This window comes from Miniopterus schreibersii (assembly GCF_964146895.1).
Source record: "Miniopterus schreibersii genome assembly, chromosome: 5".
NCBI classification, from domain to species: domain Eukaryota; kingdom Metazoa; phylum Chordata; class Mammalia; order Chiroptera; family Miniopteridae; genus Miniopterus; species Miniopterus schreibersii.
Window position 1 is genome coordinate 89,966,636 of NC_138106.1, and position 71,390 is coordinate 90,038,025.

The following is a 71,390-nucleotide window of genomic DNA, read 5'->3' on the forward strand; positions in this document are numbered from 1 at the left end:
CAGGTGTGGGCCTTGCCCTGTGCCCCCGTGCCATGCCTCCTGGCCTCTTTTGCGTAGGCTTTGAGTCAGAAGGGCACTTGGAGACTGACAGCTCCACCCTCTAGGGTCAGGCGGAGGCGATGGATGCAGAGCTGCAGAGCACCAGGGCCTGCCCAGGGCTGTCCAGGCCAGGGAGCCAGGGGAGCTGGGAGGAGTGGGGCTGTCAGGGCTTCGGCTGACGACTGTTTATATTCCAAAGAATAGCAAGGTCGGGACAGTTTGTTCCCACATCTGGACCCAAGGGAACCTGGCTGACCGCCTCATCTATGTTGGACTTGACATCTGCTCAGCAGCCGGCCTCAGACCTGCTCAGTCCTTGATTTTTAATTCTGCACAAAGTAGATGGGACAGTGGGCCCATAGGTCCAGTTTCTGTGGCTGATGAAGGGGGCAGGTCCTCCCAGAAGTCAGGTGATGGCCCCCACATCTGGGGGCACTTCCCAGGCTAGAGGAAGGAAGGGAGAATAGTGGGAGGAGAGAGGGAGCGTCCCCCACTCAGGGTCTCCTCAGGCTGCAGACAGGAGACTGCTCATGGCTCTCAGCTCCCCACACATGCAGGTCCATCAAGGTCGGGAGGCATGACAGCTGTGACTGTCATGGCAGTCATGTGAAGATGGGAGCACAGCTGGGCACCTGTCTGGAGTGCCCACTCTGTGCCACACACTGTTCCAGTGCTTTGCATGGGCTACTCATTCACTCCTCACGGCAAGTCTGAGAGGTACTGTTATTCTTAAATTTTTTAAATTTATTTTTATTTTTTTCGATTACAGCTTACATTCAGTATTATTCTGTGTTAGTTCGGGTGTGCAGCACAGAGGTAGATTCTGTTAATATCCCCATTTTACAGATGAAGAAACTGAGAGCAGGGAGGTTAAGTCCCTCACCTAAGGCCAGAGGGAGTGGACAGCAGCCAGCACCACCCCGTTCTCTCCATTGCTCCTTCAGTGGATGGAAAGCCCAAAATTTGGTCCCTCCCATGCCCGCTGGCGCTCACCCATGCCCCCCAGCCTGGCTACCAGCAGCTCCTTGGCAGCTCTAGGTGGAAAAATTGTAGTGTTGGCCCAGGACTGCTGGAGGGGCTGGGAGCTCCCCTGCCTGAGAACCAGAGGGCCTGGAGGGGGGTGGAACAGGGTCACCTTCTCAGGAGTGGGATTGGGCCTCTATGAGTTCAGAGGGCAAGTGGGGCCCACCCGTTCCATAAGTGGGATGGAGAAAGTGGTCTCCACCCTGGCCTGGTCCCCCAGAGCCTGGAAAGCAGGACAGGGCCGATAGGAACCAGCCAATTTTCCTCACAACTGGAACAGGAATGGAGTGTTTATGTAGCACCTACTGAGTGCCAGCAGACCCTGCTCTGGGGATAGTGTGGGGGAGCAGACCCAACCCCTGCCCCCTTACTGTCTGGCAGGGAGAGCAGACAATAAAATGCTCGGTAACAAGGAAAGTACCTGTTTCCCAACATCCTGGGAAGAGGTGAAGGGACTTGCCACAGGCTCTGGGTGAAGCTGGGCCTTTGGACGGTGCTCTGAACCCGCCAGCCACCACCCTGGTGCCAGTCTCTTCGTGGAGCACCTAGTCTGTGATGGGTCATTCCCATGCTCATGTGACCCACCCAAGGTGGGTGAAAGCATTCCCATTTTCCAGAAGCGGCAATTGAGGCTCCAAATGGGGGAGGGTCCAGGATCATCTACTTGGAAAAGGTAGCCCCAAGACCCCACCCCAGATCATTGACAGCCTCCCCTAAACCTCTCTTGGGAACTACTGCTGTTTAGAGTCATGGGAGAGAGCTATCCTGAACAGGGTGGAGTGGGGTCGGGGCCCCAGCTGGCAGGCAGGACTCCTCAGCTGACAGCATCCTTCCTTTTACAATGATACATTATTTATCTAGCTCCAGCCCGCCCCACCTATGTGAACTTTCTTGATAATTTTGGTCTATCCTTTTAAGCACAACAGCTATAATTTAACCATTTAAGATGAAATGAAGCCCACACGATGTTTTCTTTGTGTTCCTGAAGAAAAAACACCATGGTCAACCACTTTCAGGCCACAGGATATTAGAGTAAGAATCTAGGTGCTTATTGGATAAGAAAGGTTACTTGCACCTAAACAATGGCCCCAAAATGATATTTTGTTGTTTTTCCCAGTTATTAACAGTTGTTCTTTCTCTTCTCTTATAGTCGGACTATTATTTCTAAAATCACCTAGGGCTTGCTTTGAAATTGGCAAACAAGCTTGATGCCACTTAACAACAAAGGGACTATATCACAGGAACAAATTCCACCAAGTATTGTGAGTTCAGGGAGCTCTGGGGACTCCGGAACTGAAACCGGGGACTTGGCACAGCACGGTTGCGAGCCCGTTAGCCTGTTCAGCAGCTTTGTGCCAAGTAGAGAAAGGCTCCACTTCCTCCAGACACTTGACTGCCCTCTGCTGGAAAGCTGTCCTGATAAACACAAACCCACGGGGCTGAAGAGTGTGAACAGCACTCTTCACAACTGTGTGGTGCACAACTTACACAGTCCTTCTTGATGTCATCAGAATTCCTTTTCTCCATATTTTAGCTTCTCTCTCTCCATTTTACTCTTTCACATCTTACAAAATATGGCTCTACAACTCACGAGACAAGGTCACGTCCCCGCCCACCCCAAAGTAAAAAAGTCTGGGTAAGAACTCTGGCCGAACTTGAGTCACACTGCATCACGAAACCACCTGTGACCAGGGAAAAGGCACGCGTATCGGTCAGAACAGGCACGATTATGCTGTGCGCCAACCGAAGGCAATTCAGTGCCGATCAGGATCCGCATTTCGGGGTGCAGTGAAGGATTTACGCAGTGCAGACAGCTCAGCCCTGCTCGGTTGTGATACGGCATGCCCACGGACCAGCGCGGCTGCGGAGCAGCTCAGTGGTGTTCTGATGCAGCGACGAGTCGCGCGGCTGTGGAACCGCGGGGCAGGCGGGCGCCCGCGGCCCAGCCGCACGGCGCTTTCCGCTCGTCGCCGCTCAGCTCCGCCCGCGCAGGGCCGCCCCGCGCTGCAGCCCCCGCCGGGAAGACCGGCCCCGGAACGCGACTTCTACACGGAGACAGCCTGCGCCGGCCCTGGTGGGCCCGTTCCCCTGCGAATGCGGGCTCCAGATCCTCACGGTTTGATGCGTCCGAAAGCACTATCCTGATTGGCCAGTGGAGATGCTCTGATTGGCCAGTGGAGATGCTCTGATTGGCCAGTGGAGATGCTCTGATTGGCCAGTGGAGATGCTCTGATTGGCCAGTGGAGATGCTCTGATTGGCCAGTGGAGATGCTCTGATTGGTCAGTGGGGATGCTCTGATTGGTCAGTGGGGATGCTCTGATTGGTCAGTGGAGATGCTCTGATTGGCCAGTGGAGATGCTCTGATTGGCCAGTGGAGATGCTCATGAGGCGCTAACGGTGCAGCTGCGCCGGGAAGCCGCAGGGCTGTTGGTGGGAGGAGGATTCCGGGAGCCCCGGGGCGGGTGGCTCGGGTGGAGTACCCAGCGCCGGCAGTTCAGTGCCAACAGCAGGCAGTTTTGTGCAGGCTGCTCCCTGAACCGCCGCTTGCCTGAGAGGTACACGTGTTTAGCAGCAGCTGCTAGGCTCTGGTTTTTTGGGGGGCTTTAATTTTTCTAAATTTTTGAGCCCAGTTAGCCACCAGGAGCCCTTCTTGGTAGGTATTTTCTTTCTCAGGGTTGACATGTGCAACAAGCCATCTGAAACTTCAGCAGCTTAAAAAACAAAGGTTTATTTCTTGCTCACACTGAATGCCCACTCCAGTTTGACTGGGGCCTCTACTCACCTTGCACTTTCAGGGATCCAGACTAACAAATGCTATGGGCCAAAATGTGCTCCTACTATTCACTTGCTGGCAAAGGGGAGGGCACATGGAGAGTCACCCACTGACTTGGAAAGCTTCCACCTGGGAGATGCACAAGCCACTGAACTCACAGTTCATGAAACACGTCTGTGACCACATCTGACTTCAGGGGGGCAGATAAGTGCAGCCCTGTCCTGGTGACTGGGGGCTGGGCTGGGGTGGGCAGGGGACTGGGACGGTTACAGCCTGGAACTGATGGATAGGAGTGGAACGGTGAGGCAGCTCTGGGCACTGAGGCTGCTCTGGGCACAAGTGGAAGAGAGGAGGGTGCCAGCTGCCCCAAACAACTGTCCAGGTCAGTAGCCAAGAGTCAGTCAGCCTAGGGTGGGAGGGCCATGTGTGAGCCAGACAGCACACAGCAGCCCCAGGAGTCTCTGGACACTGCAGTCCGAAGGAGCCCTGAGGGATCCATAGGGACCAGAACTCCATGGAAGAAACACACATATTCCAGCCCCGGGGAAAATGCATGAGGGGCCGGCCTGGACTCCACAGAGATAAGTTAGGTGCAGAGCCGTGTATCTGTTTCACTTTCTGGTTCTTGGGTGGCTGTGGGTGGGCAGAGGTGCCAGGTGAGTAAGATGATTTAGAGTTTTAGACCCCATTTTACAGAGCCTATCGGTACTTGGATCGGTTGAGGAATTTTCTCAAATCGTGGAGCTAATTGGGAAACCTGCATTTCCTAAGCACCTACCACACGCTAAGCTTGTGTTCACTTCTCAGGCGCTCCTGTCTCTGTCATAGGAGCAAAGCAGCACAGAGCCCAGCCCCCAGGCTCAGCCTCCCCGGCACCCTCAGGAGTCCGGGCCTCTGGGGCAGGGGAGCCGAAGGGAAGGAGCAGTGGGTGGGCCTCTAACAGGATGACGGTTCCAGCGTGTGATCAGGAACTTGGAGGAACAACACGGATGTCTGCAGGACTGCGTTCCAGGCACATTCCTGAGCTCTGAAAGGAGAAATAAAAACGTTCCCTTGTCTGTGAGCTAGAGAGACAGCAATATTGTGGGGTAACCAGGACCAGATGGACTTTGGGAATTTTCAAAGCCCTTTTAGAGTATTAGACAAAACAGCCTCCCAGCCACACACTGTAACTTTGTCTGGCTGCCTGGGTATCGGTTACTGAGGCGACCGGCTGGCTACACACACTGACTGGAGGGTCCCAGAAGGGAGTGGACCTCTGGCTGGGACCTTGGCCTCTTCCCCGGCCCCAGCAGGAGGCCCCCTTGCTTGCGACACCTTCCCCAGAGTTCCAGGGAATCAGAGAGTCAAAAGGGGCTGGGAGGTCCCAGAGGCTGCCCGGTGTGCAGACCCTGCTTAGGGGAAGGTGACTCGGCTCCCTTCCTGTGCCCCATCCTCACGTGCGAACACGGCGGTGCTGCCCCCGAGGCTTTGCTGCTGGTCGCCAGATGAGCGTCCGCCTCGCTCCCGCTCCCAGTAGCCGAGCACTTGCCTGTGCCAGCGCGTCTCACGTGGGAAAGGCTGAGGCCCAGGGCAGTGATTTGTCTCACCCAAGGCCTCACAGCAAATCCAAGCTCTAACCATTTCACAACACTGCCTTCCCAATGGTCCCAGCTCCCAGCGGGAGCAAGGCCCCTGTCTGTCTAGGTCTGTTTCCCTGTCTGTGCACCAAGAGACTGGACAGTGAGCCATGAGTATCCTTCCCGCACTCACCCTCTGGACCCTAGTTCTGTCCTCAGATGACTCAGGGACCACATGGCAGCCCCACCTCCGTGGCGCACAGTCATCTAGACAAGGAAGCAGCGAGCCTCGGGGGGATGCCGCCTGCCCAGGGTCACTCCTGAGGCCAGTGACAAAGGCATGTTTGAACCCAGGATGGCCAAGGCCAAAGCCTGGTCCAGAGACCCCGCCGCAGGCATCATGGCCCCCACTGGCCATCGGCCGTGCCTTCACCCCAACGGCAGCAAGGAAGCAGAGCCCCACTGTGCCCTCAGCCTGAGCCTGCTGGACGAGCTCTGTGGCCTCCGAGCCTTGTTTCTCAGGCTGTGAAAGGAGGCTCCGGAGGCTGAAGAGGGTGAAGGAAAGGTGGACGCATGCAGGGCGGAGCGATGCGCTGCCACCAGGGCAGTGTGCCACGGCCCCACCGCAACAGGAAGGCTGCAGCGAGGCCGGGCTTGTGGGGTCAGTGTGTTCCCTTAACAGCCCTCCCTAGGTCTTACTTTCCCCACCTACAAATAGACAGTGGTGACCAGCTGGCCCCCGAGGACAGCCTTCCCTCTCCACCTCTGTGAGCCCCGTCAATGGCAGTGCTAGGCTGGCCTTCTGCGCCATCGGTGTGACAAGCAGGTGGGACTGGTGGTCCCGGGGGCCCTCGGCTCTGACTGTTCATATGCCGGTCCATAAAGCACGTCTCAGCTGCCTGCTCTTTTCTTTTCAAAATTCACTTTATATTTGCAAAATTCAAGCTGCGAGTTGGACAGCCCTGTAGAAGCCCAGTGCATCTTCCAGGGGCAGTCTCAACGACAGGACGTGGAGGGTGTCTCTCTCTGCAGGCCACTCACCCATTTGCCACAGCCACACTTCCCTCCACCTGGCGCTGCCACCACCGCCGAGGGATGGAGGATGGCTGCCTTTTGCCTCTGGTCCTGTCTCCTCTAGACACTGGGTGCTGACACCTGCCACACCCAGGATTGCTGGGAAAGGTGTGCACCAGGGAGGGGCTGAGAGGTCCAGGTGGGACATGAAACCAAAAACTCTGCAAGTGCTCATTTCAGACCTTTGCCAGAGGGTCTGGTTGTGGGGAAGAGGTGCTGGTTTTGGAGTCGGGCGGATCTGGATCTATCCCTGACCTTGCTATTGCCTGTGTGACCTTGGGCAAGTCACTCACCCTCTCTGAGTCTGTCTCCTCTCCTGTAAAGGTGATGATGACGATGGTGACTTGTGTTGAGTGCCTGACACCCTTTAAGCACGTTGAACTCACTTCATGATTTTCTTACGGGAACCCGTGAGGTAGCTGCCACATCCCCGTTTTACAGATAAGCAAACTGAGGCACAGAGAGGTAGCCACCCAGCTCATGAGGGGTGGGGGTAAGACACAAAGCCAGGCTGGCATGGGGGAGCCCATGTCACCCACTGCACCCACAGCCTCACAAAAATCACAGGACAGTGCTGCTCCCAGGGTGGCCCTGGGCCTGGGACAATGTTCCCCAGTCGGTATTGTCTGAGCTAAGGGAAACCAACTCAGGCCCTAGAGTTCCTGGCCCTAAACCCCAAGCATTTGGCCAAGGAGCCAGGAAATGTCATAAAAGTGTCCCTTAGATCTCCCCAGGAGTCCTCTCGCTGGCTTGCTGGGCTGGGAGGGGTCATACAAGCTGTTTGCGCCCAAGGCAGCAGGTGGGGAACCTTCATTCTCACCTCTTCTGCCCACCAGGGCTCTTAGCCTATCCTCAGGCATGGTCTTCATGGGGCAGGGTGGGGGGGCTGCTGTTTCCAATACTTACCAAGAACCCCTCAACTGGTCCCAAGTGGAGCGCAAGTTGAGATTCCAGGAGAAGCCCTGTCCCCAGGCCCACCAGCCAGGCCCGCACCAGGGTGTGTGGAAAGGAGGGGGAGGGGCTGCTTTCACACAGCACCTACTCCGGGCCAGACTCTGAGCTGCCACCAGTGTACCCCACACATCCCTGGACCCCCAAGCTCAGATCTCCGACTCACCAGGATGGCTGAGGAACCAGCTCTAAGACTCATGTGCCCGAGGCTCCCCGCTCAGGCTGGAGCGGTGCGGGGTTCGGCGCCAGGGTCTGCTGAAGCCCCAGTGCAGAGCTCAGCCTCCCACATCCAATGCTCCCCCTCAGGCAGGGCCTCTGGCAGACGCCCCACCCCAGCAGGCACCACGTCTGACCCGTGCTCCCCGGCCTGTCCCGCTCTCCCCCTGGGCTGCGGCACTGGGCACCAACCAGGGCTGCCATGCTGGCGCTCAGCGCCTCCCAGCGCTGGTGTTCCCCGCAGGCGAGGAAACGGCTCCTGGGTTCTGGGGTGAGGCCTTGCTACGGTTCTGCTCCTCCACTGCCAAGCTGTGGGCTTTGGCGTGTAACTAACCCCTTATGACTCAGTGTCCGCATCTGTGGAACAGACAGAAATGCTGTAGCTCTTACCTTGAACTGCTGTGAGGCTCGGCGGGAAAGGCCGCTGAACCTGGAGCCGCCGGCGGCAGCCTGCGACCCCGCCCGCCACCCCGGCCGCCTTCACCCGATGTCCTTCACGTGCTGCCTGTGCTGAACATCGAGGGTCCACCCTGTTCCCCACCCCAGGGGTGCCACCAGCCCCGGGGATGGCCCGGTCCCTCTGCCAGGCCGAGGGCAGGGTCCTGCTCCCCACCTGGGAGACCCACCTGCCCCACCCAGACCATCTCCACAAGTGCTCCAACCGAAGCCCAGAGCTAGAAGACCCTCACCCACACACGTGTGCCCTGCTGCCCCCAGCCTCACCCACACACGTGCAGCCCTGCTGCCCCCAGCCTCACCCACACACGTGCAGCCCTGCTGCCCCCAGCCTCACCCACACACGTGCAGCCCTGCTGCCCCCAGCCTCACCCACACACGTGCAGCCCTGCTGCCCCCAGCCTCACCCACACACGTGTGCCCTGCTGCCCCCAGCCTCACCCACACACGTGCAGCCCTGCTGCCCCCAGCCTCACCCACACACGTGCAGCCCTGCTGCCCCCAGCCTCACCCACACACGTGTGCCCTGCTGCCCCCAGCCTCACCCACACACGTGTGCCCTGCTGGAGCACCTGCTGCCCCTGCACATGCTTTCCTGCTGGGGCACCCTGCTCCCCCACACCCCCCCGCGCGCACACCCCCCCCCCAGCCCGCCGCAGCACCTGCCCCCCCCGCTGCCCTGCTGGAGCACCCCCTGCTCCCCACCCTCACACCCCCCCAGCCCGCCGCAGCACCTGCCCCCCCCCCCGCTGCCCTGCTGGAGCACCCCCTGCTCCCCACCCTCACACCCCCCCAGCCCGCCGCAGCACCTGCCCCCCCCCCCCGCTGCCCTGCTGGAGCACCCCCTGCTCCCCACCCTCACACCCCCCCAGCCCGCCGCAGCACCTGCCCCCCCCGCTGCCCTGCTGGAGCACCCCCTGCTCCCCACCCTCACACCCCCCCAGCCCGCCGCAGCACCTGCCCCCCCCGCTGCCCTGCTGGAGCACCCCCTGCTCCCCACCCTCACACCCCCCCAGCCTGCCGCAGCACCTGCCCCCCCCGCTGCCCTGCTGGAGCACCCCCTGCTCCCCACCCTCACACCCCCCCAGCCCGCCGCAGCACCTGCCCCCCCCCCGCTGCCCTGCTGGAGCACCCCCTGCTCCCCACCCTCACACCCCCCCAGCCCGCCGCAGCACCTGCCCCCCCCGCTGCCCTGCTGGAGCACCCCCTGCTCCCCACCCTCACACCCCCCAGCCCGCCGCAGCACCTGCCCCCCCCCCCGCTGCCCTGCTGGAGCACCCCCTGCTCCCCACCCTCACACCCCCCCAGCCCGCCGCAGCACCTGCCCCCCCCGCTGCCCTGCTGGAGCACCCCCTGCTCCCCACCCTCACACCCCCCCAGCCCGCCGCAGCACCTGCCCCCCCCCCCGCTGCCCTGCTGGAGCACCCCCTGCTCCCCACCCTCACACCCCCCCAGCCCGCCGCAGCACCTGCCCCCCCCGCTGCCCTGCTGGAGCACCCCCTGCTCCCCACCCTCACACCCCCTGCTCCCCACCCTCACACCCCCCCAGCCTGCTGCCTCCCACGCTGCAGAGCCACCATCACAGCCCGGCCGCACCTGCCTTCCCACCCCACTTCCCCAGACCCTGGACCCTCCTGTCTGGAGAGCCATGACCCCTGCCCGCAGCTCCAGCTCCACCCCGCCTAAATTTGAGGCAGCTGATACATACTCTGGACTCCAGCAGAACTAGGTTCAGATCTGGCTCTACGACTCACTAGATGTGTGGTTTGCGTCACAGGGCTCTGAGTCTCAGCTGTCTCATCTATGAAATGGAAACAATGACCTACTTCATAGGATTTAGAATCAAGTACTATCATTTCTTGGGCAGCTGTCCCATCTCAGGCCTCGTGCTACGGGCATTTAAAATGTTTATTTCCTTGAATTCATAGGAGGGAGGGATTCTTCATCTCAAGAACACACAGTGACGAGGGCCAGTCAAGAAGAGCCTTTATGGTTCTCTACACACAGCTCTACAGTGAGGAGCGGCATCGCAGCCTTCCCCAGGTGTCACAGGACCACTGGAGAAGGGAAGTTAGGGACCTCAAGTCAGACACCGAGACACCAACGACGAAGGCGGGGAGGAGGGTCCAAGGGTGTGGTTAATGCTCAGGTCTTGTCCAGGAGGTCAGCATTTCTGAGTTTGTGATCCTGGAACTTTTACCACCCCCTCACCCCCTCCAGAGAGGGAGTGGGAGGGAGAAAGTGGGAGGTTGCAAGAGCAGCCCCATAGGGAAATGCACAGTCCCATGAGTGGAGCTGCTCTGGGATTCAGAGGCGTCTCCGGCCCCACCTCTGTCCACTGAGAACACACCCAGGCATGGAGGAGTGGACTCTCCCCCAGCCCAGCTTCCCGGGGACCTAGGTGTCCCCTTCCTACTAGAGCTGAGGACAAGGTGAGGGCCCACTCAGGACCCTGGACAGTGTGATCAGGGCCCAGGGAGATTTGGGTGAAGCCAGTGGAGGCTGTAGCCCCACCCAGGGCCCTGCCCCAGCCCCATCCCTTACAAACTATAGGCCTGGACGGAGACCCTTTGCCCTCCCTCCAGAAACCCGGGCCTGGCTCACCAGTGACTGGTCCCTCCCTGGGGCCTCAGTGCCTGCAGTGCCTGGCTTGGCCACCAGCCCTGAGACTTCTTGCCCCAGCCTCCTCCTCTGCCCTCCCCACTGAGGTCAGCAGCCCCGTGACGCCACCAGTGCCAAGGCGCTGAGCCAAGTGTTCTTCCCCACTGCCCCTCCCTGAACAGGAGGGACCCATGGAAGCAGAGATGGGGCTCCTCAGGTCTCCTCTTCACACATCACTGAGGGGCTCTGAGAGAGCAGGTCCAGCCCTTGCATTACTGAGGGAATGAATGCTAGATGGGAAAACCTACCTGCACCCCCTTCCCTGCCACTGCTCACATTGAAAACCAAGGCTCCTGCCTGCTGGCCAGGAACTCAGCCCTCACCCCTAGGCCTGGCTTCAGTAGCCGGCTCTCAGTCCCACCCACATTGTTGCCCCCAGCTCTTCAGGCCCTGCCTGAGACAAGAACGGAAGCACATCGAATGACTTAAGAGGTGGGAGGCCCAACCATTGCAGAGATGGAAGTTTGCTTGGTCTGACATTTTTGGAAACGGGAGACCCTGACCCCTGGGGGCCCTACCTGCAGCCCCCAGAGCCTCACCTGCCTTCCCCTCTCCTTGGGTGAGCTGCCTGCTTCCACAGGGCCCAGTCAGACCTGTGACCCCATGTGCTGTCTTCCTGGGAATGCCTTCTGTTCCTACCAAATAGGGGCCTGGAGACCCTCCAACACCCAGTGGGGAGACTGGAGGAGCTGCGTGCCAGGCCCCTAAGGTGGGCCTGGGCAGGGACAAACCCCAGGCCCCTCAGGGCCCCTGGCAGCTGTCCCCCACCTCATGTGGTTAGAAAAGGAGAAGCACTGCGGAGTGGGCAGGATGGGATGCAGGCAGGAAGCCGTCGGAAGGGCAGTGCGGTTAGGGCAGCTCCTGGGCTAGCAGAGGCGTGTCTGAGCTCTGCCCTGAGATGCTGGGTGACTCTGGCCCGATGAGCCCCAGGCCATACAAATTAAGGATGGAGTCAGCGATGATTCGGGCTGTGCGCTTCTGGTAGCCGCCTGAGGTCACCATGAGGATGGGCACCTGGCAGGCCCGGGCCACCCGGAACACCAGCTCATCCCGCTTCACGATGCCCTGTGGAGGTTGGGAAGGCTAGCTCAGGTAGGCCTCGATCCTTGTGGCATCGGGGTTCTGCTGCAGGTCTAGCCTTGCATGGCCTGCTGCTGTTTCCACCCCCCCTCCCTGATATCAGAAGTACCAATGTGGCCACCTCTGTGTCCCCCTGCAGCTCAGTCTGCAGAGCAGACCCTCCCCTGCCCCAGGTCAGGATGTACCTGTGGGCTGATGGACAGTCCCCCGAGGCGGTCCCCCTCAAGGATGTCTGTGCCGGCATTGTACACCACCACATCGGCAGGATGCTCCTGAAGGGCTTTCTTGAGGTTCCTCTCCACCTTATCCAGGTATTCGTCATCCTCCGTGCCCCACTCCAGCTCCACCTTCCGCCTGATGGCCTCTGAGAGGAACACACGGATACCCCCATGTGCAGAGACGGGAAATTGAGGCTCAAGAGGGCAAAGATTGCTTGGGTCCCTGTCAGTGCCCAAGGCAGGACTAGAAAATAGTCTGACTCCAGGACTGCTCAGCCTCTCATTTCACTCAAAACAGAGCAAAAAAGAGCACCAAGAGCTACAAAAAGGGACCCAAAGGAGAGAAGGGGACCTGCAGATAAAACACAGGGACACCCAGACGCGGGACACCATGCTGTGCCCTTATGTTCAAATCCAGCACACTCAAGATTCAGTTCGGAAACTGGCCCCTTGGGCACACCAGCAGCCGAGTGCCCACAGCAGACTCACTGCCCTCCCAGCATAAAGGTCCCTACCCACAGTGGGCAGGTGCCCACGCTTTCATAGCTCACCCGAACACCACTGCCTTTAGACTGGTAGCTGAACCTGCCTGCATGTTTTACCGACTATTACATTTGAACTGCTTTCTGCTATCCTATTCATCTTATTTTCCCTCATTTCCTTTGGTCATTCCCTGTGCTCTACCAGGCAGATGAATACCCAGGAGTCCATTTCTAGCCTTCTGAGGTCCCCCAATGTAAGGACCCACCCAGATGTGTATCAGACAGAGAATGCAATCTTGGGCGGGTCATGTGATTTCCTTGGGTCTGCTTCCTCATCTGTCCAATGGGAACAACTCCCACTTTGCAAGGCCCAGCACACAGGAAATACTCAGGAGAGAGAGCCCCATCCAAGCAAGAGCGAGTCAGGACCCAGGGGTGGCGGGCAGCTTACGCTTGGCAAAGCGGTCCCCAGGGTAGATGTGGCGGTTGTAGACGTCCATGATGTACACACGCTGGTCGTCCATGAAGTCCCGCTCATGCCCATTGCCCTGCAGGGAGAATATGGGAGCCACTTGCAGGCAGGTGCCCTTGGAAAAGCCAGGACCCACCACCCCCTGGGCCTGGGCAGTGTGGTTTCTCCCTGCAGCAGAGGGTCTCATGGCTTAGGTGACAAAGCTGGGATTCAACCTCAAAATCTGGCCCCATGACCTTCCAGCATGACCTTGAGCGAGCTCCAGCCCTGTTTCTTCTCTAGGAAACAAGGCAGGAATCCTGGCCCCTACCCTCTCAAGGCTGTGGCAGAATTGGCTCGGATCAGGGATGTGAAACATGAACTGTAAAGGGCTGTACTCGTGTGGTTAAGGAGCTCAGTGCCCCGTGACCGAAGCAGGGCGGGACCATCACAAGTCACAGCAGCAGAGGCGGGGGAGGGGCCTTCAAGAGCCCACCGGATGCCCCGCTGTATCTCGGACCAGAGGAGCCAGATCTGAGTTGCCAGTAGTCCTGATGCTTTACCCTGCAGTGGCTGAGCAGCCCTGAACCCGGTGAGCATGTTCCCGAGGAGCAGGTCCACAGTGCCCCTGGGCACCGCGCACTGGCTGGGGGGCCACCGAGGGGCTTAGACACAAGAACTGCACTGCCAGACAGGGGCTCTTCGCCCCGTTAGGGAGGCAGTCAGGAGAAGGGAGGGAGGACACTCAGGTTTCACAGGCGCACTGAAGAGGACCAGCCACCCTGGCGGGGCCAAGGGGCAGAGGGAGGAAGGCAGACCCTGGGCCTCCAGCCTGCAGTCTCCACAGAGAGGATGGCAGCAGGAGAGGCTGAGCAGGATGAAGGGGGCAGAGGTCTGCCTTGGGGCTCAGGAATGCTCCCAGGAGCGTGTCCCACAGAACAGGCTGCATGACAGATGCTGATGGGAGTACACACAGGGGGGCTGAGAGGGGGCCCATGGGACCCCAGCCCCACAGGGCACTTACCTGATGGGCATCGAGATCAACAATGGTGGCCCTGGAGATGCCCTCCACTCGCTCAAACAGAAACTGCCCATGGGAGGAGAGGGGAGATGTGAGGTCCCACACAGGCCAGACATAGCCCCTTGGGGACTCAGCTGGTGAGGGGCCACGGCAGGAGGCCATACATGCTTGTGGACTGTCAGGACCGGCAAAGACATCATATGCCCAGGAGAGCTGTGCAGCTCTAGAGAAGCACGTGTGTATGGTCAGGGAAGCCTGCCTGGAGGCAGGGGCCTGGGCTGGGCCCTGAAGGGCCAGAAGTCAGGAGGTGAGCAGGGGAGTGAGGCTGGCCCAGGGAACCTAGGGAAATGTGTGGTGGCTGGAACTTCATTCTACAATCTTCGCCTTCGTACAAGGTCGTATCCTCATGCCTGCTCCTCTAGGAAGCCCTCCTCCCCTCCCTCCACCCTCCAAGGCCTCTCTGAATGGCAGGGTCTGTGGCCCTGCCCCCACCCCACCATTAGTCTGTGTTCCTGACGCCCAGCCCAAGGCCAGGCGCAGAGTGGTCGGGGAGCTCAGGGGTCTGACCAACACAGAGGCCAAGGCCAGCTCTGTGCCTCTGACTGTGTGACCTCACCTCTCTGGGCCTCAGTTTCCCCATCTGTAATGTGAGGATTCACTGAGGTGAGCCACGGAGAACAAGGACTGGCACAAGCTTGAGCCTGCAGTAAATGCCATCAGTATATTGTGACCCTTATTTCCATCTCCCTTGCCCTTCCTACACTGTTAATATACATGCTGCCCCCCAGGCCCCTGCCATTGTTGAAGGCAACACAGAGGAGAGGGGCAGATCTGGGTTTGAGCCAAGCCCGGCTGAGCGATGCGGGGACCTTCCTCCCCCGAGCCTCGCTTCCCTTCTCTATCCTGTGGGGTGAGAACACAAAGCTGGGAGTGGCAAGGGGATCCAGGGAGGGCTCTTGGAGCTGAGCCCCACATGCTCTCCTGCACACCTTGATGGCGAGCGTGATGTCCGCATAGGCGCAGAAGCCCCCGCCCCGGTCGCTGGAGCAGTGATGGAAGCCGCCACCTGTGGAAGGCAGCCATGGAGAGGTCAGGCTCAAGAGCTAGACCCCCTCCTGCCCCCACCCTCCCACGTGCCCTCCCTGTCAGCTCCCAGGAAGAGCAGCCATCACAGCCACCCGTGCTATACAAAGAGACCTCTTCGGGTATCCCAGCAGGTCAGCTCCCAGTGCCCACGCATCCCCTTAGGGGTCGGGAGCTCATCCTTCCCAACACAGTAAGTCTCCATAGAGCTGGGCCTGCCCACATGTGAGTCCTCCTGCCAGAAAAGGGTGGTGGGGCTATGGGGGCAGATTTACCTCAGGAACACCCAGATTCTGCTGGATGGTAGAAGGCAGGGCGCCCTCTGCTGGTCATGCCTGCCCATGGCAATGGCAAGGGCCCTGGAGACTGGGTCCTCACCCGAGACACAGCCTCAGAGCCTCGGTGCCCATAGTGCACATTCCCCTGCAACCCCTACAAGAACCTGAGCTGCAGGGCTTCTGAAGTTGAGCCCAATAACTGCCTCACCTGGCAGTGTGAGGCCAGGCCCCACAGACACAGGGACTTGCCTCTTCCACCACCCAAGAGGCTGTCATTGGATCATAATGATGCGAAAACAGACAACAGTGAACTGCTAACCAAGCACTGAGCTCGCTGAAGCCTCTCTACAGCCCTAGCAGGCAGCATTATTATCACCATCTCCATTTTACAGATTAAAGACCTGAGGCTCAGAGAGGGTCAGCAACTTGTCCTGGGTCACACAGCTAGCTAATGGCAGAACCAAGATTCAAACCAAGGCTAGATCAGGACCCAGGCTCTTAACCTCTATCAGGCCATGATATCTTCCATGGGGGAAGGGCCTTCCTGAGTCCTCTTGGGAACCCTGTAGAAACACATGGCATGTGTCACTCATTCATTTGTTTAGCAGAGTCTCACAACATCGTGGTTGCCAGATGATGGGCACCTGGCCACACCAGGATGGAAAAGAGCCAGCCCTTGGTCTTGCAGTGCTCACAGTCCAGGAGGGGGTGGGGGGAGGCAGTTATGGGGCTCTGAGCAAGCCACGAGGCCTCTCTCGATGTCCATGTTCTCATCAATGTCATCGAACTGAACAGTAACACCCAGCTCAGATAAGAGGCTGGACAGAACAGGGCTTCACAACCCGGGACGTGCTGAGCCTTTCTGAGGGACAAGGCAGGGTTGAGGAAGACATGGGTGAGCCCTCCCATGAGCCAGTCTTGTCAGGGAGTCCAAGGGACTGGGGAATGCTGGCCTTCAAGGCCCCTGAGGATGAAGTGATATTGATCCTGGGCCTGGCTACCCATGTGACATGACCTGCAGGCTGTCCTGGGCCTCAAGAGGTTGATGGAGTCTTTGGGGGGAGCCTCTAAAACTCTGCAGGTTCCAGCCCCATGCAGAGCTGTCCAGGGGATGGCACAGGCTTCCTGGGAGAGCGTGAGCTTCCCACTACTGGAAGTATGCAAAGGCAGGGCTGGGGAGCAATCTGGAGAACTCTTTTAGACAAGGATTCCATGCCAGATGGAGACACTGGATGGTCGCTCCCAGGCACCAGAACCTCTGAACTCTCAGCTGCCTCCTCCAGGTTCCTCCTGGCCCTCCCAGCCCCCAGGCCCTGACAGGCCAGCTCCCCCAGGCAGGACACTCACCCACATTGATGGCCCAGCCTCGTTCCACTGCCAGTTTCCCCGCCTGGGAGACAAGCACAGGGTGAAGAGCACAGGCAGCCCTCTCCTTCACTCACTCATTCACTCATTCATCCCATAAACACTATTTCTAGCCAGCTTTGAAGTGGGGATGAGCTATAGGAGGCACCCATCCCCTAGCCAACTCAGTCCCAGAAGCAAGTACCAGGTTGGGTGGCATATAGGATGTGCAGTGCAATGTTGTGAGGAAACTGGAATAAATAAAAGTTAAGTACTTATGATCACACATAAGCTGACAATGACTTTACTGTGGCTTTCTAAGGGAAAGAGACAAGTTTTTGCTCATAGAAACACAGTAGACTGAATACTGAAGCCACAGGAAACCAATGTTTTGGGGGTGGGTAGTAATTATGTAATAAACTAAAAAAAGATACAAATTTGCAAGCTAAAAAGAAAACGATAGGGATCAATAGGCATTTACCAGGTCTGAATCAGGTATCGTACACAGATATCTGAAGTGTTTCTCTACCTCCAATCAACTCGGCAGACTCTGGCTAATTTTAAAGAAAACTACACACAGGACATGAAACCTACGTGGGGGAGTGTTCCTCATCCCACCCCTGATGGGGATGAGGGGCGTGCCACCCATCATTAAAGTCATGGGGGTCTGGTTCTTAAACTTGAGTACACTGGAGTGATCGTTTTAGGACATACCTCTGGGGGATGGGGTAGATCTTACATACCAGCAAATACGGTAACTCAGTGGACATTCCTGGGAAAGGAACAAGCCTAATGTCCTGGATGGGCAAGGCTTTGAGGGAGTCACTGCTGCTGGGCCTTGAGGAACACTTAGGATTTTGTCCAACTACTAAGTGGGAGGAGGGCATTCCAGATGGAGAGCGCAGGGTGGGCGGAGGCCCAGAGGTGGGAAGGAACCAGGTGTGGGGGTCCCCAGCCCAGCCCTGTGTCCCACCTGCCTCCCCACCTACCATTATGGTTCCTCCTGTTTGGGTCCGAAGGGGCTTCAGCACCTTCCTCTGCACAAGGAAGTTGGGGAGAAAGATGACAGGGGGGATTTCTGTGATGGTAGCGACAGCAAAGGACCACTGTGGAAAGAGACATAGGCCATTGGCCTCCCACTGCCATGCCCAGAGCTCAGAGGCAGTAGCTGGGAAATTAGGTTTCCTCTAGTGCCAGTTTCAAAGTGCCCTGGGTGAACTCTGGGCCAGGTGCAGTTACTTTGGTAAGAAACAAGTCCCCACCACCGCCAGGCTGGCCCCCACCAGGCTCTGCTCAGTAACGCCTTACACAGCACCTTTTCTTAAAGCTCCGCCAGCCACATTCCTCAGCGCTCCAAAGCCCTCGGCTGCCCTCCTGTGTCCAAAACAAGAGCTGAGGAGGACAACAGCTTACAGACGCACAGACCCAGAGCTGGCCCAGCCCTCCCACTGTACAGAAGGGGACACTGCGGGCCCCAGCAGGGAGGAGCTTTCTTTCCAAGGTCACACAGTGTGTCACGGACAGAGCCAGGTCTGGGAACCCAGGGGCCCTGCTCCCCAGCACAGTATGTATGGCTCTTTCATCCACTGGGAACTGGACCTTTCAAAAGTAGAGTCCTGCCTCCTCTCTGGCTGCTGAGGCAGGAGGACTGGGCCACCTAAAAGGCAATTGCACTAAGATCAGGACACAGCTTTTTCTGGGCCCTCCAGCGCCCTGGGCAAACATCCATGCCTCCAGACCCTGTGCTTGGCTGAGAATGCACCTAGGCCCATGCTCCCTGCTCCCACTGACCAGGCAGAGACTCGGAGGGGACCAGGGTGCTTTGTAAATGTTTATTAAGGGCCTGCCTGGTGCCAGGCCCCGAGGTGGAGGCTGGTTCTGTCCTCGTGTCAGGATGCTTGCAGCCTAGTGGAAGTACTTATATGCAGTGTGACAAGCTTTGGGATGAAGAAAAGGGTCTGGTGGGGGCGGGGGGCAGACAGGCCTTCTGGAGGTGGTGACATGAAAGCAGAGACTAAAGGTGAACAAGAGTCACTAAGCTGCAGGGTCCAGGTAAAAAAATTACTGCTGGCAGAGGAGAAGCGAGTCCATGTTCAGCGCAAGTTGAGTACAACTGGACACGGAGGGCTGGTCTGCGGCAGAGGCTCTCAGGCCTGTCAGAGCAGTGGGGCCTCAGACTGTGCTCCCCACGCTGCTGTGGTTGTAGCAGGAGGACCAGTTAGGGGAATGAGAATAGCAGCCCCAGGGAGGAGTGAGAGACCATGAGGGTCTGGGGCAGGTGAGATGGGGACGGTCAACAGAAGGCATGGGGGGACAGATGGACAGAGGTTCAGGATGCAGGTCAGAACTCCAGGGCTCTGACATGAAGGGCAGAGTCCAGGTTGGAGCCCACTGGGGCAAAAAGGGCTGTCCTGAGACCAGAGGGGTGATGGGGAGTGTGTGTGGGGGGGGCGGGGGGCAGAGGTACTCAGGAGGCCAGACACAGAGGTTTCAGGAAGGAGCGAGCAAAGTGAGGCAATAAGACTGCCAAGGCCTCCAGTGAGAGAGAACTGGGAAGCGTGGCCTCAGTGATCACCAACCAGGAGAGATCTAGAGATTCAGGTCTGGAGAGGCCTGCAGAAAAAGCATGTGCCTGGAAAGAGCCAGGAAGGGGTGGGGAGGGGGTGGCACCCACGAGAGGCCGGGGCAGGAGGGCAGGACAAGACCCAAGTCAGCCCCCAAAGGGGCCACTGTGGCTCAGGCCACTGGCCAAGGGGAGACATTCTGTCCGGTTGCCCACACTGCTACTGAGCACCTGTACAGTCACCCGCCCAGGTGTACACGGCTGGTAACAGCTGAAGGCTGGGGAAGCTCGCTCTGCTCCCTCACTCCAGCGAAGGCACCTGAGAGCAGTGCCCACAGGACCTGCATTACTTGTCCGCAAGGAGAGCTGGAATTGTATTTTAACCAATAGGACCGAGGCTCTCCCTGTCCAATTGGATCTACACACCTATATCCATCAGTATTTTCTCCCACCAATCAGCTCAGCTCAACTTTAATCAATCAGGACAGTGCCTTTTGGACCAAACTGAGGATCTGGAGTCCTCATATAGGTATGGGGGAGAATGGACTGACCAGAAGCAGGGATGTATCTGTATGAAATTGGCTCCCCTCTGGCTCCTGAGCGCACTTTCCCTTCCACCAGACTGAAGACGTGTCAGGGCTGGGCTGAAGCAGACTACCCCAGGGCAGAGCAGAGCTGAGGGCTGCCTCGCCCCAGGGCCCACTCACAGCCATGCTGTATCACAACTGGGCTGTTTGCACTGAATAAAATTTCTTTCTTCACCACACCCAAACTGGGGATTCCTGCAGGCGTAACAGTATGCACATATGCACGTGTGGTGGGGGACAGACCCAGAAAGAACAGGGTGGCCAGCTCCACCTGTTCATCACACCAATCCCACTGCCCAACACAGGCCTGGCAAATGGAAGGCCTGGAAGCACTGCTTTCTGTGAATAAATGAGTACACAGATGACCTGCTGAAGAAACACGTTATGTGACTGTCCCTCCCTCAGCAAGCCAGCAGAGGGCAGAGGCTGAAAGGGGATGAAGCCATACCCCAGCCTCCTGAGGGGTGCGCTCTGGACACAAAACCATGAGATAGCATTTCTCTAGGAGTATTCCACAGCAACAGGCTAGCACAACGGCACCCCATCAGTGAGTTTGGGAAGTCCTCCTATGTGCCCACCTCCTGGAGCTCACAGCCCATGCTGCGTGTTAAAGGCACTGAGAAGTCCTGCTACAGAATCCCCTCTAACTTTGCCTCACCCTGTTTCTCAAACTTCCTGACCACAAAGCTCCGCCTGCCCACTCGGCCTTTCATATAACCCACACTGTACTGATCTTCACATGCTGCAGTCGTGTGGGACAGCCCGGGGACCTCTGAGCTAGAGACTGCATTTTACATGGGCCAAACGTCCAGGCACAGCACACATGGGATCCAGCCAAGGGGACCAGCTCCCACAGGAGAAGGCGCCCATCTGTCAGTGTTTCTCGACTTCTGGCCATGGAAGACAGGGCTGGGCACGCAGCCTTCTCAGCCAGCTATGTCCCGTGAGAGGCGGTGGTGTAGCCTACTGATGTTCTAGATCTGGACTGCCCAATCCAGTAGCTGCCAGCCACACATGGCTACTTGCGTATAATTTTAAGTTAATTAAAAACATTTTTAATTTTTTTAAATTAAAATTTGTTCTTCAGTTACACTAGCCGCATTTTAAGTGCTTAGTAGCCACATGTGGCTATGACAACTGGATTGGACAGAGCCTTTATAGAACATTCTCATCGCTGCAGAAAGTTCTGTGGGATATAGATACTCTAGAAAAAAGCATCAGTGGCCAGGGTGAAAAATAAGTGGAGGGAGTGGGGCAGACTGGGGGGTGGGGGGTAGATGCTCCAATGCCAGGAACATATACTCTATCTGGGAGGTGCAGCAGGCTGTGGTGGGACCGCCCAGGTCTGCTAGCAGGGCAGGCCCTCTGACAGCCTGGCCCCAGGCAAGGGCATGGAGGGACAGGCTGATGGGAGCAGGACAGGGACAGAGTTCCTAAGTCTTCCTCAGAGCCAAGCTGGTCTAACTGGGCTCTGCCACCACAACATGACCTGGGCATGGCCCTCTATGTACTGGGCCTCTGTCCAACGCAGAAGCCCCTCTCAGATAGGGCCTGGAGGGAGGACTCGGAGCCACTGCAGAGGCCTGTTTGCACCTCCCAACCTAGAGCCCCCAACCTGGCCCTCGCCACCCCTGCCTTTGCTTCATCTTTCTACACAGCACTGGACTCTACCTGACAATAACAATACCTCTGTTGTTATCTGTCTCTCCCAGAAGGATGTCAACTCTAGGAGGGCAGGCACACACTTGTTCCCTGCTGTACAGGCAATGCTGAGAATGATGCCTGGCACACAGTAGGTGCTTGTTGCACATGCTGTCAATGCTCCCCCAGATCCCTACCTACACCCTCTCTCAAGGAGGCCACCTCACCTGTCCCATCCCAGGAGAGCCTGTAAGAGCCTGGACTGCTGCTCCTAAGAGCGCGCACTGCACAAGCAACCCCCCTGGGATCAGGCTGAGGCCACACTTCTGGTGAACCCATGTGTGTGCCCAGCTTCTTCCCCTGCCTCCTCTGCCTCCCGCCCTCTCACAGGCCTCACCTGAGACCTCACCCGGGGGTGAATTTCTGCTGTAGGTCTGCTCCTAGGGCTATGCTTCACCAAGTGTGTTTCCCGGACCAGCAGCATCAAGGGCACCTGAGGGCTTGTTAGACATGCACATTCTCAGGCCCCACCCCAGACCTCCCCAGTCAGAAACTTGGGGAGTGGGGCCCAGCAATCTGTGTTGTGACAAGCCCTCCGGAGGATCTGAGGCTTAAGCAAACTTGAGAACCACTACTCTAGGGAACTTGACCTCGGGTGGTGCTGAACAAATGAATGAATGAGCTACAGTGAATCTATGAGGTTTACCCCAGCCTGATGCCCACAGCCCACCAAAGGGCATGGCCTGTAAGCTTGCCCATCCCAGCGCCTGGTGAGATGTCAGGGCCTCCGTGCCCTAACAGCCTCTTGGGAATCCCACAGCTCTGCAAGACACTGCTCTCCAGCTGCCCGATTTCCTCAGGCAGACCCCCACCCTCAGGGGTCCAAACCAACAACTGCTCTCAGGGAAAACATCGGCTGGAAACTCACTGGAACCCCTACTATTTGGTTTGGGTCAGGACTTTCCAGCAGTGGAAGTGGGAGCAAATGGGGGAAAAATCCCACACAATCATTTCAGATGGTGAAAAAAAAAGGCTTTAAGGAAATCCAACACCCTTTCATAAAATCAATCAACAAATTAGGAATAGAAGGGAACTCCCTCAACATGACAAAGGGCATTTGTCTCACACACACACACACACACACACACACTCCTACTGCTGGCATCATACTCAACAGTAAAAGACTGAAAACCTCCCACCTAAGATCAGGAACAAGACAAAGATGACTGCTTTTGGCACTTTTACCACTTCTATTCAACTGGATTTAGCCAGAGCAACTAGAAAATAAACACAAAATGCCTGTAAATTGGAAAGGAAGGAGTAGAGCTCCTCTCCACTTACAGATGGCATGATGTTCTATATAGGAGACCCTAAAGAATAAATACACTGCCCGGCCGGGCGTGGCTCAGCGGTTGAGCATCGACCTAGGATCCAGGCGATCGGGGTTCGATTCCCGGTCAGGGCACAGGCCCGGGTTGCGGGCTAGGCAGCGGATCAAGACTCTCTCATCACTGATGTTTCTCTCCCTCTCTCCCCCTCCTTTCCTCTCTCTGAAATCAATAAAAGATATATAAAAAAGAAAGAAAATGGATCTTTCTACAAAAAAAAAATTAAAATAAAGGATATATGACTTAAAAAAAAGAAAAAAGAATAAATACACACACACACACATCCAATTAAACCTAAGAAATAAATTCAGCCAAGTGCAGGACATAAGATCAGCACACAAAATCAGTTGTATTTCTATACATCAACAACAAAATCCAAAAAGGAAATTAAGAAAGCAATTCCATTTACATTAACATCAAAAATTAAAATACTTGGAAATAAATTTAACCAAGAAGATACAAGACTTATACATGGAAAATTACAAAACATTGTTGATGAAAAAACTTATAGAACATCTAAATAAATGGAAAAAATCCCATGTTCACAGGTTGACCTAATACTGGAAAGATGGCAATACTCTCCAAATTCATCTGAAGACTCAACACCATCCCTATCAAAATTTCAATGGCCCTTTTTGCAGAAACAGAGAAGCTGATCCTGTAATTTGTATGGAATCTCAAGGGACCCTGAAGAGCCAAAATGATCTTGAAAAAGAACAAAGTCAGAGGGCTCACAATTCCCAATTTCAAAACTTACTACAAAGCTTCGGTAATCAAACAGTGTGGTACTGGCATAGGATGGACATACAGATCAATTTAATAGAACTGAGAGTCCAAAAATAAATCCATACGTCTACAGCCAATTGATATCAACAAGAGTGCTAAAACCAGTCAACAGAGAAGGAACAATCTCTTTAACAAGTGGTGCTGGGAGAGCTGGACATGCACATGCAGAAGAGAGAAGCTGGATGCTTACCTCACACCTACATACAAAAATTAACTCAAAATGGACCAAAGGCCTAAGAGAAGCTAAAACTATAAACTCTTAGAAGAAAACACAGTTTGGGTAAAATCTTCATGACCTTGGGATTGGCAATGCAATCTTAGATACCGAGAGCACAACCCAAAAAAGAAAAAAATAGATAAATTGAACTTTAGCAAAAGTTAAAAATTTTGTGCATCAAAGGACATTATCAAAAGAGTGAAAAAACAACCTACGGAATGGGCAAAAACATTATTTGCAAATCACATAATATCCAGAACATATAAAGAACTACAACTCAACAACAAAGACACATATCCGAATTTTCAAAATGGACTTGAATAGGCATTTCTTCAAAGGAGATATATAAACAGCTAAAAAGCACACAAAGAGGTGCTTAATGTTATTAACCACTATGGAAATGCAAATTATAAGCAAAATAAGATACTACTTCACACCCACTAAACTAGCCACAAAAACAAAAACAATCCAGAAAATAAGTGTTGGGGAGGCTACAGATAAGTTGGACCCCTTGGCAGTCGTTAGAAATGTAAAATGGACCCTGGCTGAGGAGCACAGTCGGTGAGCACTGTCCTGACACACCAAGGTTATAGGTTTGATCTCCAGTCAGGATACAACAAATTCACGTTTTTTTCTCTCTTTCTCTCTCCCCCCACTTTCTCTCTAAAATCAATAAATTAAAAAAACAAAAAAATGTAAAATGTGCAGCTGCTGTGGGAATCATTTTGGTGATTCCTCAAAAAGTTAAAGAGAATTACCATGTAACTCAGCAACTCCACTCCTAGGTATACAACCAAAATAATTGGAAACAGGTCCTCAAACGGGTACTTGCGCTTAAATGTTCATAGCAACACTGCACAAACGACAAAGCTGGAAGCGGCTCAAATGCCCATCAGCTGATAAACAGATAAACACCGTGTGGTGCACTCGCAACGGACACTGTCCAGCCGTGACGAGCAGCGAGGTGCTGACATGCTACAAGGTAAGTGATTCTTGAAACACTGCTCAGCGAAAGAAGCCAAGCCCAGAGGTATTCATGCAAAACATCCAGAAAGGTGGTGGGGCCCCAGCACGGGGAGGGAGGAATGGGAGCCACTGCTTGGTGCACACAGGCCATCTTTTGGGGGCGATGAACATGTTCTGGAACTAGATAGTGGTGATGGCTGCACCACATTGTAAATGTACTAAATGCCACTAAATTTTAACTTTAAAATGGCTAATGATTAATTTTGTCATGTGAATTCTACAATAAAAAAAAAGGAGAGAGGGGTCCCCTCAGGGGAGAAAAGTAAGAGAGACTCAGAGACCCTGGGGGTCCCATTTCCTCAGAGCCTCTCCTGGAATCTGCCTCCAGTGCTTGATGCTGGAAACGGTGCTTCCCTTTCTCCGAAGGCTGCGAGTGCCACTGGGGCAGTGACTAGGCTCAATTCTCACACAGGCTTCCTGGGACTCAGGTCAACATTTCTGAGGTGGCCCAGCCAGCGTGGCTCAGGTGTTGAGCGCCGACCTAGGATCCCGGAGATCACGGTTCGATTCCTGGTCAGGGCACATGCCCGGGTTGCGGGCTTGATCCCCAGTGGGGGGCGTGCAGGAGGCAGCCGATCAATGACTCTCATTATTGATGTTTCTCTCTCTCTCTCCCTCTCCCTTCCTCTCTTTGAAATCAATAAAGACATTTTTTTTTAAAAAAAATTTCTGAGGTGTCCTTGCCTTCTTTCTCTCGCATGTCCCATACTCAGCCTGAACAGAAAATCATGTGGTTTCAGCCTCTGCTTGCAGCCTAGCCATAGAGCCCAGGGTCTCTCCCAAGGACTACTGCGATCACCTCCTCCCGCACCTCCTCCCTGCTTCCCTCTGACAGCCTGTTCTTATCATAGCTGCCAAGCACTCGGTTAAAACGTAGATCAGATCACGTAGCTCCCGGCTCCCACCTCCCTCACAGCACAGCCACAGCAGGGTGTGGTCCGCCCCATCTGCTTCTGACCCCGCCTCCTATCCCTCTCCCGTTCCCTCCCATCCGGCCACACCGCCTTCCTCACAGTGGCTGCAACACCTGGAGGTAGCATGCCTCGTGGCCTTTGCTCTTGCCCACCCTTGTTTGGAATGCCCTCCTGGACGCCCACATAGCCCACTCCCTCACTGCCCTCAGCTCACAATCACTTCATAAGATCTTCCATGACCCACCCCGCCTTCTAACATACTATATAATTGACTTGATTTTAATGTCATTAGCTGACTCCCCACCTAAATGCCAGCTTCAACAGAAGATCTGGGCTTTTTTGTTCCATCCTGTCTCCCTGCATCCAGAACAGAGCATGGTGCTCACTAAACACTTGCTGTGTAAACATGTCCGGAGCACCGCCTAGCTCAGGCCAGGAGAGGTGTCAAATCTGCACGCAGCACCCATGGCAAACTGTTACTGTGGTCAGCAGGAGGCAGAGCCCTGGCTGCCCAACCCAACCACTAGCCTCAGCGGGGCCACCTCCGAACCTTGCACACAGGAGGTGCTCAAGAGACATTTGCTTCTCTGAAAGGATATCATCTGTCAAACATCAGGCTATAGCATCGTCCTCAGTGCCGTTTAGTAAGCATTGAAGGCCACACCCGTGCAAGGCCAGGCATGAACCCCGAAACATGGGTGTGGGGGGCAGAGTGGAGGTGGGGCAGGGGAGAGGGTGGATGTGCCACAGCACACACAGAACAGCCAAGGAAGAGCAGCTCTGGGAAACCTGCAGGAACTCTCCAGGTGCCCGCAGCAGAGAAATGAGAAAAGAAATATTGCATGTCTCCGCAGGGCAAATGGGGTGTTCCGACACTGCAACGCCTAGACGCCACACAGTGCCTGAAAGGGATGTGGGTCTCCCCTGAGTGTGAAGGGCACAGCACACACTGCTCTTCTGTAGCACCTGGAACAGAGCCCAGACTTTCCACATCCCACAGCCTACAGACCCTGGGCAGCCTGACACCACTGCCTCCCTGAGCATGCCATGTACCACCTGGGGAGGTGGTCAGTCTTTCCACCTAGCCACTCAATCACCCTTCTCCCCTCAGGGGGCCAAAGCTCTTCCCACTCCAGGTCTGGGGCCCTGGAGCATTCTTTTTTCTTTGTTTGTTAATTCTCCTGAGGATATTTTTCCATTGCTTTTCAGAGAGAGTGGAAGGGAGGGGGAGAGACAGAGAAACAGCGATGTGACAGACACACATCGACTGGTTGCCTCCAGCACGTGCCCCACCAGGGCCTGGGTCCAGCCAGCAACGGAGGTATGTACCCTTGACTAGAATCTAACCCGGGACCCTTCAGCCAAGGGCCGACACTCTGACCACTGAGCCAAACTCGCCAGGGCTAGCGCACTCCTTCTTCAAAGCTCCACCTATGTCACCTACTCCTCATTACTTAGTCTCAGCTCAGACCTCACCTCCTCCGGGAGGCCCTCCCTGACCACTCAGTCTAAATGAGCTTATTTCCACCCAGGTGCCCTTACTATTTTTCTCTGTTCATCACCCTTGGTGCTCTCTGAAACGCTTTGGTGTGGTCACTTCTTCATTTTCAGTTTTCCACAGTGAAAATGAGAAGCCAGGCACTGGGGAACCCCGCTTATTCTTGTTGTTGCACCTAGTACGTGGTCAGTATTTGATACGGTTGCTAAATGACTGAACACTTCTTCACCTCAGGAGGCGCGATGCAATTCATCGTTTCTCCTTCTGCTTTGGTTGCCAGGGAGCTCCAAGTCAAATACGTAACTCATTCATACCGTCTTGGTTAATCCTTTCAGTTGGATATCTGAATTCTCCCTTGGCCCTTGACCTCAGTTTTCTACTTCAGACTCTACCTGCTAATACTTTAATTATTAATCATCACATAGTAAGCAACCCTCAGGCTTTTAGGGGTCCAAGGCCAAGCATGTAGTAGGCCCCACATAGTTACCCTAAAGGGCCCCTCAATTGATGGAGCCCTGAAGTGTCAGTCTTACCCTGGCACGCTCACTCCACCCTTGCCCCACTCTGTTCTGGTTTCTTCCTGCCTCAACTCAATGCCTCCTGTCCCTATACCCTGCCCTCACTCTCTGGACTCTGGCAGGCCTGTCCCCCTGGCCCATGGACTGTGACCATGCATATCCCAGCCCCAGGAAACCAGGGCAGCCAAGTGCTGGGCTTCCTGCCAAGGCCTCGCACCTCTCTCACAGGAGCCAGGTTTCAGCCGCTTCCCGGTACTCTTTCACAGGTTACCATTGTCATGACTCCATCTAGAACTCTCACAGCTAGGCCAGAGTCTAGGAGAAGGGAGGGCAGCAGCTGTGGCCAGAACTGGGAAGACCAAGCTGGATGCCTTACCTGGGGTCTCCCCAGGCCTGCCTGACTTCCCACGTGACCTCGAGCAGGTGTGCCCTCTTTCTGGGCCTAGGCGTTTCACCTGATGGAGGGGAGGAGCCTGGTGACCTCTGGCATCTGCCATGGTTCTTAGTCTAAAATGAGTCTAGCTGCGCCTAGCTGGGTGTGGCTCAGCGGTTGAGCATCGACCTCTAGGATCCAGGAGATCGAGGTTCAATTCTCGGTCAGGGCACATGCCCAGGTTGCAGGCTCAATCCCTGGGGGGGGGGGACGGGGGGGGGACGTGCAGGAGGCAGCCGATCAATGACCGTCTCATCATTGATGTTTCTCTCTCTCTCTCCCCCTCCTTTCCCTTCCTCTCTCTGAAACCAATAAAGATATATCTAAAAATAAAATGAGTCCAGCTGGGAAGCCCAGGGTCTTTTTTTTTAATTTATTGGGGTGACATTGGTTAATAAATTATATAGGTTTTATTGTGTATAGGGATCCCACACTCTTGGGGGCAGAGAACCTGTTGCATCCCTGACCCCACCAGGGCAGGCTAACAGCACCAAGTTCTGGTGCAACCCCACCCAGCCTCCCCTCTGCTCCCACAAAGGGAACCAGGAGCTGACTGAACGCCTCAGTCCCTGAGGAGTGCTGTGGAGCCCTCTGGAAAGAGCTCACAGCATGCAGCCTGTGGGCCCAGTTTGGTCTGCAGGTGGGATTTAAAATCTTAAATGAGCTGCCACAGTAAGAAACTAGGAACTGTCACTCAATAGTCTGAATTTCTGGTTTTGCTTTAAAGCGGGCTCTCTGGCCCTGCCAGGCAGACAGTGGGCTGTCGCAGCCAGCCGCTAGGGCAGGGCAGCAGCTTTCCAAGTCACTCAGACACCACCATACCCACATGACCTCCTACGCCCCCTGCTGCGCCCTGGCACTTTTAGCACAACAGTTTTCAACAAGTGTTTAGCAGTACAAGTTCTTAGAACAAAACCTTAAACTTCAGTCCAATATAAAAATAGGCCAAATAGAACAGCTTTGATTGGATGGTGACAGGGGCGGGCTTATCCTGCCCATCCTCTCAGCAGAGGCCTTTGAGGCCTGTTCATAGAGCAGATTGAAAGTCACTACTACAGAAGCCCCAATCCCTGCAAAGTTTCACTTTCTACCAATGGATACTGCTGCTTTCATACTCCCAGAGGCGGGGGTCATTACCCCGGAGCAGCCTAGTCCATCCCTGGTGTCTGCCTGCTTAGGACACTTTGTCCCTTCTCTGGGGGACCACAGACTCCCCTGCTTCCCCTGCAGGATGGACAGGAACTGAGTCCCTCTAGGCTGTGCTCTCCCAGGCTGAGCTGCCCCTCCCCTGGCTGCTCCTCCCGGTTGGCAGCCCCCAGGCCCCTGGCCTTGTACCTTCAGCTCGTTGAGATAGCGTCTCGTGTGCACCACCAGCAGGTCCTCATCTGAGGCTTCCCGTGCCTCTACCAGCATGCCGTCGGACAGAAGCTTCTCTTCTGAAACCAGAAAGTGGGCAGCATGCTTCCCTGCCGGGAGGGCCCCGCCAGCCCCAGACCCTCCCCAGGCTGCAGACCTGGCCTCTGGCAGCCCTGCCCCAGTGGGCACTGCTGTTTTAGGGGCATTCTGACAATGGGCCACCTCCCAGGCAGTGTGAACAATGGCTAGGCCCTTAGGCCAGGGGACTTCCGACATTGTGCACACAAAGATTCTTTCCAAGCCACTGATAGCCATGAGGTGAGCTCAGGTCTGTCTGGACAACTTTCAGAGGCAGATGACACATGGGCCAATGATGTTTACTCTCAGGTGAGAAAAGCTCCCTCCACTTCTGACGACATCATGGGAGGCTCAGTGTGGTGCAGCCTCTCTTTAACACCTGCCTGACCCATGATCCATCTCCCTTTTTAATCCCCAAAAGCAGTCTCACAGCCTGCAGCAACAGTAAGCAGCCTGAACCGAATTATACTCTTGCTTTCAATGCATTTATATTTCCCATGACTTTCTATTTATGGCAAGTGAAACCAGCTTTTCCCATTTAGATGACATATGTTCCCTTTTAAAACAAATTTATTTAAGTTTTTAAAAATAAAGGCTAAGTCAATAAAAAACATGAAGTAAAAGTGGAACAGGTGGTATGAAGAGAGGGCAAGGTCCCAAGAGCGGTTTGCAAATGACCAGTGTTTAGAAAACCCTGCAGTATTTCATCAGCCCTCACATACATCGGATGAGATTTGCTCCATTTTGCAAAAGAAGAAACTGAGGCCAAGGGCATGAGGTGCTCTAAGCACAGTGAGAACAGGCCCATGATGCTCTAGGTTCTAAGGAAGTCAAAGGGACACACAAGGTCAGAATCTAGGGGACCTGTTTTAAAGAGTTACCCTTAGAAACCAACCCTGGTAGAAACCAAGTAGTTACATACATTTCCCACATATAGTTTCATATATAGCAGGTACTCTCCCTAACCCCACCCCAGGACATTCTATGGCTCCCTACTGTCTTCCGGCAAAGGGACAGCTCTTTTCTTGGAGGCATCCAAGGCCCTTCATTCACCATGTGACCTCTGCCTCCTTTCCACCTACACCCTCATAGGATAAAGGGGGTAACTCAAGAGGACTGTTGGCTCCAGATGAGGGAGACAAGGAACCCTTCTGTGAGGCTATTAGGTGAAACCCTTCTGTTGGGCTACTAGGTGATACAGAAGCCCAAGAAGGGGAAATGGGGGGAGTAACTCAGACTGGAAACAGAGCGTGAAGGACCACGTTCAGGAAGGTAAGAGAACTACAAGGTGAGGGCAGGCTGGCGCTGCTCACTTTGCCAGAGTTCTTACATCACTGCACATGACTTGTATTCTTTTCTACTTATAATTTTCTGTGAATACTCACTCTAGTCACTCCTGCAAACTGAAAATCAGTATCACTTGCCATAAACAGAAGTTAGCCAGAAATAAAAAAACAAATACAGTAGAAACAATGTTATCAATCTCTAATTTGACTCTATTTTCTGCAAGGTGAAGAGCCTCAAGCTTGCTCTGGGTTTGTTAAAAGGGAGATGGGCTTAGTGTTAAAGATGGGCTAGCCCCCAAATGAGATTTTCTCCACGGTGTGATCAGAAGGATCAAGTCATCCTACACCAGGTAACGTTTCGGGTATCACTTCCTACTTCCCTTAGGGCACCCTTGATACAGAGGGAACAAGGGAGATATCCTTGCACTAGCCTGCAGTGTTGCCTGAATTTCCCACAGCACAGTTCAAACAGTGCAAGCCTGACCTTGCCCAGTGGGATGAGCCATGAAGGGTAGGAGCCTGGAGCTCCCAGTTTCAGACACCTCTCTGCTATTTAGTAGCTCTGTGGCTGTGGGCATGCTTCCTAACTTTTCTGGGACCCAGTCTCCTCCACTTATAATCAGTGGGGATGGAGCAAAAGTTCTCTTCTTCTTGGACTCTCTGGCTTTGTGGGGGATGGACACTGGATTCCTCCAAACTCCAGCCTCCTGTGTCCATCATTAATTAGCTCCCTTTCTACTGGGCTTCCAAGGGAAGCCACGCGACTTAGGACCGCAGCGCTGGGGAGCCAGGGCAGGTGTGAGACAGAATCACGCTTACAAGGCTGCGCTGGAAGGACTTTCCACAGTGTGCGTGGAAGGCACTCGGAGGGTGAGGCTGGCGGTGGCAGAGTCTGAAGCTTGCGCAAGGGAAGGGCGGCGGGGGAGGTAAGGGAGGCGCTGTGGGACCCGGGGGCTGCCCTACCTTTCAGGAAGCCGATCACCTTGCCCCATTTTCCCGCGTCAAAGGGATGCAGCTTCTCCAGGCCCAGGAAGGTTATGTTGTAGCGCGGCGAGTACACGATGGGCCAGCGCGCCTCGGGCACAGGCTGGTACAGCTGGGTGGCGTGTGGCCTTCCGTGTGCCCGGGGGCAGAGCAGACGGGGGCGGTCTCAGCGCGGGAGGCGTCTCCACTCGCGCCCCGGGCCGGGCCGCGCGCTCCGTCGGCCGCGGAGAAAGGGCCGCGGGCCCCCCGGGAGGCGGCGCCGCCTCTCACCGGCCCGGGGCCCGCGGGGCGGAGGGGCCCGGGCGTCCGGCAGGACCTGCGCGCCTCGCTTCACAGCGCAGCAGGGACGCCGAGCGGCGGGGCCCGCCTCCCTCCGGAAAACCTGCGCCGGGTCCGAGGGCGGAGAACGGCGCCCGGACAGCTGAGCGGAGCGCGCCGGGCGCGAGGGCCGGGCCCGGGAGGCGGCCGCGCTGGTCTCCGCGGGCCGCCGCCGCCGCCGCAGGGCTCCGCAGGCCGGCGGGCCGCGGGCAGAGCTCGGACCCGCGCCGGTCGCGTGTCCCCGCCCGGTGGCGGCCCAGGCCGGGCTCCCGTCCGACGGGTTGCGGAGAAACGGCGGGGCGCGCCCCCGGCCCAGCGCCCCCGCCGCCCCCGGGCCCGCACCTGACCCGCCCGCCCGCGCGCCGCGCTCCGGCCCGCAAGCCCCCGGAACCCGGGGGACGCCCGCCCGCGCCCCCGCCCGCGCCCCCGCCCGCGCCCGCGCCCGCGCCCGCGCCCCACTCACATGCCGCGGCCGAGCCCTCCCGGCGCCGAGCGCCGCTCCCCAGCCGGGCGGGGCTGGGCGCCCCGGACACGCCCCGGTCACGCCCCGGTCACGCCCCCGCTGCGCGCGGAGCTCCCCGCCCGCCCGCTCGCGTCACAGAAGCGGGAGCCCCGCCCGACGCCGGGCGCACGAAGCCCCGCCCCCTGCCGGCCGGGCTCGCGGGCTCGGGGACCCGCCCCTGGGGGGCCGGGCCGGGGCGGGCTGCGGGGCGGCGGAGCTCGGCGAGCCCGGCCCCCCGCCCCCGGGGCAGGCGCTGGGGGCCCCGCGCCCGCGGGTCAGGGGCGAGGCCGGGCTCCGCCCGCGGGACCCGCTCCCGCGCGGCCGCCTCCCCGCCCGAGTGAGCGCGCCCGGGGGCTCGGCTCCCCGCAGGCGCCCGCGCAGCCCGCCCCGGGCCCGGTTCTTCCTTCGCTGAGTATCTAAGATCCGGCTGCGGAGAGAGGAGGGCGGAGGGGAGACCTCGATGGCCGCGACCAGGCCCGGGGTGGCCCTGCCCGCCGGGCGCGAGCCCCGCGGAACGGAGCCCGCCGCGCCCCGTCGCGGGTGACATTGGCCCAGCCGCCGGCGGGGCTCCCGGTCAGCCCCCCCCCCCGCCCCGGGGCCGCAGCGAGCCCCGCGGAACGGGCGGGGCCTCTGGGGGCGGGGCCTCTGGGGGGCGGGGCCCCTGGGGGGGCGGCTGTCCTGCCCGCCAGCAGAAGCGCCGCCCGGGCCGCCGGGAGCCAGGCAGCTGGGACCCCTGGTGGGCAGCTGGGACCCCTGGTGGGCAGCTGGGACCCCTGGTGGCCCCACGAGAGCATCAGCGCGACAGGCGGGCGCGGCGAAGGGAAGGAAGGGCAGACACCGAACAGTGCCGTCCACGAGCCTGCCACTCGATTGCATGATGGCGTCCTATCCTCTCAGCCTAATCCTGTGAGGGGCTGGCATCACCCCTCGATTCTACCCCGAGGTAGCTGAGGTTCAGGGTCACACCCGCCCTCCGCCACCTGCCAGCCCAGTGGCCTTGGTCAGCTTGCTGTAGGTCTCCGGTCCTTCCTTTCTGCATCTGTAAATGAGAGGATGCCTGCCCCCCGACCTCGTGGGGAAGCTAACGGAATCAAAACAGGAATGCTGATGATTATTTAAAGAGCACGTTACATGTCGTAGGTTCAACTCTAAAAGTTTTATGATCATTTAATTCTTGCAGCAACCCTAGGAAGCAAACTATGATTATGCCCATTTTACAGATGAAGAAACCGAGGCACAGAAGCAAGTTGCCCAGAGGTGAGGGATGTGGACAGATGGGCTAAACTATAGCCACAGAGGGAAAAAGTAATATTTAACAACAACGATAAGGGAGAAAGTGCATACAGTGGGCCTATGTCATTGTGAGAGGTCACCTTTATCTCTGGGAACTTTATCTTTGGGAAGGCACACAGGTGATCCTCTTGTTGGGAGAGCAAGAGGCTGGGCAGGCTGGATCAGGGAGCTGAGGCCAAAGAGAGGGTATTTCCCTAGGGATGAGGATTTTAAATGGTGTCTGGTGTGGCTGAGGAGGAAGGTGTTCTGGAGAACCCCAGGGACTTGGAAATACCTTCAAACCACCAAGCCAACTTGAACCACCTACCCACACCGTCACCTGTGGGAGAAATAAACTGTGTTATTCATAAGCTGTGTTTGGGGGCCTCTTTGTTACAGAACCCCAGCATGTCTGCTCACTGACTACACTGGGACATGGCAGTGAACTCAGCAGGCAAGATCCAAAAGCCTTTGTCAAGCTCACAGTTTAGTGCGAGAGACAAACATTAAACTAGGAAACAGTTATAATTACAAAATGTAAGTGCTGGGACAGGCACAAGGTGACACGGTGAGAGAGAATGATGGGACCCCCTGATTTAGACAGTAGTAGTGAAGGTCCCTTTGAAGAGATGATTTAAAAAAATTTTTAAACTATATTTTATTTTGTTTATTTTTTAATTCATGTATGTGTTATTTTAAAATGTCATTGTGATAAAACAATACACTGACTTACCAAACATTGTATAGTTATTATTTCCCCCTTTTATGCAATCTTGGAATATATTTCAACTTAAAATGAGTAAGAAACCCCCAAACCATAGCACTTCTTTTGAAAAATACAGGTATACAAAGGACATCATTAGCTGTAGAAATGCACCAAAGATGAATAATGATTGGCACAGATGAAATTTTTCAGTATTAGTTAATATTAGTTAAATTGACACAGTATTAAAACCATGCTCTTTAAGGTCAAGTAAACACCTTTTCCATCCCAGTACCTGCAATTTATATACTTAACATGGCAGCAACAAAGCAACACTAACTAGTATTTATTAAACCCAAAATAAGTGACAGGCACTGCTAAATATGAAAATGTATTTTATTACTTGTTTTATCGATGAAGAGATGATTTTTTTAAAAAAATATGTCTTTATTGACTTCAGAGAGAGGAAGGGAGGGGGAGAGAGAGGGAAACATCAATAATAGTGCGGCCAGCATGGCTCAGAGGCTGGGCATCAACCTAGGATCCAGGAGACCTTGGTTCGATTCCTGGTCAGCGCACACGCTCAGGTTTCAGGCTCAACCCCAGCAGGCTCAACTCTCTCATCATTGATGTTTCTCTCTCTCCCTCTCCCTCTCTCTGAAATCAATAAAAACATTTAAAAAAAAGAAGCATCAATGATGAGAGAGTCATTGATTGGCTGCCCGCAACCTGGGCATGTGCCCTGACCGGGAATCAAACCACAATCTCCTGGATCATATGTTGATACTCAACTGCTGAGCCACGCCGGCCGGACAAAGAGATGATTTTTTTTTTTTCCCAAAGAGATGATTTTTAATCAGAGGACAGTGCAAATGCAAAGGTTTTGAGGCCAGGAGGAGCTTTTGATCAAGGAGCATAAAAGGGGGCTGTATCTTCCCACCACATGGGAACTGTGGGCACCAGGCCCCAGCAGCAGAGAGGACCCACACAATAGGGTGTATTGAGGAGATTAACGAAGGGACTATTTACTTGACGTTTGTGTGGGGTTAAGGGAGTCTGCAGGGGATGGGGCATTTCCTGGGCTGGCAGTAGTGGGAGCCTGGGCCCACTTAACCTGAAGGGAGGAGGGAAGAGTGGCTTCCTGGAACCAGGGAGAGCTGCAGCTATGGGTCAGGGGTTCCCCAAGAAGAGCAGTGGCTATGAGAAGCACAGCCACTGCCAAAACTGGGGGCAGGTGGGAAAAACACCCCAACTTTCCTCCTGCCCTCTGATGCCCATTCGTGCCTCCCATTGGCTGAAGCCAACCAGGAGCCAAGGAAGCCCAGGTGATGGTGTCCACAGGGATCGGCTTCTTTAGGGGACACAGAGCAAGGTGGAAAACTGGAAAGTAGATTTGGGGAGTGGAGAGTGAGTAGAGACTAAACTAGTGTTTTAGGTGGCCTTGGATATTTCAACAGCCCTTCTGAGCCAACTCTGTAACAGGAGTGAGTTGAGCTTGCAAACTGACCCTGTCCCCGTACTGTGGGCAAATACCCTATGGACTTATTGATGCAGAGTGCTCACAGGGCCTGTCACCACGGGAACCTACCTGCCATCCATACCATACCCCAAATCCAACAGCTGGTGGTGACCAGATGGTGCCCAAAGGACGAGAAATCACTGCATCTCAGAGACCCCAGCCTCAGCCTTGCAAGAGGTTGCCAGCGCCTCTTGGGACCATCAGGGACATACAGACACCCTGGGTGGGATGACATCATCACTCCCATCTCTGGCCTCCTAGCATTTTGCTCCACCAGGGAGGACTGGCCCTGAGGGAATCCACAGCTAATGAATTCCTCATCAGCCACAGCACTGCGTGGCTCCTGCCACCAGAAGGCATGTGAGGCCAACAGCAAACAGCAGCAAGCGCTTGAGTTCTCCCTCAGCTGCACCCATGGAGAGAGACAAACACCCCACAGCCCAGGCACACCCACCTCACCACATCCAGCTACACACACAAACACACAGACAGGTACAAACGCAGCACAGATGCTCCCAGTCACACTCCCACGGTGTTCTCCACCACATCCCAGCCCAGTCTGCCCTGCCCTGATTCTTCCAGTGTTTGTTTACCTGACTGTCCCAGGGTGCAGGTCGGATGCCCCCAACACGCTCCCGTGGATCCCAGAACCTCCCTGGAATAGAGCGTCTGCCTCATTACTGTGCCTCTTTCCCAGAAGCTGAAGGTCCTGAAACAAATACTGAAGGAAGAAAGGAAGGAAGGAGGAAAGGAGGGAGGGAGACAGACACAGGCACGATAAACACGTAACAGTAGGATACAAATATGCCAGGAGCAGGTTGGGCCTGACATGTACTGTTCTTCAAAATCAGAAGACAGAAACTGGAACTACAACCTGAAGGCGGGGCCGTGGGTAGGGCTGTGCACGTGAGGGCTCTGGAGCCTATCAGTAAAGCTGCTTCTGTCACGTGCATGAAACACACGTGTGAGCTCACAGATGCACATGGAAGCACATGCACAGGTGCCCCCAGCCAACTCCCAGACACACACAAATGGCTCCAGGACTCAACTGCGAGCAGGGGCTGGGCCGCCCGGCACCAGCCTCCAAAGACCCCTGCAGCCCTCAGACAGAAGGCGTTAGGCCAGCTGCTTCCACACCCACAGAGCATCCTCCGGGACAACCGCCTGTATGTGCACATTGCTCCTGTGCCCTCCCCCAGACCCTCAAACCCCACACCCCTCTGCTGATATGAGCTGGCTTTAAACCAGGTTAGCAGGACAAGCAGCGTGAGAGCTGCCCCTGGAGAAACATTCAGGGGAGCACGCGCGAGGCCAGCCTCTGCCGTCAGAGCCAGGACACCCCAGCCCAGCCCAGGCGAGCCCAGCACTTTCTGAGGATGAGGGGGGAGGGCACCCAGGCCCAGGGGGAGGGCACAGGCTCTGCGTGGGTCCTCTTAGGGGATATCACACACACACACACAGTCACACACTCTTACACACATATTCATTCACACACACACACAGTCACACACTCTTACACACATATTCATTCACACACACACACAGTCACACTTACACACGTATTCATTCACACACACACTCTTACACACATATTCATTCACACACACAGTCACACGCTCTTACACACATATTCATTCACACACACACACAGTCACACACTCTTACACACATATTCATTCACACACACACACTCTTACACACATATTCATTCACACACACACACACACACACACAGTCACACACTCTTACACACATTCATTCACACACACACAGCCACACACTTACACATTCATTCACACACACAGTCACACACTCTTACACACATATTCATTCACACAAACACACACTCATATACACATACCTACACACACACACACCCACACACACACACTCGTACACACTCACAGAACCATCACAAATTTCTGGAATTCAAGATTTTAAAAGGTTTTCTCTTTAAATATAGAAAAGCCTAGAGAAAAAGAAAGTGGCTTGTAATGCCACCGCACACGTAATCCCAGTGGCACTTTAGAAAGTTAATACATGCACACAGTTAGAAAACACAAGCAGTTCTGAAAGATGATAAACTAAAAACTGAAACCCTCTTCCTTGGCAGCTCCTCTCTGAAGAGGACCACTCTTCTCGCATCCTCCGGAACACTTCGATGTACCAGCATTTGTATTGATCAAAAGAGAATCACACTCTGCCCACTGTTTGCACTTTGCACAATTTTCACCTAAAGCACATCTCTACAGACCTTTCCACCTCAGCGCCGCCCAATCTCCAGCCTTCCTTCCACGGCCGTGCTTTGTCCCACTACCTGGTTGTGTTCTCTGTGGACAGGTGTCCCTGTCCAGCTTCTTTGTTTTTGTTATGCGCCGACAAGCAGCTTGCTGTACCGGGATGAGCCGTAAGTGTTGCCGTAGACCAGCGATTCTCAACCAGTGTGCCTCAAGAATTGTTAAAACATGTTCTACCTGACTCTTTAGTCAGGGGCACTGACCGCTTTTCCCTTAGGTTGTCAAATAAAAAAATGAGTCAACACAACAGCTGTCCAGTGTGAATGAATCAAAATGACACCTACTTTTTTTGTCAGATCGACAAAAAATGTATTTTTTTGGTTTGGTGCAGAATGGCTTCTGCCTTCATACTGGTCCCTTTGGATGATGAGGCCTTGGTGGGCACGCCAGGACTTCTCGGGCCCTTGAGGACCTCTGTCTTCCTGGCCAGTGGTACAGGTACCATCTTGGACCCAATGTCCTTAGCCTTAGGAGCAGCAGCAGCCTTGGCTTTTGACCCTTCCCTGGGCTCCTGGGCAGTGGCCTCTTTAAGGACCTTGTTCCCTGTCTTCTTTTTGGCTGGGGAAGTCACTCCGTTCTCGCCCTCGGTAACCGTGGGTTTTGAACTCTGAGTCCCAGCTTTGGTTTTCCTGTGGGCCTTCTTTCTGCTAGGCTGTTCTTTCTGATTTTAACCTTTGACTTCCCATGGGGCCCACTGGCACCAGGAGGGGCCGTTGTGGCCTTGTCTGGCTGTCAGGGGGCCTTCCTGGCCTTGACCACTCTTGCCTCCCCATCCTTGGTCTGGCCATCTTTCTTGGGGATCTCCTCTTTGGCCTCACCAGGTCTCTGTGCCGACATGGTGCTGACATGGTGGACATCTTCCTGGGCTGGACTTTTTTGTGTGTGCTTGGGATTGGTGTCTACCATAGGGTACTTCAGCAGGATGTAAACCTTGGTGGCCATCAGGGAAGTGCCCCAGCACCGCTCTCCCGCCTGCAGTGCCTCCAGCACCAGATGCAGCATGGGTGGGTTGTGGCATGGTGCTGGGATGGCACTATGGCTTGGGCCTGGCTTTTGAGTCTCAGACCACCCAGATGTGGAGATTGTGGAGGTCATGGAGGTTAGGGAGGCTGAGGTCAAGGTGTCATTGGAGGCCAAGCTCCCGGGAGCCCCCCACCTTCTGGCAACCATTAATCCACTTTTTGCATTATATATTTGCCTATTCTGTACATTCAATATAAGCGAAACCATATGTGGTTTTTTTGTGTCTGGCTTATTTCACTTAGCATGTTTTCAAGGTTCATCTGTGTAGCAGTAGGTGTCAGTACTTCATTCCTTTCAATGGCAGAATAATATTCCATCACAGGTATAGCTGACATTTTGCTCATCTATTCGTCAGATGATGAACATCTGGTTCCCATGACTAATGCTGCTATAAACATTTGTGTACAAATTTTTGTGTGCATCTATGATTTCATTTTTCTTGGGTATATACTTAGGACTCAGTGTTGCTTTAATAGGCATTTCTTTTCATTTTGAATGAGGTTGAGCATCTTCGTGAGTTGCCTGTTCAAAATCCATTGCCTATTTTACTGTTGGGGTGTTCGCATGTTTCCTGTTTGTTATTTGTAATATGAAACACTATCCGGCTCAAGTACCTGCTGAAGCGGGCCCTGGACACTGGCATGCAACGCGGCCTCCTCTTCTGGGTTGAAGAGCATGTGGAGAGTAGTGTGGACGAAGAGGGGCCGCAGGCTCACCTGATAAGCTCAAAGGAGGCCTGCATGGTGGCCTTACAAACTCTGAGACCTAAAATAACCAGATAGGATGGTCTGAAATTAAAACTTTTTAACTAAAAACAGGTCATGGTGGGCAGTCAGGTCTTAGGCTATAATCTTCCCTGACAAAAGTCCATCTTTACCTTAACTGAGCCTATTGTCTTTTGCATCAACCTTGGAATGTCAAGGTAACTTCCCTTTTTCTAGACCCCTCTGGACAAAACCACCATACCAGAGGAGACCAAAAATCCTCTAGTTATCATTGTTATGTTAATTGTTGACCGTTAACTATCCTGCACCCACCTAAGTCAAAGTGATGAAAAACATGGAACTACAAACAAAATTGCTCTACCTGACAAAGCTATCATTTAGAACTGAAGGTCAGATAAAGAGCTTCAGAGATAAGAAAAAGCTAAAGGAGTTCATCACCACCAGACCAGCACTACAGGAAAAGTTGAAGGGTCTTCTTTAAGAAGAAGCTAATGAACAAAAGAATCTGATGAACTAAATAGATCCAGAGACATTGACACATGCAACAGATGATCATATTTCAGAGGAAAAAGGGAAGGGGGGTGGAGGGTGGGAAGAGATTAACCAAAGTTACATGCATATATGCATAACCCATGGACACAGTCAATAACGGGGTGAAGGCCTGGGGAGGGGGTGGGAGTGAGGTGGAAGGGGTCAATTGGGGGAAAAAATGGGACACCTGTAATACTCTCAACAATAAAGATAAATTTAAAAAAATAAAAAATAATAAAAATAAAATCTTTAGAAAAAAAAGTAAAAGATGTGTCCATCATTTTACTTTTCCTCCATTTGCAGAGGTCCCCCCGTTTTGTGTTCTCCTGCCTCCCTAATCTATCACCAGTGGATTTCAGGTAACCCACTTCTCTTGATTGTAATGCATGAAGCAGGGGGCACAACTGCCATTTTCTGGAGCACTTTCTCAATTCGTTGAGGTTTTGCCTCCCAGAAAGTGTTAGTTTAGCTCAAATAAACTCATAAAAATTCTCAACAGATGTGAATGTTTCTTGTGGTGACTGTGGCCCACCCGGCAGTCATCGGCAGCTCCGTGCTCCTGGCCCTCTGCGTCTCTTTTGTCTGGTTGTTCCTGAATCATATCCTTTCACAATAAACTGGTAACCTAGTGAATAAACTAGTTTCCTGAGCCCTGGGAGCCGATCTAGTAAATTAAACCCATGGAAGGGGCCGTGAGAACCTCTGATTTATAGCCCGTCTGTCAGAAGCACAGGTGGCCACCTGGACTCGTGACTGGCATCTGAAGTAAGGCAGTATTGTGGGACTGAGACCTAATCTGTGAGACCTGACACTGTATCTGGGGACAGTGTCGGAACTGGGTTGACTTGTAGGACACGTACCTGGTGTCACAGAATTGCTTGGTGGTGTGAGGAAAACCCATACACATTATAATTGGTGAGCAGAATTATGAGTGCTGTCAGAATCATATTATTGATTTCAGCTCTCTGTTAATCAATACAGTGTAGTTCACCATCTGGCACATGCGTGGTAAACACATTTTCCAGTTTGTCATTTGTCCTTTGACTTTATTTATTGTATTTTGTTACATTCAGAAATCAATTTTTTAATGTTTTCAAAGTTATTAACCTTTTCTCTTTAGGCGTATAACCATCTTTAGTCAGGTTTTTCCCACCATGATTATAAATTTATCCATAATTTCTTCCAGAATTTTTATGGTTTTTCCTTTCCCTCCGTCCTTTTATAACACCTGAGAATTTGACCCACGTGGGGTTTACGCCAGGAGTAAAGGTCCGGTGCTCTTTATTTAGTCAAATAATGATCTCAACGTCTTCACCTGAAGACCCTTCTTGTCGCCACCACTGTGATGTGCCACTTTACCATAAATTACATGTTCCTGTGCAGTCAAGCCTGCCTCAGGATCGCCGGCACAGTGCTTCTCAGTTCTGGTTTTACCTCAGGACCATCTCAGGCATTTAAGAAAACACCGACATCCAGGGCCCCCCACTGTTGGATCAGGGTCTCTGGGGGTAGGGCCCAAGTGTTGCTTTATTTGTTTTTTAGAAGAACATTAGATGCTTCTAATATGAAGCCAAGAACTACCATGCTGTAGCACTCTGTTGGCTTATCTAGCTATTTCTTTTCTACCAAATAGAAAAGATAGGACTGGCTTTGTCATTAACCTTTTTCAGAATTATTTTAGCTTTCTTCACATCTGTATTTTTCCAGAAGAATGTGATTATCATTTTCTCAGTTTGAAAGAAAAAAAAAAGCCCATTTAAAAAATTTAGGCCACGCTAACCTTATTTTCAGCCAGTAAATGCCTATTGAACATCTATTATGTGCCAGTCCTGTTCTAGGCAGTGTGGATACAGGGGTGAACAAGAGCTTACCTCCTATCGGAAGAGACAGACAATAAATGCGTGACTCTGAGGAGGTGAAATCTGAGCTGAGCCTGCCTGGCGGTTCTGGCCCTACCAAGCAGCTTTGCTATCCCTGGCTTACAGCACCCCACCTTTGTCCAGGGCAGCAATGTGTCTTGCCTAGGTGACACCCTTGTTTTCCCAGCCTCCACTCCACACAGTTATGGCCAAGGAGGCCTAAGCCGAAGTCTCTGTACACTGAGGAAAAGGAATTTGAAAAGAGATTTGCTGACCTAAATAAACCACCAACCACCCACCTCTAGCTGCATGAAGAAAATATACCCTTGTTTTAAGCCACGAGGAAGTAAAGGTCATTCTTACTGACACCACACACCGTCGAGGCTTTGTGAAAGAACCGCCCGTGTTCTTGACACTGCAGATGCAATAAACAAGCAGGAACGACTGCAAACCTGGCAGAGCAGAGGCAGTGCTCTAAGATTCAACAAGATGTGGCCATCAGTGTCTTGGTTATTCCATTAATGTTGGTTAAAAATAACATAAAATCTGCCATATTAACCATTTTGAAGTTTACAGCTCAGTAGTGACAGGAATATTCACTGTCATAAAAGAGGCCTCCAGGCCTTTCCGTCTGCAACCTAATGGCAATTCCACATTCCCCCGCCCAGCCCCGGCAGCCACCGTTCTGTTTCCTGTCTTTATGAGTCTGACTCCTCCAGGGGCCTCGCGTAAGTGCAGTCTCACAGTATTTGTCCTACTGTGGCTGACTTATTTCACCTGGCATAATGCTCTCGCGGTTCGTCCGTGTTTAGTGTGTGACAGGACTGCCTTCTTTTCTAAGGATGAATAATCCATTGTATGGATGGACCTGTTTTCTTCACTCATTTATCCATTGATGGAAACTACTTCTGCCTCTTGGCTGTGGTGAATAGTGCTGCTAGGAACATGGGTGTGCAAATACCTCTTTGAAATGCTCTCTAAAGTCTTTTGGATATATGCCCAGAAGGGAGATTGCGGGATCCCATGGTAATTCTATTTTCAATTTTTTGAGGAATCGTCATAGTGGCTGCACCATTTTACATTTCCAATGACAGTGCACCATGATTCCAATTTCTCCATATTCTCACCAACACTTATTATTTGCTGTTTTGGGTGTTTGTTTTTTGTTTTTTGATAGTGGCCAACCTAAGGGGTATGAGGTGGTATCTCATTGTGGTTTTGATTTGCATTTCTCTAATGATTAATAATGTTGAGCGTCTTTTAATATACTTTTTGGCCATTTGTATACCTTCTTTGGAGACATATCAATCAAGTCCTTTGCCCATTTTTAATTAAGTTATTTGTGCTGCTGTTGTGTTGTGGGAATTCTTTATATATTCTAGATATTAGCCCTTTATAAGATATATAATTTGAAAATATTTTCTCTCATTTCATATGTTGCCTTATTACTCTGCTGATTGTGTCCTTTGACGTACCAAGATTTTTAAGTTTTATATGATCTCATTTATCTATTTTTGCATTTGTTGCCTGTGCACTTGGTGCCATATAAAAAAAAATTATCGTCAAATCCAATGTCATGAAGCTTTCTCCTTATGTTTTCTTCTAAGAATTTTATAGGGCTTTTTTCTTAAAAATGTTTTGATTGATTTAGAGAGAGAGGAAGAGGGAGACAGGGAGAGAGAGAGAGAGAGAGAGAGAGAGAGAGAAACATCTATGTGAGAGAGAAGCATCGATTGGCTGCCTTTTGCATGCCCCCCATGAGGGATCTAGACTGAAACCTGGGCATGTGCCTTGACCAGGAATTGAACTGGTGACCTTTCAGTGCACAGAACGGTGCTCAACCAACTGAGCCAGGGCAACTTTTATAGTTTTAGGTCTTATATTTAGGTCATTCATCCATTTTAGTGTCTGAGTTTTTGTTATTAAAACATACTCTGCATGCCCAAGAAGTATGTGGGCTTCAGGGAAATTGTTGAGATCCTCACACTTGAACAGGGTAGGGCCTACACACGATTCTCTTCAGATTATTGGTTCACAGGGCTGGTGAAGCTGTGGTGGGAGTTGGCCCTTTCCCAGTACCAGTGGTAATGTTCACTAGTCCTCTTGTTAGGGACATTCATTCAACAATTGTCAAGTTTTATCATCTCCCTCAATAGCATCATCAATGTTGCCAGCATCCCATTCACACAGTTGCGCATCATTTGGGCAGCAGCGGTTACCTTGATCTTCCCAGCGGCTGGTGGGAAGGCAGCCCAGGAGTGACGCTCTCTTCACAGGTAAGGCAAATGAAGCTTAGGAGTACTCCCCAACAGCAAGCAGGGCTCTTTCTACTGCACTGAAGTTTCTTCCCTATAAATATATATTTAAATTGCCGATATACACTGATCTATCCTGGGAGATTTGAGCTGAAAAACATAATTTAAAAGAAAATTAAAATAACTGTATATAAAGGTGCTACCTTCAGTTTTGTTTGTAGAAGCCGTAACACAAGAAGGTGCCACACATGAAACAATAGGGAAGCAGTTAAGCCAACGAATGAAGTGCTTCGCAGTTAAGGGAAACACGGTCCATGATGCCTCCGGGACATCAGAGAATTATATATCTATCTTAAATGAGCAAAACTAAGTGGAACTGAAGTGTACAGATAAACACTGAAAACGCTCCGTAACGCCCATTGGCGCCATGGCCTGCTCACGTCCATCTCCATCCTTCTCCTGCCCTCGGGCTGCACATTCAGCCAACGGCCAGCCCACGGTGCTCGGACACGGAGGGGCGGGAAGAAAGGAGGAGCCGGGTGCGTCTCTTTCTCTCTGCTCCCTGTGACATCTCTGGCAGCAGGAGGGGGTTTTCCTCCCTCGCTTCAGCTCCCTCTCGTCCCCCAGGAACCCTGTGGTCCTGCTCCTACCACGAAATTTCCTTCCATGGTTCTAGCTTCTGCCAGACACCCCAGTTCCTGAGGAGCAGCAAGCACTTAAGCTTCTCTGTCACAGGAGTGACAGTGGCTCCCTGCTGGGCCAATACACAGGCTCCCTTACTGTCACTTGTTTTACTCCCCAGCTCCTCCACATCACCTGAGTAACCAAGTCTCTGCATTGAATTCCATCCAAGTAGTTTGTGTTTTCTTGGCTGTACCCAGGCTGATAAATAAAAATAAGAAGTTTTTTTCAGATCAAAAGAATGTTATGTGCTCATTGTGCAAAATATGGAAAATCCAGAAACATATATAAATGAAATAAAATTCACCCATAATATTCTACCACCTAAATTCAACCACTGTTACAATTCCCACTATTTTTTAATATGTGAGCCTGTATACTATATAATTTTATAACCTGCTTTTTTAGCTAACAGTGTACGTAGCACACGAGTTCCCCATGTTAATTAATTTTTTAAACCTTGTTTTAAATAGCTATATATATCATGAACTGTATGTAGTACACTGCTGTACACTTAGATGTTTTATAATTTTTTGCTAGTATAACTAACACTATAATTAAACTCTTTGTTTTTCCCCCTCCTGAATGCACATTACTTCCTTAACTAAATTGAACCAAGGGTGTGAACAATTTAAAGGTCCTTGGTATACATTATTAAATTAAATTCTACAAATACTGAACCTATTTATACTCCCCAGAACCTCATGAGAGGACCTTGGTCATCACTACATGGTGGGACCTCCTGTGCCTTGGATTATAAAGTTCTTTACCTGATAGGAGAGCTGCTCCTATGCACGACATAAAATATCACAATCCAGGTGGGTTTAGAAAGAAGGGCTCATTTCCTGGGCGGCACAGAATTCTAGGAAAAGCCACGTATCAGTTACCTATTGCTGCATAACAAATCACCCCAAAAGTTAAAGGGTTAAAACAACAAACATTTACTATTTCTTGTGAGTCCACAGGTTAGTTGGATGGTTCTGCTATTCTGGGTGGAGCTTTGCTGATCTTGGCTGGGGTCAGCTAGGATGCTGTGGCTGGAATGGCTTGGCATTTTGAGTCAGTCCACCACTAACCTTCTAAGTGTATTTCTTACATCATCCAACCAGCTAGCCCAGGTGTGTTCTCATGGCAGTGACAGGATTCCAAGAGACAAATACACAATGATCAAGCTTCTGCTTGTATTAACTCTCCCTCTATTCCATTTGCCAAAGAAAGCCAAACAGTAAATCCTGTAGCCAGTGCTGTACTACCAAAGGGTGTAAATATCGGGAAGCAAGAAAACGTGGGCCATTGTTGTAATCAGCCTACATGCTGCACCCTCACCAGATGAGAACATGATTTCATGGCAAACAGCAGGACCACAACGATATCTCAGGAGAGGCTGCTGACCTGCCCCCAACACATGACTTGGCACCACATTTAATCCTCTTGGAGTGTAGGTGCAGCCTGGGGATGGGAAGAGGGGAAGCTTTGAATTGCCACCCTAGGGAACGGGATCTGGAAAAAGAAATTAAGTTGGGGTATGAAGAGTCAAGGAAGGTACAATTTTTGCACACCTGAGCGTGTGCACTAGAATCCCAGTCCACTACAGATGAGGTAACATTGGCTTTAGATGAGGTGGAGAAAGGGCAACAAAACACCAGAACACTGTGAAAAAAATGTTCAGTGTTAAGAGAGAGAATCCTCCCACTCAGTTGGAAAAGCCCGTTTTTGGTCCAACAGGGCCTTTAAATATCAGCCAGCATAACCACCTCATTTCAGAGCCCAGAAAACAGAAGCCCAGGGAGGTTAAATGCCTTGTTTGAGGTCTCACAGTGAGCTGGTGCAGGAGACACAAACCTTTGCCTGTGGTTCTCTCTGCTGCATTGGGCTGCTGCTGCTGGGGTTTGTTGCAGACACTCAAATTGCTTCTTGATTGGAGTTCTCTGCTTAATTAGCTGCTTCCTGAGGAGCCTGTGCTCCCTGCTTGAAAATCTATATTAACCGCATCTTCTCAAAACTGGTGTAACCTCGCTCTTCTCATCTCCTCTGCACTGAGATTTACTTCATGGCTTTGCCCAACAGGGCAGCTTGGGAGGGGATGAGGGCACGCAGGCAGCCTTTGCAGAGAGAGCACTGCTGTTCCCACCACCCCCTGCTCCAGGGGCTTCAGAGCGCTTCACAACCACTACGTGGGATTCAGTCCTGGGTTTGCCACTAACTCTCCATATGATCTTGGGTAATTCTCTATGTGATCTTGGGGAAGACACCAAAAGTCTCCCCCAAATTAGGGTTACCAGATTTAGCAAATAAAAATACAAGATGTTGCCCTGGCTAGTTTGGCTCAGTGGTTACAGCGTCAGCCCCCAGACTGAAGGGTCCCAGGTTTGATTCCGGCCAAGGGCACGTACCTCAGTTGCAGGCTCAGCCCACGTCGGGACCATTGCGGGAGGTGGTGAGTCGATGTGCAATGTGTGTCTCTCACATTGATGTTTCTCTCTTTCTCTGTCTCTCTCTCCCTCCCTCCCTCTCCCTCTTCCTCTCCCTCTCCCTCCCTTCCACTCTCTCTGAAAAGCAGTGGAAAAGTATCCTAGGTAAGTATTTAAAAAAATACAAGATGTTCATTTACACTTGAATTTCAGTAAATAACAAGTTTTTTCTCTAAGTGTGTGCGTGCAACATGGAACATGTGTATACTAACTTTTTTTGTTTATCTGAATTTCAAATGTAACTGATCATCTTGTATTTTATCTGACAACTCTATCTAAAATGGAATATTCTGTCCCATTCTGCTCTATAGAGGCAGCCTAATGCAGCACTCAGGCTGGGGGTAAGGTGGGCCTGGGTATGAATCCCAGAATGCCACCCACTCTTGTGAAACTTAGGCAAGCCACATAGTCTCTGGGAGTCTCAGTTTCTTAATTTATAAAATGGACATGTTATTTCCTGATTGGTTTTCTCTCAGGAGTGATGTGTGCACAAATTAAAATCCCTTTATAGACTGCAAAGTGTGCTACAATCTCAGACATTTACTGTATGTGACACACTCTACCAATTATTATGAGAAATAGAAATAACTGTAAGTGGGAAGATATTTGTTAAGAAAACAAGAGCCTTGCCTTAGCTGGTTTGGCTCAATGGTTAGAGTGTCAGCCTGCACACTGAAGGCTCCTGGGTTCGACTGCAGCCAAGGGCACGGACCTCGGTTGCAGGCTTGGCCCCTGTTGGGGCACATGTGGGAGGCAACCAATCGATGTGCAATGTGTCTCTCTCACATCGATGTTTCTTTCTCTCCCTCCCACCCACTCTCTCTGAAAAGCAATGAAATAAATATTTTCAGATGAGAATTAAAAAAAAAGAAAGAAAACAAAGACTTGGTAAAGAGGAGACCCCATAAAGACTGGTAGAAAGTGTGCAGTGCGAGAGGGCTGGCTGGGTACCCATAGGCAGCAGCTGAAGTTCTGGAAAGATATCTCAGTTGCTCCAGCAGTGGGAGAGCAGAGTAGATAGAGCTGTGAGAGGAGAGTCTGGGGTTGGTGGCTCTGGGGAGACGGGTAAGAGGACAGCAGCCAGGATCGCTGTGCTGAGTCATTCCCTCATGCTGCAGAAGCCATTTTCCTCAGGCAGAACTTCTCTATCAACGCAGCTTTAGCCTTGGGGGAAGAAATTGCCCCCCCCCATGGGAAACCCTCTCACCCCACATTGTGGAGTTTATGCCCAGTTAAGCTCTACAGTTGAGGGTCATTATGTGACAGCAACTAACAATCAGCCAGCAGGCAGAGGCAGATCTCTAGGTGCTTTGAGTCTTTGCTTAACCTGCTTCTGGGGCCCTGGGCTGGGAAAAGCAGACCTTGGTGTGCAGCTTGGTCCTTGCCACACACATCCAGCTCCAGCAGGGGGAGCCACAAGCTGTGGATTGCTGATAGCTCCGAACAGGGTACTCAGGGCCAGTCACAAACAACATCTGAGATTGGCCACCATGTCTGACATGGGCCTCCAAAGAGGCCCAAAATTAATAAACCCAGTGGCCAGCTTCAGACAACAACAGAGTAGGATCCAATAAGCTTTAAAAGCAGTATATCTACAGGGAGATATTGGCAGACTCCAACCATGCAGAGGAAAATTCTGCTTCATGTGATAAGCACCTGCACAGCAGCCTCCATGCTCTATTGGGGGTTGAGCCTCACTGTCAACCAGCCTGAGAGTCAAGTCCACGCATGAACAAGCCAATAGCAATCAAGATTCAATTACAAGAGAGCCCACACAGCACACGCCAGGGAAATTATTAGAGCACCCAGGTCTTGTGATCAGGGAGACTGCACCACTGGATCCCACAGGTCACCCACTACATAAGGCCACCCTACCAAGACTGGGAGACATAGTAGATCTACCTAACACATAGAAACAAACCCAAACAGGCAGCCAAAATGGGGAAACAAAAAACAGGCTCCAAATAAAAGAATAAGAGAATTCTATAAAAGAAGAGCTAATGAAATGGAGATGAGCAATTTCTCAGATATACAGTTCAGAGTAATGATTATAAGGGTGCTCAACAGCATGAAAAAAAATATAAAAACTATGAAAAATGACCAATTGAAATGAAGAATGACATAGCAGAAATAAAGAATATACAGGAAGGCATAAACAACAGGTTAGACGAAGCCAAGGATCAGATCATTGAATTAGAAGACAGGATAGAAAAAAAATCACTGAGAGAACCAAAAATAAAAATTAAAAAAAATTTTAAAACAGGAGAGTTTAAGGGAGCTGTGGAACAACATGAAATGTAACAATATTTGCATTGTAGAAATGCCAGAAGGAGAAGAAAAGTGAGCAAAGGATAGAGAACCCTTTTGAAGAAATAATTGCAGAAAACTTCCCTAACCTGGTCAAGGAAAACGTCACACATTCGGGATGTATGAAGAGTCCCCAACAAGAAGAACTCAAAGAGGCCCATGCCCAGACACATCATAATTAAAATGCCAAAAATTAAAGATAAAAAGAGAATATTAAAGGCAACAAGAGAAAAGCAATCTGTTACCTACAAAGGAGCTCCCATAAGGCTGTCAGCTGATTTCTCAACAGAAACTCAGCAGACCAGAAGGGAATTGCATTCAAGGTAATGCAAAACAAGGACCTGAAACAAAGACTACCCTATCCAGCAAGGCTATCATTCAAAATAGATGGTGAAATGAGCTTTCCAGACAAAAAAAAACCCCAAAACCTAAAGGAGTTCATTACCACCAGACCAACAAATTACAAGAAATGTTAAAGGGACTGCTATAATAGTAAGAAGAAATATACATAGAGAGAAACATAGGCATAAAGAATAAAAATGGCAATAATAAATAGTTATCAATAATAACCTTAAATGTAAATGGATTAAATGTTCCAATCAAAAGACATGGGGTAGCTGAATGGATAAGAAAATAAGACCCATATTTATGCTATCTACAAGAGACGATCCAAGAACAAAAGACTCACACAGGATGAAAGTGAAGGGATGGGAAAAATTTTTCCATGCAGATGGAAACAAAAAAGAAAGCAAGGGTAGCAATACTTATATCTAAAAAAATAGACTTCAAAGCAAAGGCCATAACAAGAGACAAAGAAGGTCATTACATAATACTAAAGATATTGATCCAACAAGAGGATATAACTGTGGTAAGCATATATGTGCCCAACATAGGAGCACATAAATATGTAAAAAAAACCTCTTGGCAGACTTTAAGGGAGAGATAGACAGCAATACAATCATACTAGGGGACTTCAACACCCCACTGACTTCACTGGATAGATTGTCCAGACAAAAAATCAACAAGGAAAGAGTGAGCCTAAATGACACACTAGATCAGATGGATTTAATTGGCATTTACAGAACATTTCATTCCAAAGCTGCGGAATATACATTCTTCTCAAGTGCACATGGAACATTCTCAAAGATAGACCACATGTTAGGACATAAACTAAATCTCTACAAGTTCAAGAAGACTGAAATCATATCAAGCATCTCCTCGGATCATAGTGACATGAAACTAGAAATCAACTACAATAAAAACACTCAAAAACATTCAAACACATGGAGGCTAAATAGCATGTTATTAAACAATGAATGGGTTACCAATGAGATCAAGGAAGAAATAAAAAAACTTCCTGGAAACAAATGAAAATGACACACAACAACCCAAAATCTATGGGACACAGTGAAAGCAGTCCTGAGAGGGAAGTTCATAGCACTGCAGGCCTCCCTCAAGAAAGAAGAAAAATCTCTAATAAACTATCTAACTCTACGACTAAAGAAATTAGAATGAGAACAACAAGAAAAGCCCAGAGTAAGTAGAAGGAAGGAAATAATAAAGATCAGAGCAGAAATAAATGACATAGAGACTAAAAAAAACAACAGTAAAAAAGATCAATGAAACCAAGAGCTGGTTCTTTGAAAAGATAAACAAATTTGATGAACCTTTAGCCAGACTCATCAAGAAACAAAGAGAGAGGATTCAAATAAATAAAATGAGAAACAAAAGAGGTGAAGTAACAACTGACACCACAGAAATACAAAGGGTTGTAGAAAATATTACAAACAACTATATGCCAACAAATTGGACAACCTGGGCAAAATGGACAAATTCCAACAAACATACAATCTTCCAAAACTAAATCAAGAACAGTCAGAAAACCTGAACAGGCCAGTAACAATGAAATAGAAGCAGTAATTTAAAAAACTCCCAGCACACAAAAGTCTTGTACAGGATGGCTTCACAGAGGAGTTTTGCCAAACATTCAAAGAACTAACACCTGTCCTCCTCAAACTATTCCAAAAAATTCAAGAGAAAGGAACACTTCTAAGCTCTTTTTATGAGGCCAGCATTATCCTAATTCCAAAACCAGATAAAGACACTACAAAGAAAGAAAATTACAGGCCAATGTCCCTGATGAACATAGATGCAAGAATCTTCAACAAAATATTAGCAAATCAGATCCAGCAATACATTAAAAAGATCATACACCATGACCAAGTGGGATTTATCCTAGGGATCCAAGGCTGATACAATATTCACAAATCAATAAATGTGATACAACACATAAAAAATGAAAGATAAAAGCCATATGATCATATGAATAAATGCAGGGAAAGGATTTGACAAAATCAAGCACCCATTTTTTATAAAAACTCTCAGCAAAGTGGGAATAGAGGGAAAGCAACCTATAGATTCAACACAATCCCTATTAAAATGCCACTGACATATTTCACAGATCTAGAACAAATTCTCCAAAAATGTATATGGAACCAAAAAAGACTCCAAATAACTGAAACAATATTGAGAAAGAAGAAGAAAGTTGGCAGGATCACAGGACCAGATATCAAAGCCACTGTAATCAAAACAGCCTGGTACTGGCACAAGGAACAGACGTATAGATCAGTGGAACAGAACACAGAACCCAGAAATTGACCCACTCCATTATGGTCAATTAATATTTGACAAAGGAGGTAAGAGTATACAATGGAGTAAAGACAGTCTCTTCAATAAATGGTGCTGGGAAAATTGGACAGGTTCATGCAAAAAATAATGAAACTAGACCACCAACTTACAACATTCACAAAATAAACTCAAATGGGTAAAAGACTTAAATGTAAGTCATGAAACCATTAAAATCCTAGAAGAAACTGATACCATTATAATAACCTGGTTATCATTTAAGGGGAAAGGAGTAAAGGGCAGACTAGACAATACAGGCTGTCACTTATACAGTTTTGCCAGGAAGCTGCAGTTAACATTCTCCAAGTCTGTTCCCTGCAGATTCCTGGGGGTAGGGACTGGACAAATGACACATGCTGGCGAGGGTGTGGGGAAAGGGGAGCCCTAGTACACTGCTGGTGGGAATGCAGACTGGGGCAGCCACTGTGGAAAACAGTATGGGGGTTCTTCAAAAAATTAAAAATGGAGCTGCCTTGTGACCCAGTGATCCCACTTCTAGGAATAAACCTTAAGAAACCCAAAACACCAATCAGAAAGAATTTATGCATCTCTATGTTCATAGTAGCATAATTTACAATAGCTAAGATCTGGAAACAGCCCAAGTGCCCATCAGTAGGTGAGCGGATGAAAAAGCTGTGGGACATCTACACCATGGAATACTACGCAGCTGTGAAAAGAAGGATCCCTTACCCTTTGGGACAGTATGGAGGGACCTGGAGAGTTATTAGCTAAGGGAAATAATCCAGTCAGAGAAAGACAAGTATCACATGATCTCACTTATATGTGGAATCTAAGAACATAATAAACTGAAGAACAAAATAGATCCAGAGACATAGAAGCATGGAACAGACTGACCAGTCTCAGAGGGAAGGGGGAAAGAGGGCCGGAAGAGATTAACCAAAGATCTTATATGCATATATGGATTGACCATGGGCACAGACAATAGTGTGGTAAAGGCCTGGGGCCTGGTGAGTGCGGGGTGGAGGGGATCAATGGGGAAAAAAAGGGAACATCTGTAATACTTTCAACAATAAAGATAAATTTTTAAAAAAGCAAATCAGAAAAAATGAAACAAAACAAAAGCCTGAGACTGTCACCAAACAGGGTTCTGCTGCCCGACATGCATCCAAGCCAATGCTCAGGCAGTGGCTTTTGAAAAAAGAAAGGAACTTTATTTGTGAGTCAACTGGCCTGAAGACAGGAGGCAGTCCCAGAGCTGTCTTCCTCCATCCAGGGTATGGGGTAGGGTTTTGAAAGGTAGCAGTTTAGGGTCCACAGGTAGTGTCACTCATAAGCGGTACACCCCAGCTTTAAATTTTGGTTCCGGGTTCTATTAGAAACAGGACAGGACCAGGTTCTGCAGTTATAAGACTGTGTATTTTTCATAGAATCCTTCCATCAGGGATTTGAATTAGGACTGCTTGAACTGAAAAGGAATTAGACACTTTAGGGGAAAAAGTCTGTGCAGTCCTGGAAAAGAGGCATGCCTAATTTTTTGAACAAGCCAGGCTTTAAGATTCCCATTTGGGAGAGAACCTGAGTAATAATGTAGGGCAATCAAATTCATCAATTTGGGTAGAATCTTTCCTCTTTCCTTTGGGCCCTGGACATACCTCTGCTGTCAGGGGAGAGCAGATTTCATTTGATTTCCAGAAGCCTAGAGCGATGGACTGAACATCACCCTGCCCAGCACCCTCTCTTGTTAAAAGGACCAATCTCATCCACCCAGAGAATGAAAGAAACTATTTGCAAATCATATATTGATAAGGGATTCATATCCAGAGTATATAAAGGACTCCTACAACTCAACAACAACAGCAACAACAAATCAACTCAACTAAAAAATGGGCAAAGGACTTGAATGGATATTCCTCCAAAGAAGATACACAGACAGCCAACAGGCACATGAAGAGATGTTCAACATCACTAATCACTAGGGAAATGCAAATCAAAACCACAGTGAGCTACCAATTCACACCCATTATGGTGCATATAATAAAAAAAAAAGAAAAACAGAATATGACAAATGCTGGGGAAGATGTGGAGAAATTGGAACAGTTGTGCGCTGCATGTGGGAATGTAAAATGATGCACCCACTGTGGAAAACTGTATGAAAGTTTCTCAAAAAACTAAATATAGAATTATTGTATGATACAGCAATTTAACTTCTGACTAGATACCCAAAAGAATTAAAATCAGGGTCTCAAGGAGGTATTTGCACACCCATGTTCTTAGCAGCACTATTCACAATAGCCAGAGGTAGAAGGAACCGTGTCCATCAACGAATGGGTAGACAGAGTGCGGTCAATCCAGGCAATGGAATATTATGCACCCTTAAAAGGGAAGGAAATTCTGACACATGCTGCAACATAGATGAACCTTTAAAACATTCTACTAAGTGAAATAAGCCAGACAGAAAAGAACAAATATGGCATGACCTATATGAGCTATTTAGAGTAGTCAAATTCAGAGAGAAAATAGAATGGTGGTTTCCAGGGACTGGGGCGGGGAAGACAAACATGGGGAGTTAGTGTTAAATGGGGTGGTTTTCAGTTTGGGATGATAAACAGTTCTGGAGATAATGGTGACGGTTTCATGACAATATGAATATACTTAATGCCACTGCACTGTACACTTAGAAATGGTTACAATGGTAAATTTTATGTTATGTGTTTTCTACCACAATAAAAAAAAAAAAAAAAAAAAGAGGAGCGAGAAAGAGGCCTAAACAGGCTAAAAAAATAATACATCTCTTCTCATTGGGGAGCCAGCCCTCCCCCTTACCAGTCCCCGAGGTTCTCCAGGGGTGAGCATTAAATTTACACATGCCTGTGATTGGTCAGGTACATGCATATGACAGGAGTTGGACCAAGGAAGACTCTTCATGAGCTGTTGCTATAGCTCTTGGAAAGGCAACTTTTCCACTAAAATGATAAGGAATCTATGTCAGGAGTTGCTGGTGACCTCTTTGCTGTCAAATTGGAAAAACCTAGCAGAGAATGAGGCCAACTCATTGGGGAGCAAAGTGGGGAGACAGAGAACCAAGGCCCTGGTATTGTCTGAACCAAGCCTAAAGCCAACTCAGTGCCTACACAGTCAGTTCCCGGTGTCTGTAAGCCCCCTTTGTGCCAGTTTGAGTTGGATTTTCTGCCACCTGCCACCTACAGACACACTGCTCTGGTCCGCTAAGATATGCAAGGAGAGGGGCTCCAAATGAAGACAAAGCCTCCCAGCAGCTCAGCCCTGTGTTTCTGTTGGCTTCATGCTCCATGCTTCAAACAGCCAAACCTTAAGACAGGCAATTTCCACCTCTGTTTGGGATCCAGTAGCCACACTCCCTGGGCAACCTGAGCAGGACTTTAGGGAGGTGAGCTGTCTCCCATGCTCACCCATCCCTCAAGCTCACCCCTCATGGTGGCACTCAAGTCTCAGCCTAATTTGGCATCCCCTGGAGCTCTAGCCCAGAACACTCCCCACCCACTTGACACTGCAGCCACATTCTGCAATCCCAGAACACAGGCCTCTTCCCAGCCTCCACACTTCTCCCCTCCCTGTTCCTCTGTTTGACAGCCCTTCTGCTCTGCTCATCCCCCATCTTTCTCTTGTTGAGTATCTGCAGAAACAAAGCACATTGTCACCCCTCAGAGACATGTTTCTGATTCCTATCCCTCTAACTGACGCTTATCCCACTCCAAGAGTCTCCAAGAGACCTTGGTCTGAACCAAGAACAAAGGGCATTCTGTGATGTCTCAGGTGTCAGGACCCCAGCCTGAGCCTATGCTGACCTTGCCCTGGGTTCAGAGTGGTCCAGGCACAAGGTACATTATGAGGCTACATCTGAGGCTACATATGGACCCTCTCTGAGCTTCAGTTCTCATATCTATATGGGGTGGATGGGAAGTAACAATACCTACTTCATATAGTTATTGTGAGATTAAATGACATTATACATCCATGACATGACATTATATATGCCACTTTACCATTTAATAAGAGAAAGAGCTCTTATTAACCTCTTACCCCTTCCCTAGTTTCTATCCCATTATATTAGACCTTGGTCTTCACTGTCCTAAGGAAAGCAAGGCCATAGCCAAAACGGGGAGAGAAAAAGTCAATCATTAGCTTTTGAGCTTTCAAGGACCTTAAATTCTATTAATTTAAGGAATTTTCAAGGGTAGCTTGACAATAATGTGTTTTGAGTCTTATATGCAGGCCTTAGAGCCTAACTCGACATACATCTTCCTCGAGCCTTCTCCTCCAAACCACTGGATCTAGGGCCCCGAGGGCTAACTTAGGCCAAGGACCTCAGTCCTGGTAGCTAACACCAGGCAAAGAGAGGACCAACTGGCAAGTCCCATTCCTAGCCTTGCTGCTTTAGCTGCTGCCATAGGCGTCACTACAAAGTCAGGGGGAACTTGTTTCCTGTCTTGGTGATTCTTTCCTGGCCCAGATGACTGAACATCTCTGTAAAGTCTACACATGGTGGAGGGAGATTCCAAGATGGCAGCAGATTGAGTGGAGGCTACACTGACACTCTTCCAGAACCAAACTGGAATTACAACTAAAATGGAGAAAAACCACTGTGAATAATCAACTGGAGATGAGCTGCAAGGCACCCTCATAACCAGGGACCTAAAGTGGAGACCACATGGAGACTGGTAGGAAGTGTGGAGGTGCAAGAGGGCTGGCTGGGCTCCCACAGGCAGCAGCTGAAGGTCCAGAGGGATAGCTCAGCTGTGGGGCGTTTCCACTGAGGACTCTGGGGCCTAAATCCCAGGCTGAGCTTCCCAGCCAAGAGCACCAGAACTGAGAAAGGTGCCCACATAACATCTGGCTGTGAAAAGCAGCAGAGTTTCTGTCCACCAGGGAGAGGCAGCTGGAAAGGTAGACACCCTCTTTCTTTGTGCCAGTGCACAAAGTTTCATGTACAGCCACTCACCTTGGGCTCTGGCAGAGGGAAGACAGAGTAGACTAGAACTAGAAGAAACTCTTGGGTTGCTGGCTCTGGGAATGGAGCTCAGAGGGCAGCCATCTGGATTCCTGTGCTGAGTCATTGCCCCATATAGCAGAGGACATCTTTCTATGGCAGATCTTTACAGTCCAAGCAGCTTTTGCCTGGAGGGGAAGCAATTGCCTCTCCCTGTTGGAAAAATCTCTCTCCCCACCCTGTGCAGTTTTTACAGCCTGAGGCTCATCAAGACACTGAATAACAATCACCCTCTAGGTGTTTTGAGTCTTTGCCCGTTTTGCTTCTGGACCCAGGGCTTGGAAAAGTAGACCTTGGTGTGCATCTTGGTCCTTTCCAAATGCACCCAGCCCCAGCAGAGGGAACTACAAACTGGGAAGTGAGGAAAGCTTCAAAGAGTGTACTCAAGGCCAGTCACAAACAGCATCCGACACTGGCCTGCACCAGAGACTATCCAAAAGACTGAGAGTCCGAGCAGATCTACCTAATACATAGAAACAAATCCAAACAGACAGCCAAAATGGAGAGACAAAAAACAAGCCCCAAATGAAAGAAAGAAATAATTCTCTAGAAGAATAGGTAAATGAAATGGAGATAAGCAAGCAATAGATAAAGAGTTCAGAATACTTATTATAAGGATGCTCAACAGCATGAGAAAAGAAATGGAAACTATGAAGGAAATTAAGGATGACATAATAAAAATTTTAAAAGCATTGGAAGAAATAAACAGCAGGTTAGGGTAAACTGAGGATTGAATTAATGAATTATAAGACAGGGTAGAAAAAAAACACTCAATCAGAGATCCAAAAACAAAAAACAGTTAAAAAACAGGACAGTTCAAGGGAGCTGTGGGACAACATGAAACATAACAATATTCACATCATATGAGTACTAGAAGATGTAGAAAGTAAGCAAGGGTTAGAGAGACTGTTTGAAGAAATAACGACAGAAAACTTCCCTAACCTGATCAAGGAAAAAGTCACACAAGTTCAGGAGGCACAGAGAGTGCAAAGCAAGAAGAATCCAAAGAGGCCCACACCCAGACACATCATAATTAAAATGCCAAGAATTCAAGACAAAGAGAATCTTAAAGGAAGCTAGAGAAAAGCAATCTGTTACCTACAAAGGAGCTCCCATAAGGCTGTCAGCTGATTTCTCATCAGAAACTCTACAGGCCAGGAGGCAATGGCATGAAGTATTCAAGGTAATGCAAAACAAGGATCCGAAACAAGACTACTCTATCCAGCAAGGCTATCATTCAAAATAGGTGGTGAAATAAAAAGCTTCCAAAACAAAAAAGGCTAAAGAAGTTTATCATCACCAAACTAGCATTGCAGGAAATGTTAAAGGGATTGCTATAATTAGAAGTAGAAATAGAGAAACATAGGCATAAAGAAATAAAATGGCAATGGATAAGTACCTATCAACAATAACCTTAAATATAAATGGATTCAATGCTCCAATCAAAGACATAGGGTAGCTGAATAGATAAGAAAACAAGACCCAAATATGTGCTGTCTACAAGAGACCCACCTCAGAACAACAGACTCACACAGGCTGAAAAAAAAACTTCTGGAGGACTTTAAGAGAGAGATTGACAGCAATACCGTAATAGTAGGGACTTTAACACCCTACTGACTTTACTGGATAGATCTTTCAGACAAAAATCAACAAGGAAACAGGGACTCAACATGGCACACTAGATCAGATGGATTTAACTGACATTTACAGAACATTTCACCCCAAAGCTGCAGAATATGCATTCTCCTCAAGTGCACATGGGACATTCTCAAAGACAGACCACATGTTAGGACACAGAACAAGTCTCTACAAGCTCAAGAAGATTGAAATCATATCAAGCATCTTCTTGGACATTTACACCATGGAATACTATGCAGCTGTGAAAAAGAAGGATCTCTTACCCTTTGGGACAGCATGGTGGATCCTGGAGAATATTATGCTAAGCGAAATAAGCCAGTCAGAGAAGACAAATATCATGATCTTACTCATAGGTGGAATCTAGTGAACAGAATAAACTGAGGAACAAAATAGATCCAGAGACATGGAAGCATGGAAGACTGAGGGATCTCAGGGGGAAGGGAGGGGTAGGTGAGTGGGGAGAGATTAACCTTAGAACTTACGAGCTTCTATGCATAACCCATGGACACAGACAGTAGTGTGGTGAAGGCCTGAAGAGGGGTGCAGGATGGAGGGGATCAATGGGGGGAGGGACATTTGTCATACTTTCAACAATAAAGAAAAATTAAAACATTTTTTAAAAAGCCCAAAGCTCTGTCATATTCATGGGTTGGAATAGAAAGCATCGCTGAGACAGGCTGACGAGCTCCTTCCCCAGAGGAGGCAGAGCAGGCGGGAGTTAAGGGCAGCGTCAGGCTCTCTGGTTTGAAGCCCACCATCACCCACTCGTAGTTTGACTTAAGTTGAATTACCTAACTTTTCTGTGCTCTGCTTATCTGTAAGATGAGCATAATAATAACACCTGCCTCTGAAGATTTTTCTAAGTATTAAATGTAATATCATTGAAAAGTGCTTGAAACAGTTCCTGACATGTCACAAAGGCTATGTATTTTTATTAGTCAACCTAAATTTGTTCTGATTTGTTGAACACAGAATTAGCTCTGACAGCAGCGGAGAAGTAGCAATGGTAAAAAACGAACCAAATGAGGGCAGAGAAAAAAAACATTAAAGCTCAACTCTGCCACTCTTTGCTAGCCTTGGATAATTCACTATATTTCGCTGAGCCTCAGTTTCCTCACCTGTAAAGAAGGGGAGTAAACTGGATAATTTCAAACATTTTTCCCAGACATAATAAACGATTCCATTATTGAATGGGAAAGGAGGGGAGGGACATGGGAATAAGAGTTACTTGCAGAGCTTAGAGGGGGGAAAAGTCTGCACGTGGTGGCCAAGGACAACAAGGGAATATACAGACATCATTTGCTGGTTGTTTTGGGAGCTGTGATAATGGGTGGTCATTTACTTTGTGTGGCAGGTGCCCGCTTAGAGGGACTTAGGCTTTTGGTTTTGTTTTAGAGTAAGAGAGGTTGATTTTTAGAAGTTATATTTTACTTCCTAGTCTAGATGAACTAAAAAGTCAGTTTAGGGCAAATTGATATTTTGAGAATTATTAAGTATCTCCTCTTAGTTTATCTAAGTTAATTTACTTAACTAAATTGCTTAGTTTACTTAAAAAGCAAATGTGGAGGGCCACCCATTGCGTGGAGAGGAGATCATAATGGGGCCCACTAGCTAACCAAAGTTAGTGGCTGGGAAAAGATGGGAAATTTTGCTTTAGGACCAAATTACCTCTTGGGTACAAAGTAATCAAGATCCCAGCCCATTCTCCTTAGAGATTGCACTGTAATAAAACTGTCTGACACGTTGGGGTGCTCCTGACTAAAAGCTCTTTGCAAGAACTGACATGTAGAGCCACCAGTGCCGAAATCACCAGTGGGGCATAGTGACGTGCTCAGTGCCAGGTGTATGTTGTGTGGGCGGAGGGAAGCCACGTATTGGGCTCAAACTAGGAGCCGTGGAATGGCGACACGACTGAGTCTCAGCAGGAGTTCACGGGCCAAAACCTTTAACGGTGTGGACAGTGCTGTGGTCAGCTGAAGGGCCCAGACCACTGAGCGCATCAGCCCCGACCGGTCCAACAGGAACACTGTGCGGCAGGGGCAGGGTAACCCACCGAAATGGGGGCCTTGCTGGACGCTCGGTCCAGTGCTCTTCAAGAATACCTCTGAGTTGCCGGGCTAAGGAATCCGTTTCCTCAGGAAGAGAAACCGCCAATCTAGTATGTGAAGGCCTGAGTGTGTTTTAATTAAAAAAATTAGAGGTGAACTCTGTTTGTGCCCCAAGCTACTAAGGAAAGCACAGCACAAGTTATCCTTAATTTTGTTGTTTTTTCAACGAATCCCCCACCCCTACCTGCGGTTTCTCTTTCCTTCTTCTCGTCCGCTCCTAGACCCGCAGCGTGACGGGAAAATCCTGGCCTGGCTGCGGGCCGCGTGTCAGGCCCCACTGGAGACGCAGGACGACCAGGCCCGTGGCCGCGCTGGCCCCGCACCGGGCGCAGGGCAGGGCCGGCGGGCTTCCCGCGGGGCGGGGGCGGCGCAGCTGGCCGCAGGGACCGGGGTCGGGCTGCCCCGGAGCCCTCCGTCCACTTACTGTCCTCCCGGGGCCGCGCTCCTGTTACAGGCGCCTCGGCGCTGACCGGGATGGACACGCACTTCACCACGCGCCGGGCGCTGGCCGGCCCGCAGCGCCGCCCCGTCCTGTCTCGCCCGGCAGCACCGCCCGCCCCGCCCCACAGCACCGCCCCGCCCCGCCCCGCCCCGCCCCTCCCCGCAGCACCGCCCGCCCCGCCCCGCAGCACCGCCCGCCCCGCCCCGCCCCGCCCCGCAGCACCGCCCGCCCCGCCCCGCAGCACCGCCCCGCCCCGCCCCGCCCTGCCCCTCCCCGCAGCACCGCCCGCCCCGCCCCGCAGCACCGCCCGCCCCGCCCCGCCCTGCCCCTCCCCGCAGCACCGCCCGCCCCGCCCCGCAGCACCGCCCCGCCCCGCCGGGCCCGGCAGCACCGCCCCGCCCCGCAGCACCGCCCGCCCCGCAGCACCGCCCCGCCCCGCCCTGCCCCGCCCCGCAGCACCGCCCCGCAGCCCCGCCCGCCCCGCAGCACCGCCCCGCAGCACCGCCCCGCAGCCCCGCCCCGCAGCACCGCCCGCCGGGCAGGACCGCCCGCCCCAGGCCCCGCCCCCGCGCGCAGTGGCCACGTGACCGTGGGACAGCCTGTGGGCTGGACCTTCGTCTGGAGGCCGGGGCGGCGGGAGCGTGGGGTGCGGGGGCTGAAGAGCGGGCGCCGCCGGGAAGGCGCGCGGGACCTCCCTGCCCGTCCGGGGCCGCTTCCCGCCGGCCCGTGAGCGAGCGACGCCGGGTGCAGGTCGCTCCCCCGAAGGCCGCCGCCCCGCCCGAGGGCCCCGGGCGCCTGCGCCTCGCGAGGAGGGAGCAGGTGTCGCTGCGGGCTCGGGGCGAACCTCGCTCCTGAAGGGCCGGACCCCCGGGGGACCCGACGGGCCGTGCAGACAGCGGCGGGGCGGGGGGCGGTCGGGAGGGCTGCCCCCCCGGGCTCGGGGACAGGGCGCCCCGCCCGCCGGGGTCCCCACGGGGCCGGGCCGTGCGCTGCTGCGAGCGGGGCCCTGCCCGAGACGCTCCTCGCCCGGTGCGGGACCGGGCAGCGGGGCGCTGCGGGTGGCGCGGGGCCGGGCGGAGCTCGGAGCCCTGAGCGCCCGAGGGTGGGGGTGGGGGGAACAGGCCCCCAGCAGGTCGGGGAGAGGCGGGGTGAGGAAGAAGGGAGCCGTCTCCTGCCTCTCAGTTGTTTCTGACCCTCACCTGGGAATATTTTTTTCCAGTGATTTTTAGGGAGAGAGAGGAACATGGATTCCATCAATTGCCTCCCGCACGTGCCCCAGTCAGGGCGGGGTCGAACCTGCAACCCAGGTCTGTGCCCTTGAGCGGGAATCGAACCAGAGACCCTTGGGTGCGTGGGCCCACGCTCTAACCGCTGAACCACACCGGCCAGGGCTGTTTCCTGCGTATTTACATCCCACCTACTGAGTCACACAGTGGTGTCCAAAACCCAGTCACACTGACCTTCTTCTTCCAGCACATCTTGGAAATGCCCGGGAATGGGTAGGATTTGGGGTTGCAAAGACCAAATGCCGACTTTGTTGACTTCTCCCAAAAGGCAGGCTTTTTGGAAGGATGCTGCCAGGATGGCTGGGAGCCTGAAGGAACAGGTTTGCAAAATGGGCTGGGACCCAGGATCTTCAGCAGAGATCCTGCTGCAGAAATGGGTCACTCTGCACGTCCCCATTCCGTGGCAATCAGAATGGCCTTCAGCTGTCCCTGACCGTCACTCCCTACTGAAGGATCCAGTCCTGGGTGATAGCATTAGATTTGCCAAACCTACATCATATGCCTTTGTGTGCCCAGCTGGCTGGGCTGGTGGGAAGGATAGGAGCCTGTATATAATGGGTGCTGTAGGCCCACGCCGAGGCCCCTTCCTGCTCAGGGGCTGTTTTCCTAGCTGCCAGAACGTTTGCCTGCTGACAGCTCAGCCGCGCCCCTCATAGCACTGCCCTGGACGGAGGACAGCTGCCTCACCCAACGCTCTTCCCCCTTCCTGGGCTCAGCCCACACCTAGTGTACCAGTGAACGGAGGTATCCTTACAGAGGCTGCTGTCCTCCCTCCCTCTTCAATTTGGCATGTCTCTGAAGGGCCATCCCAGGTCCAGAGCTTACTCCACCACCTGCTCCCCAACCCTGGCATCCCTTGAGGCCTTTTAACTGTGTGGCAGTTAAGTTTCTCCCAATGCCCAGTCCTGCTTCCTTAGTCCTGGGAGCCCTTCTGGGTGTTGCTCTGCAGGGCATTCCCAAGTAAACCTTCTGCATATGCATCTCCCTGAGAGACTGTTTCTTGGGTACCCAGCCTGCAATAGAAAATGTGGCACTTTGTCTTCTTCAGTGGGCAGCTCCACGTACACCCACCAAAACTCCACTCCACAGGGGTGGCTGAATGACTCTCCCTTCCCGAGGACCCTTCCCCAGAGAGGGGAGGTGACAGCAGGTGTAACCCAGCCCAGGAGTGGCAAACAAGGGCATATTGCTGTTTGAAGCTCGGCCTGCTCTTGAGCGGCTCTGAATCACACCTTACACATGCATCTGAACTTGAGGGGCTGATTTATTGGGTAATGTACCCCCTCCCCACAGAGAACCAAGTCAAAGTGTTTCCACCATGACAGCTATGAAATATGGAATTGAGCGATCTGCCTCTCGGCCCCAAGTTCTTCCTTTACCTGTTGTGTCATTCTAGGATGTTCCTTGACCTCTCAGAGACTTGATGTTCTCATCTTTTAAACGAGGAGGATGTGTATCTCTATTCAAATTAAATTCCTTCATTTCCCAAATACTTTGTGAGCATATTCTAGCTCCTGGGGGTACAGAAATGAATGAAAAACAATGGGCTGCTGCTTGCCCTCAGGGAATTTATGTTCTAGGTGGGACAGACACACAAAGACACTGAGTGGGGGAGGGTGCACTTTCCCCAGAGTGATCAGGGAAGGAGGTGATGTCAGAACTGAGACCTGAATGATGGAAAGGAGGTGACCGGGGAAGAGAATTCTCGAAGTGAGGTACCCGCACAGACTTTCTTTGCAAACTGTGAGAGGTGGCCTCAAATGCCCATAGTTGTCATTCTGGGGCAGCTGAAGGACCACACCACTGAGAGCAAGGCCAAGGCCAGGATTCTACGTTTGGGGCAAGGCCTTAGCCACCTCATGCTGTCTTCTGTGAAATGGAGTAAAGATAAGGAATGAAGCTCACCGTTGGTTCAAAGACAAGGTGAGACTGGTGCTGGGAGAGGTCAGGGCAACCGGTAGGTCCCACAGCTTAGAGCCCGAGTGAGGAAGATCTCTGTAAGAATGGTAAAATCCTCCACCAGTCTCAGTATCTGTACCTTTCTTTAACTTTGGCAAAGTACACAGAACATAAAGCTTACCATCTCAACTATTTTTAATTGTACAGTTTAGTATTGTTAAGTGCATTCCCACTGCTGTGTAACCATCTCCAGAACTCTTTCATCTTGTAAAACCAAAGCTCCATACCCATCAACCACCAACTCCCCATGCCCCCTGCCCCCTGCCAGTCTCTATGAGCTTGATTACTCTGGGGACCTCGTGTGAGTGGAATCACACAGCATTTGTCCCGTTGTGACTGGCTCAAGGTTCATCCATGTGGTAGCACGTGTCAGAATCTCCTTCCTTTTTAAGGGTGAATAACATTTCGGTGTATGGACGGACCGCACTCGGTCTACCTGGTGGTGTGCCGACGAACGCCGGGGCTGCCTCCGCCTGTTGGCTGTGGTGAATAACACCGCTGTGAGGAGTGCACAGGTACCTTTGTGAACCCTGCTTTCAGCTGTGCTGGTGTCTACCCAGACGTGGGATTGCTGGGTCACGTGATAATCTGACATTTTGCTTTCTGAGGAAACTTCATCCTGTTTGCACAGCAGCTGCACCATTTCCCACTCCCTTCAACAGCGCCCAAGGGTTCCAGGTCTTCACATCCTCCCCAGCCTTTCTCATACTCTGTTGTTTTGATAGTAACCGTAACAATGGGTGTGAAGTAATACTCACTGTGGTCTTGACGTGCATTTTCCTAATGCGCACGCACTTTCCAGTGCCATGTGGCAGATCTTCCCATCAAGCGCTGGAGTCTGCAGGCACCTCCACCTTGCTCTGGCCATTGGAATGCGACTGGAGTGAGGCTGCGCCAGCTGCAAGGCTGGGCCTAAGGAGGTCCTTGCACGCTGTCTCTCACTGGGACCGGCACAGCCACTACGTGGACAAGCCCAGGCTGGTGTGCTGGATGGTGGAGACACCGACTTCCTGGAAGAAAGCAGACCAACCCTTTACCTGGCTTTAGGACACAGAGGTGGAAGGATGCTCTGAGAATCCCAGTCTTAATTACTGCTGTTAATGGGACACCTTTGGTTTAATCCTCACATGGGCCTGGAGGCCTGACACCCACATGCACCAATCTTCACTTTCTCCCCAGGAGGTAGGTAGAAATTAACCATATGTGACTGGGGTCCATGCCAGCCTCGGTGCCTCTCTCCCAGAAGATGAATGCAAGCAAGGAGAGGGAATGCCAAGCCTGGCACAGTCCCTCAGAGGCTTCTCCTTCTGGTGCTGAGACTCTCCACTAAGGCTCAGGGAATCTTTACTCTTAATATGCTGCCCAGATGGATCCAAGGTGCAGCCAGGTCTGGGAACCTGGCTGGAAGGCCAGGGGCTTGTGAATAGGCTCAAGCAGGTGAGGCACCAGGTCACAGATTCTGTTTTAGTCAGATCCCCACCTCAGCCCACCCCATCACTATCTCCCCAGGTGGTGTCAGCGCTTGCTCCTGTCCATCCCCCATGGATCCTTGGCACTTTCTAGGGTCATCACCCATCCAGCACCCTCTCCTCCACTGGCCTGGGGTTCAGGGAGGGGTCTCACTGGCCAGCACAGGGCCTAGAACAGGGAGCATAGTGATTAAGGGCACCCACCTCCCCTCCCTTCAGGGTAGAGTGTCCTCAGCTGCCATCCCACCTTGTACATCCAGCTGTCCTGCATTTGTGCTTTCTCATCTATAACGTGAGATTAGGAATGTGCCTGCTTCACAAGGTATCGCAAGGGTTTAGTGATGCCTGCACACAGGAAACAATAAATTAGAGCACATTGGGCATCTGAATGTGTTTAATAAATTATTAAAATTTGGCGCGGCCAGTGTGGCTCAGTGGTTGAGCATCCACCTATGATCCAGCAGATTGCTGTTCGATCCCCCCATCAGGGCACATGCCCAGGTTTCAGTCTGGATCCCCAGCAGGGGGCGGGCAGGAGGCAGCCGATCAGTGACTCTCATCATTGATGTTTGTCTCTCTCCCTGTCCCTTCCTCTCTCTGAAAATCAATAGAAGATATTTTTAAAAAATAAAATAAAATTTGAAATTAAAGAAATTATAATTTAAGTCAGGTTTAGTACACATATCTTAAGTATATATGCAGGTACTCACTTGCCAAATCGAGATATAGAAGCTCTCCATTACAGAAATGCATTCACCTTTTCCAATGAATCTCCCTCACCAGAGGTCTCCAGTCCTCTGATTTCGAACAGGATAGATTTTCAAAATATTTTTTTAATAGTTAGGGATTTATTTTATTTTATTTTATTATTTTATTTTATTTTATTGATTTCAGAGAGAGGAGGGGAGAGGGAGAGGGAGAGAGAGAGAGAGAAACATCAATGATGAGAGAGTCATTGATTGGCTGCCTCCTGGATCGAGCCTGAAACCCGGGCATGTGCCCTGACAAGGAATCGAACATTGATCTCCTGGGTCATAGGTCGATGCTCAACCACTGAGCCACACTGGCTGAGCCAGGATAGATTTTTTTTAATTGAGGCATAATTGCCCTATAACATTATATTAGTTTCACTTGTACTATGTAATGATTCGATATTTGTAGATATTGCAGCATTATTGCCACATTAAATCTAGTTAACATTCATCACCACACATGGTTACAATTTTTTTTCCTGTGATGAGAAGTTTTAAGAAGGATAGATTTATTTTTCCTGTTGTTGAACTTCAAGTAAATGAAATCATACAGTATGCATTCGTTCCATGTCTGGCTTCTTTCATGCGACAGTGCTTATGGGGTAGTTTCTGTCCTCATGTTTATCAGTAGTTTGTGCCTTTTTATTGCTGACTGGCAGTCCATATTATGAATGCACCACAATTGACTTACGCACCCACCTCATAATGGACATCTGGTCACCTGCAGCTTAAAGTTATTATGGATAAGGCTCCCAGGAACATTTGTGTACAAGATTTGTGTGTGTGTGTGCAGTTCATTCTACTTGGGTAAATCCTAGCAGTGGAATTGCTGGGTCATTGAGTTCCACTTTATAAGAAGCTGTCTCATGTCCTCCAAAGCAGCTGTGCATCCCATTCCCCCCACGGTTGTTCATGAGTTCCAGCGGCTTCGCATCCTGGGGACCCGTGGGACGGCCACTCTTCTTTGTTTTAGCTGTTCTAGTGGGTGGGAGATGGCATCTCATGGTATTACTTTGCATTTTCTCTGATGATAATGATTGTGGGCACTTTTTCATGTACTAACTGACTATTCGTGTGTCTTTTGTGAAGTGTCTGTTCATTTTTACCCACTTTTAAAAAAAACTTATGTTATTGTTGAGAGTATTATAAGACTGTTTGTCTTTTCAGCATTAATTTGTTGGAGTTTTTTCAAAAAAATACATTCTGGAAGCAATTCCACTGTCAGACATAAGTATTGTGAAAATTTTCCCCCAGTTTATGTCTTCCTCGTTTTCCCTGCTTTTAAAACTCCTTTGGGGAGTCACTGACATACAATAAGCTGTGTGAATATATATGTATGTTGTTGTTACTCCTCACTCCTCACGCGAGAGTAGTTTTTCCATCAATTTTTAGAGAGAGTGGAAGGGAAGGAGGGAGGGGAGAGAGAGACATCAATGTGAAGAGACACACCGAGTGGTTGCCTCCCACACGGGCCCTGCCTGGGGCTGGGAACTGAACCTGCAACCCAAGTACGTGTCCTTGACCAGGAATGGGACCTGCCACCCTTTGGTGGGCAGGCCAGTGCTCTAATCACTGAGCAACGCTGGCCAGGGCAAAACTGCAGATATTTAAAATGTACAATCAGATATGTGCAGATGTGCCGTGAAAACCAACACCACAGTCAAGACACTGCACATACCCATCACCCAAAAGTTTTCCTGGTGTTGCTTTGTGGTTCATCCCTCCTGCACCCTCTGTCTCCTGTTGCCCATTCTCAGGCACCTACTGAGCTGCTGTCTGTTTCTGTAGATGAGCTTGCATTGTCTAGATTTTTGTATAAATGGAATCATAGAGCATTACTCTTTTATATCTGGCTTCTCTCAGTCAGCATAATTATTTGAAATTCATCCATGTTGTAGTATATATAAATACCTCAATCCCTTTTGCAGCATTTCTTCTAATCCTCACCTGAGGATATGCTTGTATTGATTTTTAGAAAGAAAGGGAGTAAGGGAGAGAGGGAGAGAGAGAGACATCTATCGGTTGCCTCCCAACACACCCCGACTGGGGATCGAACCCACAACCTAGCTATGTGCAATGACTGGGAATGGAAGCCACAAGCTTTTGGCGTATGAGACGCTGCTCCAACCAGCTGAGCCTCCCAGTCGGGGTGAAGACTTGTTCGTTCTTATTGCTGATGTGTATTCCATTATGTGGATACACCACGTTTGTTTATCCACTCATCAGTGGGTGGACATTTGGATTGTTTTCAGTTTTTAGCTGAATGTGTGGACTTGTATATATTTGTATACAAGTCTTTGTGGGATGTATGCTTCCATTTCTCTGGGTAAATAAATGCCTAAGAGATTGCTACATCATATAGTGGTAAATGTTTAACTTACAAAAACAAACAGCTGCCAAACTGATCTCCACAGTGGTTGCATCATTTCTGCATTCCCACCAGCAGTGTGTGAGGATCCCAATCCTGCCCCATTGGCACTGGCATTTGGTACGGCCAGTCTTTTTCTTTCTACCCATTCTAATAGTTATCTCATTGTGGTTTTAATGTACGTTTCTTTAATGACTACTGATGTTGAGTAGCTCTTCATGTACTTATTTGCCACCGATATATCTTTGATGAAGTGTCTGTTCAAATATATGTATTTTTTATTGGATTCTTTGTTTTCTTATTGAGTTTTAAGAGTTCTTTCTGTATTCTGAATACAAGTTCTTTGTCAGATATATGATTTGCAGACATCTTCTAGTCTCTTACCAGTGTCTTTAAAGATCAGAAATTTAAAATTTGGATGAAGTACAGTTTATCCATTTTTTCTTGTGTGGCTTTGTTGCTTAGAAATCTCTGCCTGCCTCAAGGTCACAAAGATATTCTCTTACTTTTTTCTTCTAGAAGATTTATAGTTCAAGCTAGGATATATCTCAAATTGTTTTTATGTATGCATTTGATTATCCATTGGTTACAGCACACTCGTTGAAGCGCTTTCATTTTCCGATTGACTGCCTCATTCTCTGTGCCAGAAATTAATCGACTATGTATGTGAGCATCTATTTCCAGGTTCTGTTTTGTTTCATAGTCTATTTGTCTATCCTTAAGTCATTACCATAAAAGCTTGATTACTACAGCTTTATATGAAATTTAGAAGTATAACTCCTCTGCATTTGCCCATTTTCAGAATTGTTCTGGCTATTCTAGACCCTTTACATTTTCATATAAATTTTAGGGTCAGCTTGTCAATTTCCACTAAATGGCCTGCAGGATTTTTCTCTTATTTGTGTTGAAATTATAGATGAATTTGGGGGAAATGGACATCATAAAAATTTTCAGTCCTCTAATCCATGAACATAGTGTATGTGGCCGTTTATTTAAATCTTTAATTTCTCTCAGCATTGTTTTGTAGTTCTCAGTGTAGAGATCATGCACTTATTTCATTAAATTTCTTTTTAAATACTTGATATTTTGATGCCATTATAAGTGGTGTCAATTGCTTGTTTCTAGTATGTATAAACACAAGTTTTACATATTGATCTTGTATCCTGCAACCTTGCTACTTCCACTTACTAGTTTTTATAGGTTTTTTGTTATGTTTTTTAAGAGTCTTCAGATTTTTTTCTATATAGG

General features: G+C 50.9%; 1 protein-coding gene across 5 annotated transcripts; it reads right to left on the reverse strand.

Moving 5' to 3' along the window:
• Positions 1-2,595: 2,595 nt before the first annotated feature.
• Positions 2,596-32,852, reverse strand: HDAC11 (histone deacetylase 11). 5 transcript variants are annotated; one of them, XR_013998953.1, is made up of 13 exons: positions 32,767-32,852; positions 31,965-32,113; positions 29,617-29,717; positions 17,700-17,816; positions 16,714-16,756; positions 14,995-15,071; positions 14,009-14,071; positions 12,985-13,081; positions 12,019-12,197; positions 11,293-11,818; positions 9,801-9,893; positions 7,829-7,993; positions 2,596-4,863 (listed from the first exon to the last, which is right to left on the reverse strand). XR_013998953.1 is itself a non-coding variant. In XM_081139281.1 (10 exons), coding segments are annotated over exons 1-10 (975 nt in total). In that variant the 5' UTR covers positions 32,769-32,852; the 3' UTR covers positions 10,067-11,602. The 5 variants fall into 5 exon arrangements, 4 of the variants coding, with proteins under 4 accessions (XP_080995407.1, XP_080995404.1, XP_080995406.1 ...); XM_081139281.1 differs by lacking the exons at positions 2,596-4,863; positions 7,829-7,993; positions 9,801-9,893 and having other exon boundaries at positions 10,067-11,818; positions 17,700-17,747; XM_081139278.1 differs by lacking the exons at positions 2,596-4,863; positions 7,829-7,993; positions 9,801-9,893 and having other exon boundaries at positions 10,067-11,818.
• Positions 32,853-71,390: the final 38,538 nt, after the last annotated feature.

Bases quoted from the DNA above. Each gene is read 5' to 3' on its own strand.
- HDAC11 (XM_081139278.1), bottom strand. The intron at 16,757-17,699 runs GTAGGTGGGGAG...CTTGTCTCCCAG, and splicing joins AAACAGGAGGAACCATAATG to GCGGGGAAACTGGCAGTGGA. The intron at 11,819-12,018 runs GTACATCCTGAC...CAACCTCCACAG, and splicing joins GACTGTCCATCAGCCCACAG to GGCATCGTGAAGCGGGATGA.